General features: G+C 44.6%; 2 protein-coding genes and 1 long non-coding RNA gene across 3 annotated transcripts; 2 read left to right on the top strand and 1 right to left on the bottom strand.

Annotated features, from left to right (window-relative positions):
* Window positions 1–17,924: 17,924 nt before the first annotated feature.
* Window positions 17,925–22,024, top strand: LOC127754178 (protein NRT1/ PTR FAMILY 1.2-like). Its single transcript, XM_052279654.1, has 4 exons — window positions 17,925–18,006; window positions 20,161–20,378; window positions 20,469–21,019; window positions 21,139–22,024. The coding sequence occupies exons 1-4, from the start codon at window positions 17,925–17,927 to the stop codon at window positions 22,022–22,024; spliced, it is 1,737 nt and encodes a 578-aa protein (XP_052135614.1).
* A 6,197-nt stretch (window positions 22,025–28,221) lies between these two features.
* Window positions 28,222–29,512, bottom strand: LOC127754370 (uncharacterized). Its single transcript, XR_008012812.1, has 2 exons — window positions 29,377–29,512; window positions 28,222–28,734 (listed from the first exon to the last, which is right to left on the bottom strand). It is a non-coding gene; the product is annotated as an uncharacterized LOC127754370 (long non-coding RNA).
* Window positions 29,513–30,765: 1,253 nt separating this feature from the next.
* Window positions 30,766–32,104, top strand: LOC127755687 (extensin-like). The gene is made up of 3 exons (XM_052281366.1): window positions 30,766–30,918; window positions 31,027–31,791; window positions 31,925–32,104. Exons 1-3 carry the CDS (start codon window positions 30,766–30,768, stop codon window positions 32,102–32,104), a joined length of 1,098 nt encoding a protein of 365 aa, XP_052137326.1.
* Window positions 32,105–69,418: the final 37,314 nt, after the last annotated feature.

Raw genomic sequence — 69,418 nt, 5'->3', positions numbered from 1 at the left:
CTTAACCTTACAGATAAAATCCGTAAGCGTACGAAAAATACCGATGTAGCACTTCACCCGGGAATATTCCAAGGTATCGATTTCCACAGGGAACGTGTGTGCTCAACTCCTTGTCAGGTTCATCAAAGAAAACAAAGCAAATTTAGGCAAAGGGTAGAGAGGATTCACCTGTGAGAAACAGTGTCTATGGAAAGCTTAGTTTAATCCTAACGCGGTACTTTGGGCAATGGCTAGCCTGTTGCTCCGAGATATCGCTCTACTACGTACCCGGACAGAGAGGACTTCAGTGATCTCGAGGGCTGTCACCACCTCTACACCCACCTCAACACCCGAAATTAACTACCTAGACACCACGTCTACGCAATTAATAACTACTCTAGTGTCGATCAAACACTAAAGCAATCACTATAAATTAATAGACTATAGTGAACAATGATCCCGCACGCAAATTAGAACTAACCAATAGATAATTCTCACAAAGTAAATCTTAATTACTCAAAAAGATATTTCCATTAAAGCAGAGTAATTAACAAGGTACAAAAAGTAAGAGGAGATTACTGACAACTCCAGAACTCCTCCGATTTCTTCTACCTTACTCTCTCCCTATTCTAATATACAATAAAGTACACTAGAGCCTCTTGTAATTCATCTCATGCTTTGGTGTGTATGAATGAGGGAGAGGAGAGGGGTATTTATAGTGTGGAGGTGAGTTGAGAAAGTGGAGATGCTAAGGAATATTCTCCATAGAATCCAAAGAGCATCTTCATCCTCCTCTTGCTACGTGTCTCTTCTGATGACGGTTTCCACCATTATTAACGGCCACAATCGTCATAGGATAAGGAGTACAATTGTCATGCCGAAGCTGGACTGCATTGGGCCAGCTGGGGGTTCGGCCGAACCCTAGCGGGCTCTGCTAGCCCAGCCCTTCCTCCTAGAGTCTGATATGTGGGCCCTAATGTATATTCTTCTGAAGTTTGGCTCAAATGATTGTATCTTATTAGGTTTGTGGGCTCAAAACTACATGGGCCTAGATATGGAAGTTATATTCTTATCCTTCATGTATATTTCATCTCACCTTTGGTGGTTTATCTCCTACATAGAAATATACACCAACACTCGTGGAAATTGTTAGAAATAAATCCTACCACTATGTTGGATGTTTTATATTAATGGTTTTATGCAGGTATTGATGGCATGAATTTGGTAGTTAACAACAGTCAACACCTAGGAGAGGAGAAAGGATGGAGGGGAGAGAAAGGATAAAACGCAACAAGGTTTTTGGTTCAAAATATGCCCCCTACCTTTAAAGCAGTGACATAGTGTGTAATAATTGGGACACGTTTGGTGAGAGACCAAAATTTGGGAGAAGAAGTCAGGGAGGAGCATGATGAGGGGCAGGGAAGCCTTGAAGATGCTGAAAAGGGGTTCTGAAATTAAAAGTTTTGAGCAAGAGACATGAAGAGATGGAAGTGGGTGAGAAAGCTATGGTGGTGTTGAAGTTAGATGTAATTTTCTCTCAAAAATAAATATTTGAGGATGGTTCCTAGGAAAATGATGATACATGTTTGTTAAGTATGATGGAAGCAGAGCTGGGAGAGGGAGTGATAGCGTGCTCTCCTTGCTCAGATGAAGAGGATAAGTGTGATATTCCAACTTATTCTGACATTGAGAAAATGAGGTAGGAAGAGGAGGGGGTAGAGGAAGAGATGGGTGGGGGTCTTGAATATCAGGCTAAGAAGAGGAGGATTTCTAGGGACAAGGGCTCAAAAGCAGGGACAGTGATGTTCCTATGCAGTTGAAGGCTGAATTGAGGAAATCCAGAATCAATTTGAACCCAGGTATGGAAAATTCATATGCATTTTTTTCTTTCTGTTGATAGACAACGTTTAATTGAAATTGCTGCTACCAGTAACATAGATATATGGTTAAGTGAGGAGGAAATTGATAATAACATTGATGCAATTACTGCATGAGAGAAAGCATAGGCTGCTTTGTTTGAGGCTGACATGGAAGAACAGCGAGTGCAAGAGGAAGTGGAGGAGATGGTTGAGGGAGGATTGGAGGGGGAAAGTGAAGACAGTAACAAGAAAGGGGTCTTAGGAGCATCATTGGAAATAGGGGGAGGAGGGGCAAGAAACTAGCAAAAAAAAAAGCAAAATATCTATGGGGTTCAAGGTGCAAGAGGATAGGGTAGTGAGCAGAAAAGGTAAAACATTGCCACGTCCAGAAATTCAACAACCCGAATTTCAAGCTGAATGTATATTAAAATCTCTATCCAGGACTAGCCAGAGTACACAAACGACAAATTGATATACAGATCAACGTCTTACAAAAATAATAAAACAAGTCTTACAAACACATCGAAAACAAATAAACTAAACTTGAAATAAAGCAAGACTGAGTACTAACCACCGTACTCAGCAAGTCATACCAATGGGAAGGTATGAAGCAAGGATATTCAAAGGAATGACTCATAGGATATTTGCGGTAAAAAGCAGCATTTATAAATCATAATTTGAAGAAGTAAAAACAATATAAGTAATTAAGCAGTATTAACATCAACACTGTCCAACGCTAAATCCACCTTGCAACAGGGCTAACCCACCACCTGAACTATACTAGTTCATTGTCATATTATTGAGGTGAGACTAATCACGGCGAGCTGGTTGAGCACCCAATAACCGATGGCACAGCTATTCGAATAGTTTTACTCTGATCAGAGGTGTACAACTATCCACCGGCATGTTTCCGTGCTTGCGCAGACACGTCACCATGTTGAGTGATTGTGACAAGACCCTTCGCATAACTCCCCCTAGCCAACCGCACCAGCTTCAGGTTTCGCCCCCCCCCCCCCCCCTCTCTATGTTCAAGTCGAGCAGTACCCTCTTGTGCCTTGGTAAATCCGGCTACAGCAGAGACCAGAACCAGGTCTGAACTGCACCATCGCCTCTACCTTTGCCTTGGCACGTCAGAAAGAGGAAAGTTATGCTACAAGTCTAGCGGTTGCCCATTCTTGCCTTTGGTAAGTACGTGTATATCTTCCAGGGATTCCTGAGAATCGGTCCTTAATTTTCATGGGCATGACTTCCAAACAATCATGCATGTACCCACGACCCACCATTAAAGCATATTTTAGTTCAATTAAACCATAACCATGGTGGTACATCATAATGTAATTCAGGACTAAATTATAATGAATCCCATTGTGAGCTAGTTGGTCTAACCATGGCTAAGCATTCCTAAACCAATCATCTAGACCCAAGTTATCAATGGCATGAGATATTCAACATGCTGAGTACGATAGCATCCATCCCACATGGCATTCTAAAATAATGCAATTTTAATAGAAAGCAGGGGATTTTGTAAAATAGGTTCAATATGATCAATGATGTATGTATGACTTGCCTTGCCCTTGAACTGATTGAACCTCGGCAACCACTTCGAAACTAACTGGATCACCGGAACTGACGGAATCTAAACGACAAACAAAGCACACGAGAAATACAAGCAATAAGGCTACTGAAACAGCAAAAGAAACCAATTTTAATGGGTTCTATACATTTTAATGTCTCTACAATTTGAATGGATTAAAACGGAGCTCGGATTATTTAGTTACGAATTTTACAATATGAGCTGCATTATTACTAATAACCGAAAAACATTAGTCATTTATTACACATTAATGCCCGAAGACGAAATAGATCAATGTAAATTAACAATGGTAAGCCAGCCTCGAGGGTTAGCGACTCAACGAGTCAACCTACCGTGGCACGTGACCACTCAAATGGTCAACCAAACCGGCGAACTGAACTGGCGGCTCAGAACTACTCTGGAATAAAGAACGACTTGGAATGACTGAACGAACGAGACTTCGGCTGCACTATGTGCGAACGAACGGTTAACGGCTAGCGAACGGCTGCGGCACGACCGATAGACTTGACACGGTTGCGGCAGCGGCTAGGCATGGAAAACGGTAGGCCGGTAGCAACTCGTGTGAACGGCTGCAGCTAGGCAACTTGGCTACCGAGCAACGAACAGCGGCTATGCAGCGAAGGTGATGCGATTTAGCAACGGCACGCGGCTGCGGCAACGACTCGGCAAAGCACGGCAGCGGCAGCGACTCAACCACGACTTAGCACGACGTCTACCGAGCGGTAGCAATGACTCGATTGAGCCGGCAACGCAGCAGCGGCTAGACGCGGCTCAACGACTAGATGCGGCAGCGGCGGTGCGGCAAGGCGGCTCGGCCGGCACCGGCAAAGCAACACGGCGCAGCAGCGGCACTAAAGCGGCTGTGGCAGCGCAGCGAGCAGCGGCACGGTAGACACGCTAGGGCAGCGGCACGGCAAGGCGGCAAGCAGCTGCGGTAACGGCAGTGGCAGGCACGGCTGCAGCGAGGCACAGCAGCGGCAGCAGCGGCGGCGACAACGTGATGGCGGCGCGCGGCAAGGCGGCGACGCAGCAAGGCGGCGGCGCAACAACAGCAAGGCGCCGGCGGCAGCGTCGCAGCACAGCAGCTAAAGCGACGCGCGGCACGGCTGGTGCTTGGGCAGGGCACAGCAACGACGCGGCACGGCAGCAATCGGCTGGGCGGCGGCGCAGCTAGGGCAGCGGCCAAACGCGGCACAGCAGCGGCACGCAGGTGCAGCAGTGGTGACGCGGCAGCAATGGCGCAGCGGCGGCAACGCAATAGGGCAGCGGCGGCGCGCGGGCTAGGGCAGCGGCTCGGCACGCGCGACCAAGGCGGCTGCGCAATCAGGTGGTCATTCTATTCGAAATTATAACCACTTATCTGCACTAATACTTTACTCGTTAAGTATTTTGTTTGAAAATACGACCTTGTCATTTAGGAAGACAAGATAGTATTTTTTTTATACTAACCCTTTATTCCTTTACTCATCCATTTTTGCCCTTTCTGATTGCCATTTTCTAGAATCGACACTGTTTATGCAACAGTTTATACCAGTATAATTAATAAATGCTTAACCTCTAAGACCTTTTATTATCCTAGGTTATTTGCTCCCAGCATGGGTGTCGATCGACTTTCTTTAGTTAATTAGGTAATGTGGATTACATGCAAGCAACTCTAGCACTTGAAGTAAACTATGTGACCAGTGAAGAATGATGTCAACAGCCACTGAAAGATATTGATCAAAAGCTCTTTATGTATGGCTCCAAACTATATATCCATTGTTTTGTACTACAATATGAACAAGTTGTGTCATTTATGTTCCAAATCAAAAGGAATCAAAAGCAACTGATGCATTCTTTCATGGACATCATCTAAACCTTCCTAGAGTAAACGAACTGCAGAGAGAGATGACACAGATCAATCAAACTAACTAAAAAAAAGAGAATATGCAGCAGTCAAAAGTTTCATAATCTTATGAAATATGGAATGGCATAAAGTAGAATCAACTGAAGTTCTTGTTGGTATATTATGTATGGCGAAATGTCCGGTGAATATCAATCAGATAATTGAAAACCCATGAAAACTGGACATAGAGATAACTTCATGGCAATACAAACATATAGTGGCGACAATTAGATTTTTAACTATAAAGATAGCCAGAAAGCATTGCACACAATTCTATTCTTCGTGCAAGTCAACATGGCAGCAACGAGCCAATACACATGGAGGCACATGGTACATCTCTACTATTGTAAAAATTGAAGATGTTTTTGTCAGTACTTTGGTATGTCATTCGTGTTTGAGTCGGATTTTAAGTCCATTCGCTTTTGCAAAGACATACCATGTTTGAGTCAGTTTTTAAGTTTGTTCGCTTTTAAAAATACAGAAGGAATCGTATAAAAAATCTCTTTAAAAAAACTCGCAAGCTAACTTAAGATGATCAAACTTTTAATTGCGGCTTATGATTTTATAAAACAAATATCCAAGCGAATTTCCACAGTGAATTTCACCTTAGCGAAGTATTCATCCCAGAAAGTTTATGCTACAAAAATGCATGTGCAGGTTATGTTTATGGCTACTTAAAGTGGATTTGGAAGAGTAACTGTACTATGAAAGTTAAGGTTTTTGGTTGGCTTCTTATGATTGATAGGTTAAACACTCGCAATATGCTTGACATAAAGTTTTGTGCCCCTGTTGAAAGTGATTTAAATTGTGTGCTATATTCATCTGGAGAAAGGGAAACCCTTTATCATCATTTTTTCAGTTGTTCTTTCAGTAGAGAGTGTTGGGTGCAATTTGGTATTGTATGGGATCTGTATTTGTCCTTTGAAAATATGTTGAATCTTGCAAGGACATCTTATCGAGCTTCGCATATCCTGGAGAAGGTTTTATATGCGGCCTGGAATATTTTGAAGCAACAAAATGGATTTATTTTTTATAATGTTTTGCCCTCTGTTCCTTCTTGGATGGCATTCTTTAGGAATGATCTATCCCTTCTTGTTTTTTGTTTAAAATTTGATGAGAGATCAACTTTACTCTTCTGGTTGAACCTATTGTAATTTATTTTTCTATTTTTTATTAAATTTATATAAATGTGGGGGCTTCCCTAACAGTGCTTTCCCTCAAAAAATTTCACCTTAGCTAAACCGGACAATAATAATAAGAATAAAATAGCCTTCACCTGTTACAACGCACGGGCACTTTTTTCCTAGTTTATATAAAAAAATAAAGTTCAGAAAGAACACAAAATTAATGAATGCAAGGCTATCTGTTTTACTTCAAACATGCATATGCACCTTGAAGAACTCATCCTAGTACAAACTTGGCTTCTGTGATAGAGGTGTTAACATCCAAATTCGGAACGTAGACATGAAATAGAAAACATGACTAAATTTAGAAAGGGCTGTTGACGGTCTTTAAATGCCAAATTTTACCATCAACTCCTGCATAGAAGAATACAAAATGGAATATCAAACTTTGTGGTAGAAACTTATTACTAACCCCTTCGACGAGCGTTGGTAGATATTTGTATGCAGATAATTTTGGAATAAAATACACCCACCATGCGAAGAAACACACTTCCAACCAATTAGATGCGAGCATGTGGATTCAAATCTTAGAGAAGCTGGCTCGTAGAATCATGTGTTGTGAAAATTGGCAAGTGCTCGCTGCCCTACAGGGCGCACGCCTGGAGGACTACTACGTCACCGGCGAAAAGGCTGCACCGTCGGCCACCATCATTGTCAAGCAAGATGTACGGAAAGGATGTGTGGCAAACCAACAACGTGGCCACGATAAATGGATAGCCACTGAACATTAGGTCCTCTACTATCTGTTCTCATCTCTGTTTAAGGAAGTGATGACCCATGTTGCATCGGCAGCCACTGAGGCACAAGCCTGGAGTGAAAGTGGACACATGTTTTCTTCGCAGGCGCATGCATAAGCCATCAACGTGCACCTTGCTCTATACAACCAAGAAGGGCACCTCTTGTCTAACCGAATACTTTGGCAAGATGAGGGTATTAGGAAATGAGATGGCCACTGCCAGCGGGGAATTTAACTATTTGCCACTCTTATGACATGGCAATTAACGATTTGCCACATCATGTCTATGACATGTGGGCCCTCATGTGTCTATGACATATGGGTCTAGTGGCAAATCGTTAAGCACACTACTCGTAAGAGTGGCAAATAGTTAAAAGCCCCGCTGCCAGCAAGCCACCATATGATGAAGATCTTAATGCCTGAATTCCAAACGGTTTGGATGAAGATTTGGATCTTTAATTATTTTCTGCTTTTACCACAAGGATAGAACCTATTACCGTCACTGAGTTGTACCCGCAGCTATTAAAATTTGAAAATCACCTGCTTGTTGAATATTTGATATCTCCTCCATAGTAGCATTCGGTTGCAACAACAATGCTATAACAAATCTCATGGCTTATTGGTGGCCTATATAAACATGTATCGTGGCCTCTGCAGGGGTAGAATGCTCCCGGCAATATCCGGTTTTCCTACAGATTAAAAAGCACACTTAACAGCCTATATGTCAGTAAGGAAGGGTAGTTCGGCCTTGTAGAAAACTAGCCCAAATGTGTCCATTCTCACCATCAATCCCGATTCAATCATTGCAGACCCTTCCTACTCCTCTCCCCTCCAGCTGCATCACCCTACTATCCAAGTATTGCAGCATGTGGCAGTGGTTGTGGAGGCAAAATTCCTGCCAAGGCCCACCTCTACACGTCAAACCGCTGATCCTCCACTGCTGTCAGGAACACTGCTAGATCGCGGCCCATCATCAAGTTCGAGTACCTCGGCAAGGTACCCCACCACTGCATCCCGCCGATCGCTCCATTGTGCATTGTGTGATATGCTTTCACAATGAGCACTGTTGGGGGATGCGGGTGGCTGAGTAGGATGTGTACGAGGCTACAATGACTCAGCTATGGCAGCGCCCCTGAGCTAGGGAGGCCCGACAAGTAGAAGTAACTGGTCACTTGATACAGTCTAGAACTCAATAATCTATCTATCTATACTTATACTAATTAGGTTTTTCTAGGGGCTCCTATTTTAACTAGAAAATTCTCATAGTCAATTCGATAGAATATAATATTATAATGGTATGTTAATATTATGGTCCTTCAACTCATTCACCCATTGTTATTTTTGTTTCTCCAACGGTAATATTTTTTGTGTTTCTTTTCTGACCCTTGTGAAATACTCTATATTGTTTTCTTAAGAACGGATGACTTCCTCCCTTTTGGATATGGAGTGGTGACCCTTGTGAAATACTCTATACTTTTTTCTTAATAACAGAGGACTTCTTCCCTTTTGGATCGTGTACGGATCTAGAGTACCAGGGTTCGCAGCAGTACTGTGGCAGCTTAGATGGTAGCTCGTGCAGAAATAGGTGGTTGATTAACAACAAGATCCCCCCCCCCCCCGGCCGAGCCTAGAGAGGTCATAGGACAGCATGTCAAGGTGGGCTAGGCTCGCATGGAGACGGCGGCTGGACAGCGGTGAGTGTGTATGTCGCGGCGGGTGCTGTCTCGCACAAGACTCACACGGCGACAGCCTAGCAACGATTTGAGAGAGAAGTTGTCGAAGCGGCTACAAACATACGCACGAGACATTGTGTTGCGCCTTCGTGATCAATATATTTCTTCACGGGTTGTTGATCTTAAATGAACCTTATTACTATAAGCAAGTCGAATAAACAAACAAGAACAAGATAAAGCAATCTGAATTGCAAATAGGAATTAAAGCTAATGATACATTGAACACTCAATAAGGAGGGGTTCTGAAAACGAGTAATTAAGCGGTCTAGTCGACACATGCAACTAGAAAACCTAATGGGGTACCTAGCTATTTAAGGAGGTGAGAGAATGACCAAGGGGCCCCTAGAGTAGTGCTCCGACAGGTTAGGGCATACCACACTTGGGCTGGGATCCTAGAAGAAGTTAGCCCAAAGTACCATGACAGGATGCACAGCACCTTTTTTCATTAATTGCGGGCAACCCAAAAAGTACTCCTAAAGTTTTCCATCTACTCATAGGCCTAAAATGGAGCTCGTTTGCGCATAGTGTTGGCATCGGGCCTGGTCTAGGGCGGGTTGGACAGGTACAGCGTAGGCCCCAATCCCTGATTTATCAACCCAGCCCCAGTCCCGAAGCGACGAACAACGTGAACTCAGCCGCTGGCCATGCCCCCTCCAGGTACCCGACCCCCGTCTAGGCCCGCATGCTGGCTGTTGTCGAAACAACAACTACATATGTCGAAAGACGTAGTTACTCAACAATGGTTGGAAAGAAAGTAAAGTGTATTGAATTGAGAATTTTTCTTGGGATCCCCCTGTTACAGGACCCTAGGAGACTATTTATAGCCTCATTACAGGTTCTTACTACTAGGGTTTAGGTTATACAGGGGAATTTACATGGTTGCCCTTATGAAAGGGACATTTATGTGGGTATACAGTGTAATTGAGGTACATGGGCTCCTAATGGGCCGTCAGGTGATCGTTGGGGCACCAGCAGTTGGCTTGTCGAAAGGATCTCCGCCCTGGTTTGGAGTGCTCTTGCCGCCGCGGCCGCCTTCGCCGCGTCAGCCGTGTTCGGCACCTGCCCCAAGGAAGCGGCAGGAACCGAAGGCGGTAGTAGTGGCGCGGGTGCCGAAGCCAGTGGCGCTTCGCCATCTCCGGCGATGGGCGCCGAAGGCTCTACTCCCTCTTCGGCGGCCAACCCCCCTCCGGCTTCACTCTCCTTCGCCTTGTAACCTTCTCCTTCACGACCCTCTTCGGTGGCATTCGCTTTCAGTGGTTTCGCTCGGAGGTCCCCACGGTCGGCGCCAGCTGTTGTCGAAACGAAAACTGCATACGTCGAAAGACGTGGTTACTCAACAATGGTTGGAAAGAAGGTAAAGTGTATTGAATTGAGAATTTTTCTTGGGATCCCCCTGTTACAGGACCCTAGGAGACTATTTATAGCCTCATTACAGGTTCTTACTACTAGGGTTTAGGTTATATACAGGGGAATTTACATGGTTGCCCTTATGAAAGGACATTTATCTAGGTATACAGTGTAATTGAAGTACATGGGCTCCTAATGGGCCGTCAGGTGATCGTTTACCCAAAGGCCACTGGGCCTTCGTGAGGCCGAACTTGCTATGGCGAAGTCGTCTCCCTTCGACATACACTCTTCGCCTTACATCCTTCGCCCAGGAAGTCTTTGGCTCTGCGAGGCATCCGCGCGATTCTCTGCCCTTCGCCGTCTTTGCTCCATAGTCTTCGCCATGGGGGCTTCGCCCCAACCGGTCTTGACGTCTTAGGCTTGAATCCTTACTGGTCGCATGGTTTCGGCAGGTTTGGTCGAAGGGCCTCATGCCATACCACCAACACTGGCCAATGAAGAAGACGTAGATATGGGTAGCTGGGGTCGAAGTGACAAGGTTCCCTATATGTGGTGACGAGGGAAGAGGCCAATGAGCGGTAGCATAGCAACGTGATGCAGGCCACCAGGATAGCGTAGGCAACCGAGATGCGCCAGGCTACCAGTGAGGAGCAGCTCGCGGCTCTCCAGCATCAATGGTGCCATCCACCGGCGAGGAGCAGCTCACAGCGCTACTGCATCGATGACGCCGGCCGCCGAAATGCACCGGGGTGACGTCGCAAAGGAGCGTGAGGACAGGTCAAATGGAGGAGGCGGTGGTATAGGCCGCATGTGGGACAGGATGCATCAGTGAGGAGAAGCAGCGAACGCCGCCTGCGCGTGCTGAGTGAAGTCGAAGAGTAGCATGTGTGTTCGTTGAACAGGAAGGGGATCCGATCCATGACCCGGAGTTAGTGTTAGAGACCTTATGTTCAACCCATTGGGCCTGTTGGGCTTGTTTTCTAGTAGGCTTTCTTCAGAGATATCAATATACCATGCTACATTGGAGCCCCGTGGGTCAATTCCTGCCCTAGTCCCGACCCCCGAAAACATTTGGGGCACTGCTCTAATGGGCCCTCGGGGCAAAAATTCACCCCATCCCTGGCCCCTGTGGGGAATATGCCGCCCCTATTGTGCATTTGGCAATCATTTGAATTCATTGCTACTTGATCTTGATACCGTCCTATTGATCTATGATGTGAACATAGTTGTATCTATAGTAGACATGGTCACATCAGCCGACTCGTGTGGTCGGCACCATAGGCAGCTGCCGTGAACATCGTCGACATCGGGGTCAGTGCTTAGGGGTCAAGATGGCTGCTAGTTAATTATGATCATCATCCTGGTCAAGCATGTGGTGGCGTGCTGACGAGGAGAGGAATAAGAAGAGGGAAGGGAGGAGGTGCTGGCAGCTGCAGCTCCCACTCCACTCGGGCTAACAAGCATCATAGCGGTTTTGGGAATAAGAGCACACGTACCGAGATGCACCGAGGTGAGGTCGCAAAGGAGCGTGAGGACACGTCAAATAGAGGAGGCGGTGGTATAGGCCGCATGTGAGACCTTGATGCATTGGTGAGGAGAAGCAGCGAACGCCGCCTGCGCGTGCTGAGCGAAGTCGAAGAGTAGCATGTGTATTCGTTGAACGGGAAGGGGATCCGATCCATGACCCGGAGTTAGTGTTAGAGACCTTATTGTTGGCGGTATAGCATGAGGCCCTTCGACCTAAATCTGCCGAAGGCTATGCGAGGACTGGGGATCCAAGCCCGAGACATCAAAGTTAGTCGGGGCGAAGCTCCCCCCATGGCGAAGACTATGGAACGAGGATGGCGCGAGAGGCGAAGGATCGTGCGGGTACTCTGCCAAGCCGGACGCCTCTTGGGCGAAGGATGCAGGGCGAAGAGTATATGCCGAAGGGAGACGACTTCGCCAAAGCAAGCTCGCCCCCGCGAGGGCCCAAGAAGCCTTTTCCGGCCCATCAAGCCTAGAGGCCATTGGGCCGGCGATCGCCTAACGGCCCATCAGGAGTCCATAAACCTCTATTACACTATATACCCATGTAAATGTCCCTTTCATAAGGGTAACCATGTAAATTCCCCTGTATAACCAAAACCCTAGTAGTAAGAACCTGTAATAGGGGCTATAAATAGTCCCTATAGGGCCATGTAACGGGGAGATCCCAAGTAAAAAATTCTCAAATTAGTACACTTTACTTCTGTTCCAACCACTGTTGAGTAACCACGTCTTTCGACGTATGCGGTTGTCGTTTTGACAACAGCTGGCGCCGACCGTGGGGACCTCCGAGCGAAACCACTGAGAGCGAATGCCACCGAAGAAGGTCATGAAGGAGAAGGTTACAAGGCGAAAGGAAAGCGACGCCGGGGCGGATATGGCCGCCGAAGAGGGAGCAGAGCCTTCGGCGCCTGTCGCCGAAGATGGAGGAGCGCCATCTGCTTCCGCACCTGCGCCCTCACTACCGCCTTCGGCCCCTGCCACCTTTGTGCAGGTGCCGAACGCGGTTGACATGGCGAAGGCAGCTGTGGCAGCGAGGGCACTCCAGACCAGGGCGGAGATCCTTTCGACAAGCCAGCTGTTGGTGCCCCAAGCCGCTCCGTCGCAGCCGGCAGCGGCCCAAACTGCGCTCGCCGCTGTGCAAGCCCAAGTCAACTCTGACCCCGAGACACAAACCGAAGCCGACATGGAAGCCATGCGAGAGAACATTACACGACTCCAAGACATGCTTCGTCAAATGCAAGAACAGCAGCAAGCGTACGAGGCGACAAGGCGGTCCAAGGTCACTTCGGCACCAATCCTCCAGTATTCGGCAGGCTATGTCCCACCCCAAGTCTATCCACAAGTGCCAACCCAGCCCCTTCCACCACAAGTCGCGCAGGCACCAATGTACTTCGTCGGGCAGCCGTCGACTATAGCAGCACATCCGGCCCCTCACATGCAACTGCAAGCTCAATCGGTCGTAGCCCAAGTACACCCTCAAGCCAAGTGCCGCAAGTAATGGCAGAAGGGGCTTCGGCTCTGCAGGCGCAGTTCCAAGCTTTCCTTCAGCAGATCAACCAACCCCACAACATTTCAAGTACAACCCCATCAGCTCGCTCGGAGGGGAATACAAGTCAAGGTGCGCTCAGTTGGTTGCCGTCGAACCAGCCAAGTCTGGGGGCTTCGCCGTGGAGTCAAGGACCGCAGTTCGACTTCATCAATGCTACTCAGGTGCCAACCGTTCGGCCGCAAGCACCAACACCAGGCTTCGGAACAAGCTAAGCACCAACCCAGGTCGCCATGACATGGTCACAGCCAATTTTCGACCCATCCATGGCGGCTCAGCAAGCATCACCAATCGGAGCCGGGCAGCCGAATGCCATGGCCCAAACTCACGCGCAAGCCGTGATTTCGCCCTTTGCCACGCCGTACCCGCAGCAAGGTGCCGTGAACAGGGCGGGGGGCGAAAAGGGGCTACCGCTGAGTGGGGGAATCAAGACCCGTCCCATCCCACCCCAGTTCAAGTTCCCACCCGTCCCTCGCTACTCAGGCGAAACTGACCCAAAAGAATTCCTCTCCATTTACGAGTCCGCGATCGAAGCGGCTCATGGCGAAGAAAATACCAAGGCAAAGAGCCGAAAACGCAGCAGCACCTGCTTGGTTTTCGCCAGAGGCCGGGGGAGTCGATAAGGGAGTACATGCATCACTTCTCGCAGGCCCGATGCCAAGTTCAAGACATAACCGAGGCGTCAGTCATAAACGCCACTTCGGCTCGTAAACCCGGTTCGCCCGGCCAGCCGCTTGTCGCGTTAGCAGCTGGCTATACTCGACGACCGACACGTCGCTGATCATCCTACGGGCTTCGGCGTCAGCCTGGTCGAGGGTCAACACTACAAAAATAAAGGGAGTAACCACATTGAGTGTCGAACAAAGCAAAATAACAGAGCGTAGAAGTGCATTGCGAAAGGGCAGTCTTACCGTTCGTCCCTTCCGGGAGAACCAACTTCGGCAAACCATCAACCTCTTCGCCTTGCTCAACTGCGATTTGCCACGACTGGGAGAGGGGAAAGATGCGAAGCATGAAGAATTCCTCCACCAAGTCGCGGCAGCTAAGGCGGGAGCAGTCCTTACGCAGTAGAGCGAACCGCGCCTCCATAGCGCCGTCCACAGCGATCTTAGGCTTTCGGTTCAGCGCAATCACCCTATGCCGGCACCGAAGGGATTTTACGGAGTCAGAACTAGCCTCGAAAGGGATGGTGTGGTAAAACCGCCTCGCCATCCAATGGCGGTCCCACTTCGACATGGCGGTGTTCACTGGCCAGAGATCGGACCGCTCGGGGTGAACATTAAAGTTTACGCTCCCGAACACTGTCTTCTTCGTTCCAGCTAGGGTAATCACCATCTTCGAATTCACGATGGCGAAGAATATGGCGCCGAAGAGTTCGGCGCTTGGCTCAAACCCGGAAGTCCGGCACGCCCAGTCAAAGATAGCGATCCGGACCAGCGCCGACGAGCTCAACTGCGGGAGCTCAACCTGGAAAAGGAGAAGAATCTCCGGCAACAACACGTTGCATGGAAACCGGAGCCCCGCCTCAAAAAACACGCGAACACCACTGTCCGGTTGTCGACGGGTTTCGGTACAACGGCTTTCCCCAGGGCGAAAGCCTGTCCCTCGACTAACGCCCCAGAGCTGACCAACTTTGCCAGCGCACCGTCGTCTATGAGAGAAATCCCTAAATAGGCGGTGGTGTCATCGTCAATCCGGCCGGGGTCGGGCCTTTTCACCGAAGAGGGGTTAGGCTTGCGGGGAGCCATGACGAAGGATGTATGAAGTGGCGAAGGGTTTGTGCAGTGGCGAACAAGGGGAGTGAGCGAGAAATCTAAAGGGCCAAGGGGTGCCGTGAGAGTAAAAACGGAGGAAGAGAGCGCGAGCGGTGAAAGTGGCAAGTCTTGCGGTGAAAAGGTAACGGGGGAGCATATATAGCCCAACAAGGCGACGTTTCGCCTACTCACCAATAATAAAGCGCCATGTGTCACGAGGGTAGGCGAAACAGTAAATTCCCATCGACCGAGCTGCACAGTAAGAAGCCCACAAAGGGAAGGCCCATCACTGTTCCTTTCGGTCCGATAAAAAATATATAATAAAAAATATATATCACCGTCCGTAGGGGGCGAAGAGAGGCAAATCAATACCAGCCACACAGACAACGAACTTTATTTGCAGGAACAATATAGGTTTCGGTAGGAGCATCGGTCGAAAGGGGGCGCCACATACCATACCACATACCACATGGTTTGCACGGTCTCGGCCGAAGCTCCAATCTCAACCTTGCCCGTGAGGGGCTTGTTGGCGGTATGGCATGAGGCCCTTCGACCTAAATCTGCCGAAGGCTATGCGAGGAGTGGGGATCCAAGCCCGAGACGTCAAAGTTAGTTGGGGCGAAGCCACCCCCATGGCGAAGACTATGGAACGAGGACGGCGCAAGAGGCGAAGGATCGTGCGGGTACTCTGCCAAGCCGTAGGCCTCTTGGGCGCAGGATGCAGGGCGAAGAGTACATGCCAAAGGAAGACGACTTCGCCAAAGCAAGCTCGCCCCCGCGAGGGCCGAAGAAGCCTTTTCCGGCCCATCAAGCCTAGAGGCCATTGGGCCGGCGATCGCCTAATAGCCCATCAGGAGTCCATAAACCTCTATTACACTATATACCCATGTAAATGTCCCTTTCATAAGGGTAACCATGTAAATTCCCCTGTATAACCAAAACCCTAGTAGTTAGAACCTGTAATAGGGGCTAGGGGCTATAAATAGTCCCTATAGGGCCATGTAACAGGGGAATCCCAAGTAAAAAATTCTCAAATTAGTACACTTTACTTCTGTTCCAACCACTGTTGAGTAACCACGTCTTTCAACGTATGCGGTTGTCATTTCGACAACACTTATGTTCAACCCATTGGGCCTGTTGGGCTTGTTTTCTAGTAGGCTTTCTTCAGAGATATCAATATACCATTCTACATTGGAGCCCCATGGGTCAATTCCTGCCCTAGTCCCCCCCCCCCCCCCCCCCCGAAAACATTTGGGACACTGCTCTAATGGGCCCTCGGGGCAAAAATTCACCCCATCCCTGTCCCCTGTGGGGAATATGCCGCCCCTGTTGCGCATTTGGCAATCATTAGAATTTAGTGCTACTTGATCTTGATACCGTCCTATTGATCTATGATGTGTACATAGTTGTATCTATAGTAGACATGGTCACATCAGCCAACTCGTGTGGTTGGCACCATAGGCAGCTGCCGTGAACATCGTCGACATCGGGGTCAGTGCTTAGGGGTCAAGATGGCTGCTAGTTAATTATGATCATCATCCTGGTCAAGCATGTGGCAGCGTGCTGACGAGGAGAGGAATAAGAATAGGGAAGGGAGGAGGTGCTGGCAGCTGCAGCTCCCACTCCACTCGGGCTACCAAGCATCACAGCGGTTTTGGGAATAAGAGCACACGTACGCACTTTACCACCAAATACCCTCCGCATGTACGTACCAGCTACTTTTTTTTTTGTTAAATCCCAGGAAAATGTGAGCGCATATGCATGATATGCATGATCTATAGCAAGAACCCTAACTAGCAAAGATGGACTAATTTGGCACTATAGAAGCCCAACAGATCAATAAACATTGTACTGATGCAGAATTAAAAAAATGTTTTCTTGAAAGTTCATAATTTTTGTTGCTTTAAATTTTATTAAATTCTTAATGGTGTTGCAGCTCCGAGTTAGTAAGGTCTATCAAATTGTCCAGTTGAATAGTCAATGCTTATTGCAAATTCGATTTCAGAAAGGTGCATCCAAAAGGAGTAAGTGACAAAATTCTTCTAGAACAATCCTCACCAAATTTTCAAGGAAGTATCCTTTTAATGCACCCCACAAATGAAAGTGGATATGATCCATACATAACAAGCCTGCCTATTTGTTTAAATAAGTTTTTGGTCAAATTAATCTTTCACACGACAAGCTGAGTATTTGGAAAATATTACATCTTACAAAAATTTTGACATGGTGCAAATACATACCTATATATTGCACAATTGGTATTCCGTCGGGATATATATGTTATAAAATGATACTGCCTAATATATTGATACCAAATGGATCATTTGCTAGTATCAATATTCATCCACCTCAAATTCCTCTTGCGGAAAGTAATAACTACAGCACTGTAATATATGTATCTCACTTTTATGTTTATGAATGAAATTTCTCTATTTATCTCAGTGCATGTTTTGGATAAAGCATAAGGTGTGAAACTGGTCCAAGGATTTATGACTTTTATTTATTAATATGGTTGTGTACATTTTGAAGGACTTTCGGTGCATTTCCTTTTTGGCTATATGCGGCACTGGTTTCAGTTTCTTTCTAAATCAGGCATCCCATGGTTTCAGGGACATCTGGCTCCCCCTATATAAGAAAGCATATCTCACAAGAAACCACATCTCAGATGATACTGAATTCTTTCTTGCTATTTTGAAACATTGCTGCTTTCAGGGGAACAAATTCTCTTCTGTAGGTGTGGTGATCCTCTATCTCTCGTACTGCCCTGGGTTTTGCTTATGATGGAAGGTCATAGCAATGAACTGGGACGGGCCAACACCTTGAAGAAAGGAGGTCTTCGACCAATCCCGGTCATCATCGGTAATGTTTTTGGCTTTAGTACATTGAGGTAGCATGGAAATGACATTCAAATGGAAAATGTTAACCAGAAAAACTGTTCAATTTTTCAATTTAAAATTGAACAGTTTTGCTGGCAACAAATGTTCACAAATTGCACAACAACAAAAAAGAAATTTCATTGAAAGAATTTTTATTTTCATGTATTCTACAGTTCTAATCATTATGGGTCTCCTAACATAAGAATAGAAGCAACCAGGATATAGCATGTTGTTGAATTTGTTTCAATACTAAAATATTTCCCTTCAAGCAATAGAGCTTCATCAGATCTTTCACATATCTATCTATCTATCTATCTATCTATCTACTTCCTCCATAGTTCCATTTTTTATGGTTTATTTTTAATTTAGAAAGTCAAATTTGAAATATTTTGACCGATAATTAGTTAGCATACAAGTACATTCAGTGTATAAAATTTATAGTTCAAAGTACTTCACACAATATTGGTATCAGTAGCTATAAGAATGATGCATATTTTATAAGAAATTAATGGACAACATTTTGTCCTAAATACTTTCTAAAAGGTATATGAGGGGACATCGAAAAGGCTAACGGGCGATCGATCGCCTTGAGCGATCAGCCCCCCTCCTCCACGTCGTTTTCTTTTTTGGCACCGTATTACTTTCCTATTTTTAGTAAATTTATGCACCTGAAATTTGTACACCTCAAGCTTATATATCCGATTCAAATTTGAATTTGAATTCAAATATTTTTTTTAATATAGTATTTATATACATCTAAAATTTATACACCTAAAGTTTATAGACCCAAAGTTCATAAGTCAAAAGTTTGCATACCTGATTCAAATTTAAATTTAAGTTCAAATATTAGTTTAGAGACCCAAAGTTTATAAGTCAAAAGATTACATTCCCATTTCAAATTTGAATTTGAATTTGAATTCAAATATTTTTTATAGATAGTATTTCTATACATCTAAAGTTTATACACCTAAAGTTTATAAACCCAAAGTTTATAAGTCAAAAGTTTACATACCCTATTCAAATTTAAATTTGAATTCAAATATTAGTTTATAGACCCAAAGTTTATAAGTCAAAAGTTTACATACCCATTTCAAAATTGAATTTGAATTCAAATTTTTTTATATATACATAATTTTTTCCAGCTTTGTTTTTTTACTTTTTAAAAATTTATGGTGTAGTTGGAAGAGAAGAAGGAGAGGAGGAAGGGGGAGAGGAGCGTATAGGGGGGATAGTGGGTGATCGATCCAAACGATCGATCGCCCATTAGCCACACACAGGGGACATCCCCGTGATTAGAATCCACTCCCTTAATTTAGACCATTAGTTTTATATTTCCAAACAAAACTAGGCCCACCCACCTTTCACACATCCCCTCCCATGTATGCATATGGTTCTCTCCCAGCTCGTCCCATGCATGCACGCACACCCCTTATGTTCTTAGGGCACACTCCTCCCACCCCCACCTAAATGCCTCCATCTCCCGGACTCATATATGCTGCCTTTGTCAGAGAAATGGCAACTTCGAAGCACTCACTGTCCATATGAATTGGAAGTGATTTTTACCTCATCATGACTTGCAAATGAATCTTCTCATTTTCTATTGTGTGCTTATCAATCTATCTCTACAGCCAATATAAGGTGTTTGTTTTTTGGACCAACGATTCCTAATACGAAATCCCATGCTAGTGCTCAAGCCATTGGCTACTATATAAGTGTAAAATCACAATCTTGTGAATCATCTTGCAGTGGTTACATAGTATTGTTCATGTTTGTTGTGACTTGCATCAGCCGGTTCTTCGTTTAGCTCATAGTTCTTTGTATGTTTTATCGATGTGAATAAGCATACAAACATATTTGATTCAAGGGACAATCGAATCTACTGGGCCGATTCCTGGCAAATCAATGAGGCTAAATCCTAATATTTATTTATTTATCTTGACAGTATATTTTTTAGATGTGCCCCATAATTGTTCCTAGCTAAGAACTTGTCTATCATGTAGATCTCTCAAGTATGTCAAAACCTTTTTTATTATTCTGAGTTTTGTGCTTTCAAGTAGTATGGTTGGAATTTGACTATTTTCTGAGAAAATATTTGAATCGTATATAGAAACTCACCTTTTTTTCAATTTTATTTCAGCAAATGAAGTATCTGAACGAATTGTGAGCGCATCAGTTACTGCAAACCTTATTATCTACCTTACAACAAAGTATCACCTCGGTGCTGCAAGTAGTGCAATCATCATCTTTGTGTATCAAGCAGCTGCAAATTTTTTGCCTGTGTGTGGTGCAATTGTGTCTGATGCACTATTGGGTCGTTACCTGATGGTTACATTAACATTGTTCTCCTGCACAACTGTAAGAATACTACACAATTTTATTCAATAATGTTCATGCTATCATACAGAGGAATCACATTGCTTAGCTTTTTTTTGGTGATTAATGCAGGGGACTTTTATTCTATTCCTAACATCACTAATTCCAAAATTAACACCCCCAGATTGTGGTCTTTCAAATCAAGGTTGTACTTCACCATCTCCACTACAACTGTTTGTTCTGTGTGCCTCTCTTGGTTTCATGTCGCTCGGAGCGAGTGGTGTTCGCCCCTGCTGTCTTGCCTTTGCTGAGGATCAGATTGCTCATTGGGACGAAGCCCAAAAGGACCGTGCACTCCGTGGTTTGTTCAGCTGGTACTATGTATCGGTCGGCTTCGCGCAGATAGTGGCTGTTACCATCCTCGTCTACTTTCAAGATCAGGTGGGTTGGAAGGTTGGGTTTGGGATTTCAGCCGCCGTTATGCTATCCATCACACTTGTGAACTTGGCAGCATCACCCTTCTATGTGAAGATGAAGCCACAGAGGAGTATATGGATCAGCTTACTGCAAGTGGTTGTTGTGTCTCTTAAGAACCGCCACCTGGTACTTCCGAAGACATATCAGAGTGCTCAGTTCCATAATGCCTCGGGATTAAGAGAGCTAGTTCCATCTGAAAAAATGAGGTAATTTATTGCTAGTTACTACCATTTGCATATCACACACACTAGAAAACCATTTTCAAGTCATGTTTGTCTATCTGCCAACTTATTTTCCTCTCTGCTAAATCAATTTATTTATCCAGATTCTTGAACAAAGCATGCATTCTGAGATACCATGCAACCAATGTGAGCGATGGAGCAGGCAGAACTAACTCATGGAACATCTGTACCGTGGAGCAAGTGGAGAACCTCAAATCTGCACTCAGCGTGATACCGATGTGGTCAGCAATGATAATGACCTTCCTGATACAAAGCTCATCCTTCGGGGTACTACAAGCAGCCACCATGGACCGGCGAGTTGGCACAAAAAAGTTCCAACTACCGGCGGGCTCTATCTCAATCTTTGAGATCATAACCTTCACGATATGGTCAGGCTGCTATGACCGGTACATTGTGCCATTTCTTAGAAGAATCACAGGTAGGCAGCAGGTGCTAACCCTTAAGCAACGGATGGGCATTGGTGTGTCCTTGTCCATTGCATCCATGCTTGTGGCATCAGCAGTGGAGACATACAGAAGGAAGGTTGCGGTTAAGGGAGGCTTGCGGCACGATGCTAAGGGAACATTGGAAATGTCTGTGCTGTGGCTGGCACCTCAGTATGTCATAATAGGCCTCGCAGGCGCATTTAGCTCCATTGGGCAGATTGAATTCTATTATGCAGTGCTTCCCAAGTCCATGGGGAGCTTTGTGCTAGCATTGCTCTTCTTCGGTGCTGGTGTCGCAAGCATCATTGCAACATTAGTGATCAAGGCCATCAACCTGATCACCGGTAGAAATGGCATGGCACCATGGCTGTCCAATAACCTAAATGAGGGTCACTATAACTATTACTACTTCCTTCTTGCTGTCCTTGGTGCCATTGACCTGATCTATTTCATAGTTTGCTCTTATGTTTTCGACGAAAGGACACAAAACATGTCCCTGGAAACTAGTGGTGATGCAAAAGAGATGGTAGAGTTTCAAGGCTAGCTCAAGCAATGGTAGTGCAAATTAGTGCAAAATATAAGATGTGGCTTAGTTGTTCTTGGTATGTTTTATGTAAATGCTTGAACCTTTGTATTTCATCAATGTTATATGCTATATAATTCGGAGCCCTCTAAGCTTTGCTCTATTGTAACTATGGTTAATTAAAGTTTCAACAATGACTCGGTTCTAGTGATGCATATGCAGAACAAGGTAGCATGTAGAATACAAATAACAAAATATCCTCAAAATGCATGTTCAGTGTTGAACATATAAATGAACTGAAGTATCAATTTATATGTGATAATACTACATATGTTTCTGGAATAGAGCTGAACAGTACTAGTATAGAACAAACAGCCAGTACAAAATGGCTTCACTACTAGTTATTGAACTTGCACATATCATGCGATGAATCAGTAGTGGTACTCATATTTTGGAAACGAAAACAAAACTACAATAACAATATTACCATCGCCGCCACTGTAACACTGCATGCTGTCCTTCTAGGTCATCACCGTGCTATCGTGCTCTCCTCCCATGGTCATTGCTATTGTACCGCTATGGCTGCTGCCACATTTAGTAAAGAGGACTACTGCAGCCCGGGATTACATCAAAATGGCGTAGCACGACTGCATCTCGCGACTTCCTCTCACACTAAGTACGTGTGCGAGTCGCGAGTATCTTATCTCTCCTCGATTGCACCGGCCGCTTCCCTCGTGGTATCATATGACACAGCGACAGAACAAGCAGTTAGTCTGGCTACTTCGAGCATCAAGTTGCCCGATCTGAACATGAGGTGCACCGCCACATCAAGCAGATCATTGAGGACATGGTGCACGACGAGTCTAGTTGAGTCCCTATCTCCGCTATGTCGCCATCGTGAACAACCACTTGTTGTCACGTCCTAAAACGACCCTAAAAATATATCCTTAAAATTATGCCTAGAATAATTAAAATCCAAGTGAAAGCCTCCAAAATTAAAATGTGCAAAGTTAAAAGTCAAATAAGGCTTGGAGGATTTTTTATATTTCCTAAAAGCCTAAAATGTGTAAATAAATTTTAGTGGAATTTTCAGAGCACAAATAATAATTATCAAGAAATAAACAAAGTTGAAAAGGTTTTATAAAAAGAAAAAACCCTAAAACCATCCTTCCCTCTCTCTGGGACGAATCCGGCCCATCTCCCTCCTCCTCTCTCTTCCCCCGTGGCCCACTCGGGCCTCCCCCATGCGTGCGCCGCCGACGGGTGGGGCCCACCCGTCATCCCCCTCCTCCCGCCGCTCCCTCCGCCCACGCCTAGCGCCGCCGCCGCCAAATCCGCCGTGCCCAGCCGCTCCCGTTCAAAATTGAATGGGGGAATTATTCCCCCTATTCCCTCTCCCTTTCCTCCCAATTTTCCCTCTCTCTCTCCCTCGGATTCACTTGGAAGCCCTCCCCTAATCCCGCCGGCGCCATTAATGGCGGCCGGGTCTCCCACGCCGGTTTCCTTCCCCTTCGGCCGCCCTCTCTCGCTCCTAACCCTATATAAACCCTCCCCGAGCTCCGCACCACCGTTTCCGCCACTCGCCGTGTGGACACCCCGAGTATTATACCATCCAGTATCCAACGCGAACACCACATACTATTGGATAAGAGGGATCCATACATGCATAAATAGCCACTCATCCTTAATGTGTCCATGATCACGGTTGACAACCTTCTGTTATAATAACCAGAATGCCGAGTAGTGAACACAAGAGATAATCATAAGATAGCTTGCCAGTCTACTCCGTCATATGCCCGTCAACCATTCGAAGGTGGCGACCAAAAGCATACCCCAGTGACTCGATCCAAAGCACTATCCTGGATTATCTCAAGCGATCAAAACCCGTTACTCATGATTAGCTAGTCCCCAGGAATGCGACTAGCCTCACACTTTCATCGCAAGCAATTAATAAACATAGCATGTACCATGATAGGGTTAAAGTGCAGCGAGGTACATGACACAAAATAGGGTCCGAGGTCCCAACATTCAACACATAAATATAGCAGTGGAAGTCTCAATTAGAGTTCATAAGCAAAAGATAAAACCGGTGGTGCCTCAACCCCACTAGGGTAAACCAACCGGGCAAGAGCCAAGCTGCAAGAGATCACTCATTGCCCTCGCCGCCCTCGGCAGAGCAATGACCACACAAGAAACATAACTCATAACCGGAATCCTCTCCTGAAATTGCAGACACCGGTTTAAGTACAAGATTGTACTCGCAAGTCTTACCCAAAATTATATATATATATATATATATATATATATATATATATATATATATATATATATATATATATATATATATATATATATATATATATATAAGGGAGAAAGAAGTATGCAAACTTTCTAGCCTATAGTGGGTCTCTAGGTTCAACATTTGCATAAAGCTAATTTTATTGAGCAATTAATGAGTAAAATAAGCAAGGACAAGTAAATCTAGCATCATTTTAATTTATGGACAGCAAGTATATAATTCTGAAATGTATAAGCAAATGAGCCCAAAACGGCGCTCTCATCATCAACCATGGACTACCAAAGTCCATGCCAACATGGCACAACATGCCAACACCACCATCAAACATAATCCCATCCATAATAATCCACATTTGATGCTAACATAACTGACTAACACATCAAGCATTGTCCATAACCGAGGACGCGACTATTCGAATAGATTATACTCTGATCAGAGGTTTACAACTGGACCCACACAAAATGAACAAAGATCAAATGCTACACACCCCGTCGAGTGCGGTACACAAGTGATTCAAGCTCATTACATGCCCTTTCTTAGCCCTACCCAACCACCTATACCACGCTGGGGTTCCCGACGACTCAAGTCACGTGCGTGCGTGATGTGACCAAGGCGGGCGCGCCACGTGGGAGACACCCCCGGCCAACATAGGCACCCGAGGCCCTCCAAAGGTCTACCTGCCCTCACGTCTCTCCAACGTGGTATAAATGATCATAGTAGAACTAGTAAAGGACAAGCCGGTCCCAAATAAGGCATGTGGTAAGTACGAAGGGTGCTTGAATAAATGTCAAAATGTTCGGTCCTTAACGACCTAGACGGGGCTACTTGCATCAGGGGAAACCCACCTCCCATCATCGCCCTATCACCCGTCCAAGTCCAACATATTTCATCAACCATTATTTAGTGTAAGTGCTCAAGTTTTATACCCCATAATGCAAGTTGTCTATATACCACAATTAATAGCACTGTCCATCCCTATAGTTCTATTAGCACTAAGCATGGCTAAGTATTAATGAATAAGACATCCCAAGTAATCCCAACCAGTGGTCATAGGGTATAAGGAGAGCAATATCACAAGAACTAAATGCATAAATAGGTTCTACCCATACACCATAAACCAACAATATTAATATCTAGGCAATGCATGCATATATATATACGTATAGATTGCAACCAAATTATTTATTTTGAAAAAGCATAGGTTCTATATGCTTAGGTGCTTGCCTTGCTGCTGAGGATAGTCACTATCCTCCTCTGGATATGGCTCGTTACTCTCTGGATTCTCCGAATCTACCGATAAGAGGCAAATATGCAAATAAGATTCAAATAAACATGCATATGCAACATGCTCTATAAATCATGGCCTAATTACAGTAGGTAGAGAGTACGATAAACTGGTTTTAGAAAACAAGAATCATCTCATTTACATTTGTGGTTTGATAGATATAAAAATAACAAGCCATATACACTGAAAATGGCATTTCTGTAATTACATATGAACTACCCTAGGTCATATGAAATGCTGACATTTTCTAGTTAGATTTCACAAGTGCTATCATTTTTAATTCAAAGATCATAACCCACTGGTTCTAACAAAACTTGGCTCCCTACATTTGGAGTTAAAATATTTAGTTATGAATTTTACAACTTTAATAAAAAGAGGATTACTTAATCGTTTTAGACCTACTTTAGGAGGTAGTTTTGTCAAAATCTTTTCCACAGAAGTGAAGAGTACCATTTTACAAGTTCAACAAAATTAGTTTATATGTTTATCATATTCCAATATTTACTTATGCATTGTCCAAGATCTAGACTACTAAAATGATACCTAGATCCATTCACAATTTTAGAGGAAAACCAGTACAGAAGTTAGCCATTTTCATTTTACAACATTGTAGATCACGTTTCTATTAATCCATAGAAATTTGGTTCAGCTCAAACGGAGTTCAGATGAATTTTCTACACATTTTTGAAGTTAGTACAATTTCAGCACATGTTGAAAACAGTTTTCCATTAAGAACTTCCTGGATATTACAGAGCGGTCAAGGCTAGAGTGTTATGTGTCTTGGTCTGTTTTTTTTTTTTGGAAAGAACCCTCAAGTCTAGCTAATTCACCGATGAGGTCCCTGGCTCGAGCTCACGGGGCGGCAGCCATTGGCTGGGCTCAGTCTAGAGCCTGCCGGCGGCGAACGGAGGCTCGGATGGGGTCGAGTTCAACAGAGAGAAACTGTAGAGGAGGTCCATGCGAACACGTAGGTGTCCGCGCTGATGAAAGAGGTGGTCTGTAGCTCGCGAAAAACAAGCTACAGCGGCGGTGGTTCTTGGTATGCGCATGCATGTCGAGCTACAGCTCGGAATGGGCTATATGGGTGCATGCATGGGGTGTTCAGGGGTATGCAGTGTCTCACCGTGCAGCTGAAAGGGGTCGGAGAGGTCCAGGAAGCAGCGACGGCGTTGGAGATGCCCGGCAACACAACGAACACGATGACGACCCGAGAACGACTAGATCTGGCCATAAAAATCCCAAATAAACGTTTGAATGAGCTAGAACATTGCCTGCAGAGTCTTTTGGCCAATGTAAAGGATATACATGCTTCAAAGTAACCAACCGAAACTCCTTCATCAATCTTTGTCACTTCTCATTATAAACCGTTAATGTATCATTCTTGCATTTATATTCTCCTGCCAATTGACTGATCACCAGCAAAGAATCCCCCATGATTTCAATAGCATCGGCTTCAACTTCCTTGAGTAATTGTAACCCTTTGAGCATTGCCTCACACTCAGCTTGGTTATTAGTCGCATAAGGTTTAATAGTATAAGCAAACTCAAAACATGCCCCCCTATGGGAAATTAGAACTAAGCCGATACCACAACCATCAGTACACACCGATCCATCAAAGAATAAAGTCCATGGCACAATCTTAACCGAGCCGATTGAATCATCACGATGTTCCACAATAAAATTGGCTATAGCATGTCCCTTAATTGCGTTTGGCGACTCATACCGAAGATCAAACTCAGTTAAAGAGAATATCCACTTTCCAACCCTTCCTTTCAAAATTAGAGCCGATAACATGTATTTGACAACATCAGCCTTGCATATGACAGTACACTCGTTGGATAGTAGATAATGCCTCAACCTTGTACACGAAAAATACAGACACGGGCATAACTTCTCCATAGGGAAATATTTAGTTTCAGCATCCAAGAGCCGACAACTAGGATAAAATACAACTCGTTCTTTTCCATCCAACTCCTGAATCAAGACTGAGCCGATTGACTTCTCACCGGCCGATAGATATAATCTAAAAGGAATTCCTTTCTGTGGAGGGATCAAAACAGGAGGAGAGCTAAGATATCACTACAAGAAGGCCGATAGATATAATCTAAAAGGAATTCCTTTCTGTGGAGGGATCAAAACAGGAGGAGAGCTAAGACATCACTACAAGAAATCTTATGATAGATGACGCTTCATTTACGTCACAAACACATAAAATTTCGTCACATTTCGTAATCTGTGACGCTCGCGTGACGAAAATTTATTCGTCACCTATCATGCGTCTCTAATGGCATTCTATGACGAAACCTTATTTTTCCGTCATTAATCTAGTGACGATCCTTCTGTCGTCATAACTTTGTGACGCTCATATTCGTCATTATCTAGCCTAAAAAACGTCACACACTAAGCCTGGATGACTATGAAGTTGCCATGTAGGACAACAAACGTCATAAAATCGTAGTACATTGCCACGTGGAGTTGACATGGCATGTTAATTGTGACAACCTGAATCGTCATGAAATTTCTTATGGGCTGTTAAAGGTCCATGAATGGAGCAATCTGTTTATGGGCTAAGCATATAAACTCATTTCAGCCCATTACAAAAGCCCATATAAGCTCAAGATATAACAACCCATATATCATAATACATAAAGGCCCAATTATCATTCAATATAGCACAAGTCCATTTATCATCCCAAACACATACAGGTAAAGCCCAATCACATACAATCAAAGCCCATTCACATGTAACCTCACATCAGTACATACCATAGCAAAATAAATCCAGCTACAATTGCAAACTAGGTTCAATTCCACCATATCCTAGATATCAAAATAAGGTCCTAGCCTCCTAGGTTAACTTAACAAATGCAGCCACAAGAGCAAACTAGATTCACTAAGTCCACACTGGTCCACCCACAAATAACTCAGCAAAAAAAAAAAAAATCAATGTCCAACTCAGTAGTCCTCCTAGGCATATGTGAGACAACAAAATTTAGTGTAAGATGATTTGAGCAGATGGGGTGCTCTGCAAATCCAAAAGGACACACAAAACAGGATCAAAACTGAAGGATCATAGGTAGAGCTACCTTATATTGTCTCCAAGATTCCAAAGAGTAGTCCATCAATATACTCCTATGTATTAGCTAGCTGAATGCAGTAGGGCACATGATTAAATTAAAGTAAATAAATATGACATGTCGATCAAAGAAAAAACCATCAGCATAACCATGAAGCTGAGGTAAAATCTGAAAAGTAAATTACAACGAGAGGACCCATTTTAATACATAACTAGCAAGTACCCGTGGCTTTGCCGCACGGAACGGTACTGCCATTTGGACCTATTGAGTATCGAGCTGATGTGATTTGCAATTTTGCATATTGATCGAGATCGGAATAAATGCAAGTGCATTAGATCAACTATCACATTCAGCACTTATAAATTGAAATATGTCGTATACCCAAATATGTCCCAGGAATAATAATACTACTAATCTACCCAAATGTCTAAGGAATAATACTACTAATCTACCCAAATGTCTCAGGAAAAATACTACTAATCTGTTGTTCACACATAAGTGAAGAATCAGAGAACTTCACTGAACTTGGAATTGTCAATTTATGAATACTCAGATTTTGGTCGAGACAACCCTATTTCAACTTGTCAGTATCTTGAAACCATGGTGCTCCATGATGGTATGGACCAATTGACAAATAGAAATGTTAAAGTGAAAATTTATCAATTTAACGAATATTGCTGCTCATATTTGGAAATAGGACAGTAGTTCATACCTTCAGAGCTTTTGATAGAGCTCCATCTGAATGACACAGACATACTTATGGATCTAGTTACTGGACCAGTGTTTTTTTGTCCATACACATATAATGGAACTATTTTATATATACACCGAAAGAAGTACTCTTGAACAGATATATGAAGTGAACTGTTGCTTTTCTCCATGCACATTAATGGAGCTGTTATACCCTTTGCTTGAACAAAAAATGTTCAGTGTTTTCTTCATCATTTTGCTGCAATAATAAGAGCTGGAAGTTAAATAAAGGTTATTGATATACAAACATTTAAATGAACATTATGTATTAATTGTAAAGCATTGAAAGCAAGAGCTCACATAGTTAAGACACCTACCATTTTTATATAGTAAATATTCATAGAAACAAAGATAGCAACTGGGAGGTTATGCAAAATCAAGGCATATTAGCACATCATTTATAGCATAATGCTTATACATATAAAATTGGACAACTCCTGGACTCCATACATGCATATTACAGTAGTACACAAAATCTTATGTCAAGCTGACAGATTTTGGTATTATGCCTTGCCGCTGTAACTTCCAACAAATTATTTAGAACAAAGCTAAGATTTTGTATCTAAGATATATTACTCTGCAATCAAATTTCGACTTTACATGAACATCATAACTTCTTTCTAAAACAGGATTAAGGTAAATAAAAGCGTCTTTTTGGGATTTAGTCTACACACTGACATAATTGTAATCTTGTTGTAGTATGTATATGTACCTAGATCTATCAAGGGAATCACTACTTACCAAGGAACCTATTATCCAGTAATATCTTTGATTTGTCAATTTTAAATAAATAAATAAATTAGTTATATGAATAGGTAATAATAAGTTCTAGCTCAAGAGTTCTGCAATATTACATAGCACATCATAGTTTTAGACTCATTCATACTTATATTAAAATACTTAGATCTGTAAAATAGACATCAGTAGATTGCTAAGACTACAAGCTTCAGTTGGTTTGAAATGCAAAGATTTAAGAGCTACAGAGCAAAGGGGTTTCGAAATTATACAAGTTCGACAGCTAAAACTTGGCTCTAATCACTAATCAGCAGAGCAAAAGCGGCATAATTCTCCATATCATACCACAATATGTTTACCTAAATAAGGATGTCATACTCCATAATCCGGCAATTAGCTACCTATCAGAACGGCAGACTGAACTACAGCTAGGCAGCTAGCTAAGTACAGCTAAACTACAACTAAGATCGATATACTTGTATCTTAGAAGGATTCATTCTTATTATCGTTCTTGGAATGCTTTGCTCTGTCAATGCGAATTTCTTCTTCTTGTCACTACGCCAGATCCTCACACCTTTGACGGCATATCTGTGACGGGCATAAGTGTTGGTCAGTGATGAGGGTCACCTTTGATGGGTCCTACGGGATACCGTCATCAGTGAGCCATCCGGTTGCGGGCCGTCACAGGCATCTAGTCACCTGTGATGGATCGAGAATGGAACCCGTCAGAGGTGTCCCTTTGACGGGTTCCATTCTCGGCCTGTCACAGGTGACTAGATACCAGTGACGGGTGTTAAGTCTGCAACCCGTCAAAGATGAGATAGCTCATCTCTAACGAGTTATCACCTTGCACCCGTCATAGATGACTTAAAAAAAGCTTCAAAATCCCCCCCATCCCCGTACCCACCACCCCAGCACCACTCATCTTCCTCCCTCTCATCTTACTCCTCTCATCTCCCTCACCAGCCGCCTCCTCCCCCAGTTCCCGGTTGCCGCCTCCACCCCACCACCCGTCGCCGTCTTCATCCTTAATAGCCGGCATCCGCGGCCACCTCCTCCGCCTCCCGACGGTGTCCGCGGCAACCTCCGCCTCCCGACTGCCGACCGCCGACTACCGGATCTGGCGTACGGGACGCGGATCCAGCCACAAGGCCTTTCCCCGACCCCCGGCCGCCGGATCTGGTGGGCCTATGGGTCGCGGACCTCTCTCCCACCGCCGACCGGACCACGGCCTCTAACCTACCGCCGACCGCCTTCTCCTCCACCACCGGACTGCCGGCCACCGGATCTGGTGGGCCTACGGGTCGCGGACTTCTCCCCCACCGCCGACCAAACTGCGGCCTCTCCCCCACCGCCGACAGCCTTCTCCTTCGCCACCGGATCTGCTGGCGCCGGATCCACGTCCACGACACCGCAGCCACCTGACTGCCGGCTGCCAGATCTGTCCGCCAGGAAGCCGGATCCGACTGCCGACGCCTGCCCCCGCCTCCCAGCTACCAACACCACCGACGCCTCCCTCACCTCCGCCACCGACCGTCGTCCCTCAGCTGCTAGACATCGGATCCGGCCTCCACGAAGCCGGGGACGCACAGATCTAACCGCCAGGTACCGCCTCCTCCATCCCCACCCACCGGCCACCTCGGTGAGGTTTCTTCTCCTTGTTGTTTTTTTTTTACTTAAATCTTCTTCTTGTTGTTGTTGTTGTTGATTTGAGGTGTTTGGTTTGCTCTAATGGTGGTTTCTTGATTCTTGATTTCTGTTTGGTGGTGGAGCAGCAGAGGAGTGCCTCTTCGAGGTCCTCCACCACCTCCCCAGCGGCCGCGAGCGCGGCGCTTCCGCCTGCGTCTGCAGCATCCGAGCTTCTGCTCAACCAGGCCACCGCGACGCGGACCTCGGCGTCCCTACCCGACCTCGCCCAGGAGTTCGTCATGGATGAGGACGATGATAAACTCTAGGTGTCGGCCAGTGTGCCCCTTCTATGAATGATATGATATTGTTGTATGATGATTGATAAATTCTTTGGCATCCCCTTTTGTGAATGATTGCTATGTGTGATATATCAGTTTGAAGTTTTTGTGATGGTGATGAATGCGCATGTGATGAGCAAAGCAGCGGTGACAGCGAACACCACCATGGCAGCTTGCGCTAATTTTCTTGCTAGGGTTTTCACACCTGTGACGGGTTGTAATCTAAACATCACTGACGGCTCAAAAACTAATGGGCGTTTGAGATAATAGTTACCTGTGACGGGTTCTATACGTTGCCCGTCACAGGGGCTGGTCACCACTGACAGGCCTTCACCCGTCAAAGGTGAGGAGAGTTATCATTGACCATTAATCTCTAACGAGGGGCTGAATCCGTCAGAGGTGACGGTTCAGGCCCGTCACAGCTAGCCTGAACCGGCATAGTGTGTAGACTTCCAAATTCCAACAGATACTCCTAATATCCAGATCCGCTGTATGCTTTAAGCATGTTTAGTGCCATAGTAGTTCCAGCCAGCCTCCTTGGAGAGCTGGCCGAGGAGGCAGTACTTGTGCCCAGGCTGCAGCCTCAGAACCCTACAGTACGGCACCAAACAAACACCATTAGACCAATCACCCGCGCACAATTACAATAATCACAAAAAAGATCCAAAAAAAAACAAGCAAATCCGAAGTACTTGAGCGCGTCGGGGATGACCATGCGCTTGGTCCTGTCGTACGGCGGCGGCACGCCCTCGTACGCCTTCAGCCTTGCCAGCGCCGCCTCTCCCCTGGTGTAGGCAAGGTGGCCAAGCATGTGGTGGCGCGCGTCAGATTTGAGAGAGGGAGAGGGGGTGGTGGCGGCGGGGGAATGTGGAGGGAGGAGCTAGGGAGAGAGAGCTAGGACTAGGCGGCGGCGCGGCGACGGCTGCAGACTCCCACAGCCGCGCGACGACACCTCCCGGCGGCGCGAGAATGGCTACAGGCGGCGCTCCCGACTCCCGGCCGCGTGACGACACCTCCCGGCGGCTCCCGGCAGGGCTCCCGAGTCCCGGCCGCGCATCGACGGAGGGGGTGGGACGGAGGAGGAGGCGGCGGTGCGCTGCGCGCCTGGTGGCTGGGCAGGCTACCGGAGTGGCTGGTGCGGCCTCCTCGCGTGCAGCCCGGAGGAGAGGCTGCCGCTGGAATGGCTGGATCTATGGATAGGATTGGGAGTTTGACCTTGACTTAGGGTTAGCTTTTATATATACCCGTTAATTGGGCTTCACTATAATGGGCCAAAACGTATAAAAAGTCCAGAATTAGTCCTCTATACACGAATGGTCAAACGTTGGTAAAATAACTACCGATGTTTCAAATGCAAAAATCATAAATAACAAAATTGTAGAACTCATCGATATCTACAACTATTGTATTGGTTCTTTTTACAAGTAAGTTCATTTGAATAATTCAACTTTTGAATTTTCAAAATTTAAAAACTTTGAACAGAAATTGGGGTTAATAAATAATTTCAAATAGAAAAGTCACCAAAACTAAAGTTGTACAACTCATTGAGATGCAAATTTTTTATTTTGATCATTTCTCCATCTATTTGAACAATTTAAAACTTTAAATTCAAAGTTTGAGAACTTCAAATAGATTTTGTATTAGTGAACGATTTCAACTGAAAAAGTCATCAACAACAAAGTGGTATAACTCATCAAGATCTATAACTTTTATTTGGGTCATTTCTTCATCCAACAAAGTGATTTGTAACATTATTCAGAAAATGTACATATCTCTTATATAGTTTATAAACTATAAGAGAGATATGTAAACTTTATAAACAATGTTACTATTACTTTGTTGGATGAAGAAATAACCAAAATAAAAGTTATAGATATTGATGAGTTATACAACTTTGTTGTTGATGACTTTTTTAGTTGAAATCATTTAGTATTTGAAAATGTTGTTTGAAGTTGTCATAATTTGAAATTCAAATTCAAATTACTGAAAAAAAATCATATAGCAAAATGACCAAAACAAAAGTTATAGATATTGATGAGTTATACAACTTTATTGTTGATGACATTTTCAGTTGAAATCATTTAGTATTTAAAAATGCTGTTTGAAGTTGTGATAATGTGAAATTTAAATTTTATATAGGTCAATCAAACTCATATGGAGAAATAACCAGAATAAAACAAGTAGATGTCAATAAGTTGTACAACTTTGTTTTTGACAACTTTTTCACATAAGTTCATTTAGTATGATAAAATTCAATTCGAAGTTTTAATATTTTGAAATTAATTGAAAGGAGGGAGGTAAAATGGACTTCTCGAAGAGGGAGGAGCAAAAGGGCTAGCCCATAACAGCCCTTGTTCATTCTATCTCTGTTTAAACTTTTTTTCTTTTTATTTTATTGTACCATTGTGAAGTAACACACAAAAATTCATACTAAATGAACTTATATGAAAATGTTGTCAAAAACAAAGTTGTATAACTTATTGGGATCTACCAATTTTATTTTGGTTATTTCTCCATCTGAGTTTGATTGACCTATATAATATTTGAATTTCAAATTATGACAACTTCAAACAATATTTTCAAATACTAAATGATTTCAACTGAAAAAGTCATCAACAATAAAGTTGTATAACTCATCAATATCTACAACTTTTGTTTTGGTCATTTTTCTATGCGACTCTTGTTTCAGTAATTTGAATTTGAATTTAAAATTATGACAACTTCAAATTATATTTTCAAACACTAAATGATTTCAATTGAAAATGTCATGAACATCAAAGTTGTATAACTCATCAATATATATAACTTTTATTTTTGTCATTTCTTCATCCAATAAAGTGATTTGTAACATTGTTCACAAAATGTATATATCTCTGACATATAGTTTATAAACTATAAGAGATATATGTAAATTTTGTGAACAATGTTACTATCGCTTTATCGGATGAACAAATGACTAAAATAAAAGTTATAGATATTGATGAGTCATACAACTTTCATGTTGATGAATTTTTCAGTTGAAATCATTTAGTACTTGTAAATGTTGTTTGAAGTTGTCATAATTTGAAATTCAAATTCAAACTGTTCAACACAAAGTCACATAGAAAAATGATCAAAACAAAAATTGTAGATCTTGATAAGTTATACAACTTTGTTGTTGATAATTTTTCATTTGAAATCATTTACTAGCCAAAAAGTTATTTGTATTGAGAGGAGGGAGGCAAATTGGACTTCTCAGCGAGGGAGAAACAAAAAGGTTGGGCCGGCGGCCCAAAGAGGGAGGTGGAGAAGGAGAAGCCGGCCCAATGAGTGGGCTCACGGAGGGAGAGACTAACACTTGGGCCGAAAAAGGCCCAAAGATAAAGGCAGGGATTTTAATTTGTTTTTCATTTATTTTAATAGGTTAAATGAACTTTGTGGTATTAAAATTAGTTATTGAGCTCCGAAAATTCACGGAAACTTTTAGAGAATAATTTATACCATGTAGAATATTACAAAAATATTCAAATAAGCCGATTGCACCAGGACACCTAGAAGCCGTCTTATGGATATCTTCTTCAGCCATAAAGATTTGATTATATCCCGCGTTCCCATCCATAAAACTCAAAATCTTGTTCCCTGACGCAGCATAAACCAGCTGATCGGCTACTAGCATTGGATATTCATCCTTTGGGGTAGTTTTATTCAGATCTCGGAAATCAATGCACACCCTGACCTTGCCGTTTTTCTTAATAACATGAACTATACTAGAAACCCATTCAGCATATCGGCAAGGACGAATAAAACCAGTGTCATATAACCGTTTAATCTCAGCCTTGACAGGTTCAAGCATGTCGGCTTTGCATCTCCTCGGCGGTTGTTGACGTGGCCTAATCCCTGGTTTGATAGGTAGCCGATGCTCAACAATCGATCGGCTAAGTCTAGGCATCTCATAATACTCCCAAGCGAAGCAATCTCTGAATTCTTTCAACAGCTCTATCAACTTGGTTCTAAACTCTGCAGATAAATTCTTACTAATAAATGTCGGCCTTGGTCAATCACCTGGACCTATATCAATTTCTTCCAAATCATCGGCCGACATAAAACCTTGTCCTTGTTTGTCATCGAGATCATCTACCGTGTCCTTGCTGTAGACATCTGAACCCTCCACGACGCCCTCAAAATAATAGCTTGGGTTCTCCATCTTCAATTGGCTGTATATCAGAATCGGACACTTTTAGAAAATCTCCATCCCAAACTTTTCCAGATAAACAATCAAGATCATCCATCTCCCAAAGAGCTAAATCGGCACTGGCAACATTGACTGACTTGTCGGCTGGCACAATCTCTATCTTGTCGCCTTGCCATTGAATCAAGCATTGATGCATGGTTGAAGGAATACAGCAATTAGCATGAATCCAATCCCTTCCAAGCAACAAGCTATAAGAACCCTTCCCATCAATGACAAAGAATGTTGTAGGGATAGTTTTGTTGCCGACTGTCAGCTCTACATTCAAAACTCCTTTGGTTTCTGATGGATTGCCGCCAAAGTCTTTAAGCACCATGTTTGTCTTGATGAGATCTTCAGCGTTTCTGCCTAACTTCCTGAACATAGCGTACGGGATCAAGTTCACTGCAGCCCCACCATCGACCATCATCTTGGACATCGGCTTCCCATTGACATACCCATTTATATACAATGGCTTAAGATGCCGATTCTCTGTCCCCTCTAGCTTCTCAAAAACTGCCTGCTCTGGCGACAAAATCAATTTAGCCGATTCTTCTTCAATTTCATCGATATCGGCTTGCTTGGTCCCAAACTCGGCGGGCAACGTGAAAACCATGTTGACCAAAGCAGTTACGACGCTTTTTCCTTTAGCTAACCTCTTTGCCTCATCAGCTGTGGCTTCATCGGCTACGGGAACCTGATTCTTAACACGCCACTCCTGCCTCGGCTTTGTTTTCTTCAACCGATGGTTCATTTCCTGTTCGACCTCCTGAAAGCGCTCCCTGTTCCTCAATTCTGATTCTTCGTGAAAATACCAGAAGGACACCATTGATTTTTCCTGATTTCATTGTCCTCTTGGCCACGATCTTGATTCACTGGACTCAATCTTTGATGAACAGGAACTCTTGTCTGCCTTAGCCGATTGCCCTTATTATATGATCGACTTGAGCTCTCGGCAATATCACTGCACCCAGGACAGTCTTCAATAGATGGTAGCCTCATACCTTCATTCCAACAGAATCTAAAGAACTCACAACCCCAATGAGAATCAAAGCCATCGTCATCTTCTTCATAGTGCTTCTCCTGCTGCTTATCATACTTCCTCTGATATTTGTAGATAATCTTAGCCGAATTCACCTGAAAACCCCTTGCACGGCCCCCATCGGCTGTTCGGCCAGCTGTATGCACCATATTAACAGGAAAAGGATTGCCATCAACCTTTATCAGCCTCTTAGAGTCGTCAAACTTGATTTTGCCTCCTTCAATAGCAGCTTGGATTTGCTGCCTGAAGACCTTGCAATCATTAGTCTTATGAGACCCAGAATTATGCCACTTGCAATACCTTTTCTTGCCCAATTCTTCAGCCGAGGGAATTGTGTGACCGGTAGGAAGTTGAATCTGCTTCTTTCAGAGTAGCAAGTCAAAAATTTTATCAGCCTTGGTTATATCAAAGTCATACCTCTCTTCTTTAACTGAGCTTTTTACCCATTGGCATGGTATAACCTTCTTACTCCTTACCCACTCGGCTGTAGCTATATCAGAATCATCATCCTCATCATCCGATCCATATATATAAGGGCAAACATGATTAACCTTCCTAGAATTTTTCCTAACCTCTGCATACGTTTGTTCATGCAAGGCTACCTTCTGTGTAAGGTGTGACAAGCTTTCAAAGTCTTCAGATGACAACTTCTCCCTAATTGGAGCAATCATACACCTTGAAAAGCCAAATCGGCTAACTGGGCATCAGTCAAACTCAAGCTGTAACACTTATTTCTCATCTCCCTGAATCTCTGAATATACTCGTGCACTGGCTCATCATGCTTTTGTTTGATCGACATTAGATCGGATAATTTCATCTCATGAATCCCACTATAGAAATAGCTATGAAACTGCTTTTCTAAATCAGCCCAACTGTTAATTGATCCATATGGTAAAGAAGAAAACCAAGTAAAGGCTGATCCAGCTAAAGACAACCGGAATAACCTAACTCTCAAGGCGTCCACAGCCGATGCTTCACTGCATTGAGCTAAAAATCGGCTAATGTGCTCAAAAGTTGATGTACTATCTTGCCCTGAGAACTTTGAAAAATCTGGGACTTTGAACCGGTTAGGTAAAGGAACTCTCTCAAACCATTCAGGATATGGCTGTCGATATAGATTTCCAGCATCTTTCGGCCTAAGTCCAAACTGCTCCTTCATGACATCTGCAATCAAATCGGGCCATGGCCGTTGTTGAGGTGTCCCTTGAGGTTGTTGCGGCATAGGCTCAAATTGATTGTACTGAGGAACAAATTGGGGCTGAGCCGATCCTACTTGCTGGTACTGAACATGAGGTGATGGTGGCTGATATTGATAATTCAAATTGCCCCCCTGGTAATTTTGAAGGCCTGGCTGAATATTACGTACCAAATGTTCAGAAATAACTTGAGGAACAACTGTGCCATCCGGTTGTACATGATGAATTAAGTGTTCTGGGACAACCTGATTTGCAGCATGTTGCACAGGCTGACCACCAGGTGTTGCAAACCCAACCGATGCATTCATTGAACCTTGTTGCCGAATCGGCTGGACAACCTGCTGCCTCAAGTGCGTTTGCTGAATCGGTTGTACAACCCGTTGAATTGGTGGTGTTTGCTGAACTGGTTGCACAACCTGCTGCCTTGGTGGTGTTTGCTGAATCGACCGCTGCTGGGTTGGATCAATGGTGTGTTGAGGATGTAAGAACATAGATGCAACTTGGCCTTGCGTTAGCCGATCCACATTATGTCCAGCATGTTGTGGTTGTTCTCTTACCAACAATCAAGGATTGACTAATTGGCTTGGAACCGAAGGTGGTGCAGCAGGTGCGGGAGCCGATGCTGGTGCCATCGGCTGAGCCGATGGTGCAACAGAAGAAACTGCTTTAACGGGTGGATGAGTATTAGTGATCAAAGGCCGATAATTTGGAAATACACCTCCTTGCAAATAAACTGGGCCTGCAGCTTGGTACTCAGCTATTGTACCATCGACCATTGACTTCATGATGTTTGACAAGGTATTGACTAACACCCTAGACTGATTGATCAAAGCATTGTGCACGGCATAGTCAACCCGATCTTGGAAGTTATTGAAAACTCCTGTGATGCATTGCCATTTTGATTAAAATTTCCTCCTTGCAACCCCTGAGCACCATCGCCTTGAACTCCATGCACCCCATCACCTTGAACTCCATGGACTCCATCACCTTGAACTCCATGGACTCCTTGAGAATTGTCACCTTGACTTCCTAGAGAACCGTCTGTAGCACCTTTGTCACTCGGTTGAGCCGAGCCGTCTGGAACTTGTTTCCCGTCTTCACCTTTAGAAGAACTGGTCCTAGGATTATCGGCAACTTCCTTTACTTTATACTTCTGAACAAGTGTTCCCTTGCGAGTCTGCATGAATGAGTTCAAGAACTGATCCCGTGCCTGTTGCATCATCGCGTCAAAATCTTTCTTTTGATCAAGTGTGAACTTTTCTGGATCGATGGGCACGACGTTTCCTTCATTGACGTCGGTCAATCCTAACTTCTGGATCTTTTCCTTAACAGTGCCTGGACTAGTCGAGGATGGCGATAGCGGTGGTTTCTCGGCCATGAGGAAAACTTGTTGGTTGACTCCTTATCGGTCCCACCGGGCGTGCCAAAAGCATGTTGACGTAAAACACGAGGCCTGGGAGATCTGCTTAACTCCAATGCTAGTCCAAAGCTCGCCTTCGGGTGTGTTAGCGTGCCAGTTGATTTGATCCTGCAATCAACAAGGAATAGAGACAAAGAAACTGTGGTTAAACCTATAAATGATAGCCGATCGGCTAGGTGCCGATGATGTAGCATTTATTTTTGAGCCGATGCGAACTCCAGCCGATTCCTATTCTGTCTCCGCGATAATCCTCATCTTCGATTCTACTTTAAACCAATCTTCTTTCCGATGTAGATATTACCAAATTTGGTCGTTAACAGTCTCGTCTTCCGTCTGTATGCCGTGGTGGTATGTGGCGCGTGGTTACACGTGAGGAAGATGTGTCTTGTGGGTAAAGATGTACACCTCTGATCAGAGTATAATCTATTCGAATAGCCGCGCTCTCGGTTATGGGCAAGCCTAGCAATGTACCCAAGTTAGTGGTTTACTTCTTAAAACTTGCTTAACAACTAAAATGTGGAATGGTTGGCCTGGGTTGGCTTGGGACGAGCTCGGACCCAGGTCAGGTTGCCAGTTCGGTCTGAATCATCGTAGGCCTTGGGTTAAGGCAGGTTCGTGCGGGTTCACGGCCTTGATTAATAATACTGTGTAGCTCTAGGATCGTCTTTACAAAATGGCCCTGAGCAACTAAATGTCTTCTAAATGCTGTTTACTACAAATCCTAACCCCTATATTATAACCCCCTTGTACTCCTTTGCATTTATTCTGCATTTGTGGGTGTGTCTTGCTGAGTACGGTGGTTGTACTCAATCTTGCTCAATTTTTCCCCAACCCAGAAGAGAGTTCCTGGAGGATGAAGGCTTTGGTGTCTAGCTCGTGCCTGCCGTCAAGTGCCTCTGGTCGTCGCCCTAGTCTTCCGCTGTTTTTCGTTTATCTTCGTGTGTGCTAGGCCTTCGTCGCCCATGTAATAAATTAACTATTTATGCTTCCGCTTGTTAAACTCTGAATTATATCAACTTTTGGTGTACCTTGCCTCCTGGGACAAGGAATAATACACGCACGTATGGAATGCCTATTAGGTTAATTCCGATCGTGACACTTGTCTCCTTCACGGTGCCAGCATGGCAGTACTCGCAGAGCTGCTAGTCTCAATGACGGGAAATCTATATGCAAGCATCGTTAAGCATGTGCTAGTGTTATACTCCACTTGTGGGTTGCGGTTAGCTGCATTTCCATGTGACGTCAAGTGGCTCCCCTTGTTGGTGCTTGCTGATATAGCCATACTACACCACATGAAAATCTAATCATGATAGAGTATATATATCCATGGCTTGGCCATATGCTTAAGAGGGATGGGTACTTATCTAATGGTATCGAGCCTAATACCTGTAGGTACATGGCCTAATTATTATTATCGGTATTAGGTAACAAACCTGATACCTATCTGTATTGGGCCTAACATGTGTCGGTACCGAGCCTGTTGATGGTTCCTAAAGGGTACTGACTTGATATCTATCGGTATCATGCGAGCTCATAAATATTGGTACCAGGCACTAGATTAACATGATACCTATCGATATTAGACCTCATCCTTATCAGTACTAGCTACCGGATATGATATATGGATATTAATATATCACTACTACAGAACCACAAAAAGGTGTCGGTTGGGAAACTCCCTTAGGTGCCGGTTTTTCCAAACGGCACCATGAAGGTGGCATTGATTAGTCCGCCGACACCAATGTCAATCTTAAAAACTAGCACCAATATGGAATCAAATAGCAAAAGAAACAAAGCCGGCTCGAGCCGATACTTCGAGCTGATGAACTCCCACAAATGAACCCACATGATGAACAACCACATGATAAACAAGAACAACACATCAATTCACATCAACACATAAATAAATCTTAGATCAACTCACATCGACACATCAATAGATCTCACATCAATTCCAAGAACACATCTCCTATAAGCAACACATGAACTCCAAAAACATATCTCACAAATCACAAAGAGAGAGGGAGGGGGACAGATGAATCCACTGGCCGCCGACGCCGTCGCCTCTCCTACCAGCGGCCCCACCTCCACGCCGGCTGTCTTCGCCGCGCCGCACCTCCAGATCTGGCGTGGGCCACCTCCGTCCGACCGCCTCCCGCCGCCAAGGGGCACGGGCTCCGTCCGACTGCCTCCCGCTACCAAGGGGTGCAGGCTGCCTCCCTCTCACCTCCGTACGCCGCCGAGCACCGCTGCACGTCGCCTTCCGCCTTGTCGCCACCCGGGATAAGGAGAGTGCCACGCCCGGAAAATACAACACTAGATTCCGTTTGTGAGTGCATTAATTCCTTGTCCCAGGAGGCAAGGTACACATGACCAAGTCGGTAATTAACATAATTTACAAGTAGAAGCGTAAATACAATACTTTTATTACATGGGCAACAAGGGCCCAACACAGCAAAGATAAATGAAGAAGAAGCAGCGAGGGCCGACACGTGGGCAACCACAAGCACTTGACGTCAGGTATGAGCTAGAAGTCGAACCCACCATCTTCATGGAACTCCTTTGCTGAAGGGGGAAAGTAGAGCAAGATTGAGTACAACCACCGTACTTAGAAACCATGCCGGAACAATGCAAAATAATGCTAAGGATGTACAAGGGTTGTATAAGTATGACGGGGTTAAATTGCAGCGAAAGAGCATTTTATTTAGCAGACAGTTCGAAGGCATTTTTGTTAAACCACGCCCCTAACTCTAGTTCAATTGCCACCAAGTCGTGCTATGACGCGAACTTGTGTAAGCCGCGCTACGACACGAGCTTACCTAAGGTGTGTTGTGACACAACCTTACCTTAACCCAAAACCCACAAGCTCCAACCATGTGTTCCAACCTAGAAGATAGAAACCACTAACTTTGGGTCATTGCTCTGCTTGCCCATAACCGAGGGCGCAGCTATTCGAATAGATTTAACTCTGGCCAGAGGTGTACCACTTTACCCACCCAACATGTCTCCCTCACGTGTCACCACGTGCCACATGCCACCATGGCATACGGGCGGAAGCCGTGACATGGCCTATTGTGCATTGTTTCCCTGAACAAGGAAGACCGACATAGACTTCCATGACCAGCAAACTCTAGGACAGGTGGACAGTCTATGCCCCCGGGTGCGATTACCAGGAAACATCAGTGCAAGACTTGGGCCTCATCCATCCATATCCGTGTCTTTCTTGCTCAAGACCGCACTAAGCGATACGCTACGCCTTACCCACTAGACAGGTGGTCGGACGGAAAATGCTTTGCAATCGTGCCCCAAAGACTGGTCCTTATGTCGGCCGAGGTGCGACTAGCAAAACCAAGCACCTCGAGCCCAGCCGAAAACAAGGTTTGAGGTATTTTGAAGGGAGAGCTACTAACCACGGCCGAACAGCCGCTAACCAACATTATCCAAGTTCAATATTCCAACCCAGAGTTAGGGTGTGTTTAGTTCACGCCAAAATTGGAGGTTTGATTGAAATTGGAACGATGTGACGGAAAAGTTGGAAGTTTGTGTGTGTAGGAAAGTTTTGATGTGATGGAAAAATTGGAAGTTTGAAGAAAAAGTTAGGAACTAAACCAGGCCTTAAGTGATCGAAAAACTCAAAGTTTCTATTTCAAGCGGGGCTAAGCATGTTCCTAGTTTTCTAGTAAGCACCTAGTAGTAGCATAAGTACCCACTAGTTTTGTTTTGCCTAGGATTGTCAAGGGCACAATAACAATACAAATATAAGCCATAACAAGGGAATGTATACGTACGGCTAAGTTAAACATGGTATAACGCGGGAATTTAAACATCGCGAAATGCAATAATTTAAAGCGAAAATAGCTTTGAAAAACTAGGTTAGCAATATGATCAAGAGAGACATGGCTTGCCTTGCTCACTACTCACGTCTTTGGCGGCGACTTCGATGAAGAGCTGTTCGTCCGGAACGGCGATGTTTACACGGCATACAAACAAGCACAGGCCAAGGGTAAATAACATCAATTAAGATGGATTTTGCGATCTGGAAGGAATGGAAGGAAAGCGCGATGTCCACGTTGGACTAGAAGGAAAACGAGCGAGATTTTGGGGGCGCAGGGGTGAGGGAAGATGACGGCATACGCGGGAGCTATTCCGGCCATTAGAATTCAGTGAGATAATCTCGAACTATGGGGTGGATAAGTGCCAATAATAACTTCTTAAAAATAAATGTCAGAATTCATTTATATTATCTTAAAAAAATAAATGAGTAGCACCCAATGAACAGGGTGGGTCTAGCCCATGAACGTTCGCGATGAGGGAATCTCACGAACTGAAAGCATTCCATTCATGCCTAATTAGCCTAATTATCCAGATCAAGATTAGCTTTGATTTCTGGTTAACAAAACAAATCCACCATACTTGATGCTTTCTGTTACGAGTTTTTTTATATTGGATTTTGTTTTTTCCAAAAGTATCTGGTTTTGATAGGCAATTTTTTATTTCTATCGAAATTTCTAAACTAAACTTTTTAGTTGCATATAAATTCTATATAAAGTTCATGTGTAGAAACATATATGAATTATTTTCGTGGTAGCTTTTTATATAAAGTTATGTATACAAACATTCCACACAAAAATTTTATATAGAAAATCTATATATAAAAAGTTTTTATATATAAAGTTTAGTTTATTTTTATATATATATATATATATATATATATATATATATATAAAGTCTATATGTGGAAAGTTTACATATATAAAATCTATAGGTAGAAAGTTTTCACATAAATAATTTGTATAAAAAAATTTCGTTAATAAAGCTATATAAAAGAAGGAAAGAAAATCTAAAAAAAATTGGGAAAAACAAAAAAAATACGTACTTACAATGAGATCACGTAAAGAAAGGAAAACTGGAAAATTAATTAGGAACGGATGAAAAAGGAAAATTAGGAAGGGAAGAATACATGCGCTTGAAACATACAAGAAGAATCATGTGAAAAAAGGAAAAAGATAATACAAAAGGAAATAACTGATACCGCTCCATCGCGTGCACCCAATAATCCTCCTTTTCCGAGCCATTCGCGAGTTCACTAGTGGGTGAACGTTCACCCACCAGGGTTGGAAATTTTGGAATGAAATTTCAATCATTTCGGACCCCTCCGATATGATATTATTTCGGCCGAAATTTTCAAATTTTTTATTTTTTTCCGTGAATTTTGGTAATATTTGTTCAAATTCAATTAAATTTTGTTCAAAATATCATACCGAAATTTCCCACATTTCGAAAATTTTGGCATTTCGGTGGGCACCAATCAAATTTGCTAAACCGATAGGTTTAACCCTGTCACCCACTAGCATTTCCGCAAGGAACATCCCAACGTCATAGGTTCAAATCTTCACAGAAGTGAATTTCATATTAGGATTGGGTTGTATGAGGGGCAAAGTTTCGGATAATACTCTCTTCGAGCACTTGATAAAGAAGAAAAAAATCAGTCCGCATGTTGCATGCATTTGCATTAACCCTCTATCCAGTAACCTTCAATATGATTTTCCTCTTAAATTATTTATCTTATCAACGATCTGATTGCACCATTATTATAATGTTATAATTAAATCTTTACAATAGGATGTCACATGATCATATTCTAATGAAAAAAAAATATGTTTCAGCTAGTGAAACTCGATGTTTCATATGTATGTAGATAATGTTTCACCTATAATTCGACTATGTTCCATATTTTTAAGTTTTTGTGTTGCAATGGATTATTTTTAGTGTTGCACATGGTATAATTGGATGTTTCAATAACCATTTTATGATATTTCACTAGCTCATTTGGAAATGTTGCATATAGTGTTCTTGGATGTTTCGGTGAGTGTTCTGGGATGTTTCAATAGGTACTAATCAATGTCTCATATTTAAGATGTTTTAATAAATATTTTGTGATGTTTGCGACATAGTGTTGTTTGGACAACAGTTAAAACTCAATGTTTCATATATAATATAAAAATGTTCCAGTTAAGAATATAGTCATATATTTATTTCTTTGTCAAAATATAATCACATGAGATCTCATTGTAAAGATTTAATTGCAACAATTATAAAGGTGTAATCGGATCCTAAAACGGATATGTAATTTATGAGATAAAATTGTTTAAAATTTACTAATTAAATGTATGGGTGGAAGGGATAACTTGCATGTACATTAAGAAAGAAAAAAAAGTAATACTGCATGCATACAAGTCAGACCGGAGCATCTCTCGCATGCATGGATAGAGGGGCGCTCGATTTTTCATCTCAAAATCAGGCGTCCGATTTGTAGACATGTACTTTTCCAAAGAGAATTTCAAATTGAATTGTTTGAGGGGCTAAGTTTTTAATTTAAATAGCTCTGCATATATCCGGTTGGATGCGAAGGTAGGGTAAAAAAATACCCTTCTCAAAAATATTCTTTATAAATCTCTATCTCTACTACTTAAAAAATAAAAGATGTTTCCACCGTCCGTTTAAAACTAAAAAAAAGGCAAGAAAAAATTCTGTAGTAAAAAAAAGGGAAAAACCCCCTAATAAAAAAAACGTCCGGACAAAATTAAGGACTTCTCGTCCGATTAAAAGAAAAAAGAAAAAAAAGTCCGACTCAAAGTCTGTAAAAAAAATCCACCCTAAATTCTATAAATAAGAAAATGTCTATCCATATATTTTCTCCTCTAATTAATTACAAAAATCGATTCTCTATTCCTTCCACATCCTCTGCATAGGCAAGTTTCATTATCTATAAAAAAAGGGGAAAAAAGAACCAAAAGTGAGAAAAACGCCATTTATAAGAAAACCGATTCGGAAAAATCACCTGACTCAACATGAGGAGAAAAAAACACCGTTTATAAATACACTGGCCCGAGAAAACGTCCGACTCAACGCGAGATAAAAATCATTGTATATGAAAATCAGATAAAAAAGTCCGAATCCACATGAGAAAAAGACTCAACGCAAGATAAAACCGTTGTATATAAAAAACAGATAAAAAAGTCTGAATTCACACGAGAAAAAGCGGATAAAAAAACAGTCCGACTCCACGCAAGAAAAAAAAGGCATTTATAAAAAACCGCTCTAAAAAACCTGTCTGACCAAACGCGAATAAAACATGCGCTTATAAAAAAATCCGGTTTGGCATTGTGCAATGCGAAAAGAACTGTGTGTTTCAAGTAAAGAAAACATCCGATTTCATGAAAAATAATCATCGTTTATATTGTTTTACGTGCGACTTGATAGCTAATATCTGTTTTGTCTAGAGTTGACCATGCAAGACAGATAGGATTTGATTAATCATATTATTAGTTGCAAATAGTATTTCAGATTATATGTATACAACCACATGAATAATCCAATTCTTTTCGGTAAAGGAGGCATAGGTAGTGTTGCCCCATCGTCGAGGTTGGCTATTACATTGAAGATGTTCCAATTTTTCTTATGATATATCTTAGTTACAATGATCGATACAAATATTATCATTGACATGGTTATACATGTGAAACGTATATTTTCATTGAATTTTTTTCACCCGTTGCAACGCACGGGCAATTTTGCTAGTAGAAAATAAAAGAAACAAAAGTTTCCAACAGGAACACCATTGGACCAAAGGCCCGAACCGGTCCGAGCTAGCCCATACGGCCCAAAGCCCGTCCCGACTACCTTGAGTGGTTGAGTAGTCTAGCGCCTTCGCGCGGCGGCATGTACAGAACTACCTCCGGCAGTACGCCCTATGATCACTGACATATGGGCCATCCAAAGCCTTGGGCCCACAGAACAGTCTCCCTTTAGTCCTAATCGATCCCTGCCGCAAACTCCTCATCGCCTTCCCCAAGTATTACTCCCCCCTACAAAAGGAAGGCCCCGAGGTAGAGAGAGAAAATCCTGGGGGAGCTCGAGCAATCCGCCATCCGTGTCGTCGTCGTCGGCGTCGGCGAGGTCGTCGTCTCCGGCAGGGGGTGGGGGAGCCAGGTCGAGGCGAGGCGGGGGGAGCCCGGAATCAGGAAGATGACTCATATCCTTTGCCCTACATCTTGAATTCGTGTTTTTCCCTTGTCGCGATCTCATTTTTGTTCTTGCTTGCGGCGATCCGTTCTTCTTCCTCTGTTTCTTCCTTGACTTCTCGCCGGCGGCGGCGTGGGGTGCACGCGGCAACCAGAGGGACCGCGACCGCGAGCGCGCGCAGGCGCGGAAGCCCAACGCCAAGGGCCCCCAGGACGGGCTCACCCCGGAGCAGCGCCGCGAGAGGTGCGTTTCCGTTTGCTCGGTGTCTCCCGATTCGATCTCCCCTGTCCCCGGCCTGACGCGGGGTTCCGATCCGCGGGTTCTTAGATCTTCGAGTTTGGATTTGGCGCAGGGATAAGAAGGCGCTGGAGGAGAAGGCCGCGAAGAAGGCGGCGCAGGCCGCGGGCGGCGGGACCTCCACGGACAACAAGAATAAGGCCGGCGGCGCAAAGAAGTAACCGGCACCGGCGACACGTCTGTACGATTAGTAATGCCTTATAAGCTTTGTACCTCATGCATCTGCGGATCCGTGTGCCTTAACTCTTGTTACTCTGTCTCGTTAGATGCGGTATTTGTTGGGTCATAAATCTGTCTCATTAGATGCGGTATTTGTTGGGTCATAAATCTGTCATCTGTAAGCTTCAAATACTGAATATGATGATAATAATATGCGTGTTCTGGTGGTTTTCTGGGTTGTCGCATCTTCCTTGTCCCATTGGTAACAAGTTTCACTTGTTAGAAGGCAGAAATTCTTAACTAATCTGTAGAGAATTAGAGAATTGAAAAAAGACGATAGTGGAATCGTCTTTCCATAATACATCTCGTGCTAGGTAAGTTTATCTGCATTTCTCTATAATGGTATACACCATACAGAATTACAGCCACTGACATGTTATTCCTATTTATATTCTCTTCTTATCTTAAACGCTGTGTTTGGACATGTTATTCCTATTTATATTCTCCCAATCATTTATATTCTCTTCTTATCTTAAACGCTGTGTTTGGACATGTTATTCCTATTTATATTCTCCCATTTGATGAAGTATTTTTTTCCATTATTTTCATAATAAACAATTAGCAGTCCCATGAATTTCATGTTACCTTCATGAATTCTATGCACTGATTTTTTTTTCTATTAGAACTCTTTATTGTATGTTAATTACAAATATATCTTGTCTGTTCTTTAGTTTGGGAATATATCATTTAACAACCATATAATAGAGAAAGGAGAATGAAAGAGAATAAGTGGGTCAGTTGTAGTTAATGAGATGAATTGGGCATTTTATGATGCGGCTAATTGTTTTCTTTCTTGTTGATTGTTTAAGTTGTATCAATGAAAATATTTTGCATGAAGAACCAATTTAAAAACTCTTTCTGCATCTGCGCTATATTAAGGGTTGTTATTCCAATGTAAGTGCAGTTCCGTAGAGCTGTATTTGCAAGAAAGTAGGGATTTCTGATGCAATCCATGTATTAACTAGGGAGTAGTAGGGACTAAGTACAAATACTAGTTTCTAAACTTCATTTCTATTTCCATTCCTTCACATTTACTAGACAATATATATGATGTTGTTGGTAAAAATAATAATCGGTTACATTCTCATGCATTACTTAAGTCATTCCTTGTTTACCTTCATATCCATGCTAGTACATTATTAAGTGACTGAAAAGTACAACATGACTTGTTTTATTTTTTTTATTATTGAGTTATAGCTATGTAGTCAAACTCCAATTAATTATATGATTAACTAATTAGGAAATGTGTACAATATAAACCTCTTTGTGGGAGTGCTACATATTCTTTCTATAAGATAACAAAATTAACTGCTTGTTGAGTTGTTTTTATAGCAGTGATCATTGGAATGCAATATTGTTGTACTGCACATTGAGTTTGTTTATCAAAGCATATTTTGTTCCGAAATATTAGTACCCATTGTTTCAATTTTCTTCAAACAACCGTATTCAGAAATAGTTCTTTTCTGGTCAATGATAAAACACTATTTTATAATCACATTGCAACATATTAAGACGATATCATGTAGTATGAAATTCATTTTCGTAAGTTTTTATGGTGACAAATTTATATTGTGGTATTTTCCTTCCAAATAAACTTTCAGTGAACCCTTCGTTAATTCAAAAACCAGGCCAAGCAGAGGAAGCTAGGGCACCCGACATTGCATCAAAACAACTGTAGCAAATTGTTCCGTTGTTTAGTTTAGCACCTTTTATCTGATGACTTGATCAAATAAGGACTCCGCCAAATCATCCACCATTAATAAATTTTATTGCTTTTCCAAATTGACTATCTTAATACCAGTATATTGTGCTATAACCTAGCACATTGATTTTTTGTCAAATTTAGTATGCCTGTCATCCACAGCCAAACCCATTGGGTCCAACATTCTACCTGATAAATTTTGACACGATATTGTTGGGAGTGTCAGTTTGTCACAAGAATAAGATTTGCATTCATATTGAGCCGATTTTGTTTTAAAAACAAAATAATAATAACGGAGGTGAAAGTGGTTGTTTGAGGGATAGTCTTGTTTGATGTATTTTGTGAAAACCAAGATCTCACTTTTGAATATGTAAACATAATTTTGTTTGAAAGTCCTTGGTAATCTCTTGCCACAAGACACGTCAATAGTCAAGACTGGTACTGTACAAAATATTTCTTTCTCCATATATTTTTTCTTCATAAATCGAGAATCCTATGTAGACCCAAGGGCAAGTTAAGAATCAACATAGCAGTTGAGTTACAAACAGTGTCTAGGAGAACGTTGTATTGATTGATTCCATGTATAAGCAAGGACATATAGGAGATACTGAGATATGTTCATTTTTTTAACTGTGGACCCATTTTGCTATGTTTGGGACGTGGTACCGACAAGCTTAATCTCAGTGGCTAAACACATTGCATAATTTATGCATCTCTCGTGAAGCCTGTCTTCATTCATCCAACATATAATAACGTTTGGTGTTGGATATCTCCGGCCTAAGTTGATCCACCCCCTTCTCTTCTGAAATATGTTTGCCGGTTTGCCACATCTCCCTTCATCATTCTCACTCCCAACTTGAAGGTTTCTGTTTGAAATGCTTATTAACTGGTTTGTTTTGCAAGTGAAACATTAGGTTGGATTAAACTTTGTAGATTTGACAGGCTAAATTACCTGTTTGTTGATTTGTTTGATGTCAACACGTGTAGAAGTCGGTCTGGCATATTTGATGAGAATATGACTTGCTGAGATCCAACTATATTTTTGCTTCTGCCTTCCGTGCCCCTTTTGCACGGCTTCATCGACCACAACTATTCCACAACCTTCGCTTGGCTGCATTAACAATGGCACAAACGGTTATCATCCTTCTTGAGTACTCTCATCGGTTTCTTCTCCAGTCCAAACATCCGCGTTGCTCATGCTTGAACTATGGGGGGGGGGGGGGGGGGGGGGGGCATGTTACGGTGTGTTTGGTTTGCTGTTAAGGATGGATGTTATATGTCCATCCCATTTTTTATTTGGTTGGATGATTTATTTTTTTTAAGAGAGTTGGATGATTTATTTGGTTGGATGATTGGAATGAGCTAAATTTGTTTTGTTAGAGGGATAAGGGCAGATGTGGTGAGCCATTTTTTTTGTTTGGTAGGATAAATGTGGTGTTATCATCTCCTTTTGGATGAGAGAGTGAGGATACCTCATTGGCAAATAATCTCTAAACTTTGACAAGTTATATGTAAAGCTTGTTTTTGTATATTGCATCCAACAAGTACATTCTGAGTAAATATGCTCACATTTTTTTCCGTTAAACAGCATGAGAGGCTCTTACGGTGCTATATTAGATAATAGTAGAGGTTTATGTACAGGATGATAATACAGAGAAAGAGAGGAAAAAAAAAGTTTTGCCATGCAATTTTTTTTTATCAAGGTACAGCAATACCACCATGGAGGGCCTTGAACTGTTCGACACAGAGGAGTCAATTTTTTCAAGCCTGTTGATGGGCCTAAATTTCTCCCGCACACAAATAATACAAAATCTGATCCATACATAATACACAGATACGGGAAAAAAAACTTAAAATCGGATCTAGCCCCTACTCACACGCTGGTTCCTGCTCGCAGCGCCGTGTCGCACTGTCGCGCCGTCCCGCACAATCGCCGGGTCTAGCTCTCAGCGCTGCCTCCTACTTCATGCCTGCCGTCGGAGTGTACGAAGAGGAAGAGTATTCCAACGGTATACAATAAAAGAAACGTGTGTATATCTACCAACAGGATTTCGCCCAAGGACAACAACTGATGTTACGAATGGCTAGAGAGGATTCCTATGGATTTAACTAATTATCTTAAGTTAAGTTAAAGGTATATCTCTATCGAATGTTGGACTTCTCTTGGTCTGCTAGGGTGAGTCCGGCTTGAGCTCTATAATGTACCGAATGTGGAGAGATGCAAACGATAGATATCGTTGTCACCACCTACCGCCTACCCCACTGTGCGTGGAGTACACAAACGGAGGTAACTGCTAACATAGACACCATGCCAAGTTATTAATTACTATTCTAGCCTCGCGCAAGAACTTTCTTCTTTATCCGGAGTCCTACTACTATAGCACTTAATTATAAACTAGCTAAGCGATGAACCTGCACCGATGAGGATATATCTCACTTAAGTAAACTAATTAAATAACATCAGAGATTTCAAACACTTATTTTATAAAAGAAGCATCTGCCAAGATAAAAGAAAGAAGAAGGTCGACAACTCCAGTGTTTCTCTAGACCTTTGATGGAAGAAAACTGACAAACCTGGCACTCCTCCAGAAATTCTTGGAGAGAACTCAGATACTTTGGGGCATTCCTTCCAGAGCTTCCCCTCACTCTCTTACTGTTGATGAAAAACACTAAGCCTGGGAGATCTGCTTAACTCCAGTGCAGGTCCAAAACTCGCCTTTGGGTATGCTAGCGTGCCAGTTGATTTGATCCTGCAATCAACAAGAAACAAAGACAAAGAAACCGCGGTTAAACCTATAAACGATAGCCGATCAGCTAAGTGCCGATGACATATCATTTATGTTGGGGCCGATGTCATATATGTATCGATCGGCAGTCATAAATAATTAGGAAAGAACTAAATCTACTCAATCGGCTGTAGATATTAACAATATACACTCCTCATATCGATATATACTTAAATCAAGTGATTGGGACAGATTGGTCGCCATGCCGAGACAGTATAATCACTTAGATTGAAATATATATTAATAATGGGACTATATATATGTTCATAGCATAGCCGATCAGATAGATCTAGCATGTATCGGCTAATACTCTGATACCACTCTATACTAAGATATTAAAGCAAGTAGAATATATCAAACAAAAGCCTAATATACTTAAATGCAACAAGATCTTAACATAGAGGGCAGATTTAACATATCAATGAAGCACATAGAGCAAACATAGTTAAATTAGATAAGATCGGCTGAAACCCTGATGCTACCCTAATCGGCAACCAGGAGGCAGGCTAGAGATTGATATTTTAAGCACGACTTAATAGATCGAACTCAACTGATGCAGCATTAAGTATGAAAAGAAGAACAATATCTAGACAATCAAGCCGCTGGAAGAGAGTGGTGGATATCCTATATAATCTAAGTCAACATCGATGTCTAACCTAATCGGCTGCCCTCTACTGACAGATGTTAGCCGATTGTAGGTTAGATAGCGATATTGCCAGAGATTATGTAAGATATATGATAACTCGACGAATTACATAAACAAGATTAGAGTATCATAAAGATGGAAGCACTAATCCCGTGAACGCAAGCCGTCATAAGAAGTTTTACCTCTTGTTGAAGATCGAAATCGATGCAGCTCAACCCGAAAACAAGAACTCGTCGAAATAAAACTAAAGCAAAAAGGGTGGCGATGCACCGAGGTTGTATTGAATGTGTGTTTTTTGATTATATAGGGTTTGGGGTCTATTTATACCCGAAAATTACAAACTACGTCCATATCAGACACGACTCTTATCTCTAATAAATTCTAAGATACCATAAGTCTTTGCGGTAGACTTTTGCCTAAACATATATTTAAGGAAATTACATAAAATATCCTAATTAATAGATACAATTGACTTTTTAGGACTCTATCTATGCGTGGCAATCATCTTGAAGCATATCAACTCAACCCGATGTTGTACACCAAGTCGCGTTGTCAGAATCGGCTGTATCACTTAACCCAGTCTGACTCGGACTTAGCCAATTCCAATCGTAGCCGATCCGGATTCCAGCCGATTCCTACTCTGTTTCCGCAACGATCTTCATCTTTGATTTTGCTTCGATCTAATCTTCATCTCCGATACTGATATTACCAAATTTGGTCGTTAACACTTACTAATCCGACATTTTGAGCAAAGCCAATGTCAACAGGTGATACCCGTGGACCGAATAAATAGGGTATTAGGGTACGCTGGTACAAGGATCTACATGAGATGACATTATGCAAACAAAGAGACAGATTATACTGGTTCAGGCCCTCGTAAGGTAATAGCCCTAATCCAGTTTTATATTAGATTAATATGGAAAACCACATAGTACAATAGAGAACAACTGATTCCGAGATTAACGGCGAGATCCTTGTTAAGATGGATTCGACTGCTCACCACCGCGGAGAAGGGCGTCGCACTCGGGCGGGTCCCATTTGGAAGGTTCATCCCCTAGTGAAGCTGGTGAGGAGATGGGGAAGGGTACCTTGGGCGGTGCAGCAAGGCAGATGACGGTGGGACGGGAGGGGACCCACGGGTGGAGGAGGCGGGCGACTAGCTTGCTGGCGTCCTGGCCACGACCACGGGGATGCCGCCCCCACTACTCTCTACCACCCTATCCTGTGTCCACCTCCTCTCTTTACATGAGCTGCTACCGCTTTGTCCTTTCTACCGTCGACACTGCTCGCAGACCCCGATTATGGTGTTGACCTCATCATTGCTATCATAGACACAACCATCTTCTCCACCCACCTACGCGGGATTGGTCCAGTCGCCCTCGCTCAGCCCTGAACCACACCGGAGCACCCTTGCTTGTCTCCAAAACACACTGGAGCGTCGTCGCCTCCTTTGGCCTGAAGGAACCCGCCGCTGCCCTCAAGCCATGGACCTCCACACGCGCACGCCTACACTTGTCTGCTATCACGCCCAGAAATTCACGAACCCGAATTTCTAAGCTGAATGTGCATTAAACCCCTGTTCAGGAACAGCCAGGGTACACGAACGACAATTGTTGACACACAGATCCACGTCTTACAAAAATAGAAAAGATTACAAATGCAGTGGGGCGACTCCACTCCACAGGCAACCCTTGACGGCAGCGACGAAACCAATTTTAACAAGACAGCTCCCACTAGGAAGATCTTCAGCTCTGGTGTGGGGGAAAAGAGAGCAAGACTGAGTAGTACCCACTATACTCAGCAAGTCATACCGGAAGAGGAGGTATGATGCAGGGTATAACCAAAGGAGGCTAGGGGTTCATTTGCATAAAGCAGGCATTTAAAAGCAGTAAAACCATTGTAGTAATTAAGCAGTATTAACCAATCTCTATTCAACGCTACACCACGTTGCAACAGGCCCAACCGACCACCTGAACTACACCAGTTCATTAAGCTAAACAAGGAGTGAGACTAATCACGGTGAATCTGGTTGATCGCCCATAACCGCGGGCACAGCTATTTGAATAGTTTTACTCTGGCCAGAGGTGTACAACTGTACCCACAAGACACGATTCCACACATGTCGCCATGCCCCGAAGTATCACCATGATACTGCAAAGGGGGAAATCGTGACAAGACCCTCCGCATAACCCTCCCATAACCATCCACACCACGCTAAGGTTTCACCCCCACCCCTCAAATGGCAGTGGGCGGTCCCCTCTTGCGCCGCGGTGAATCAGGCAGCTAGACAACCGGACACCCCGGCCGACCCAACTCCATCACGCCCACCCTCGACACCAGTGCCTAGGAAAGGGTCGAGCTATGTCGCATCCTTAAGTTTCCCCCTTTTTCTTGCTTTAAAAATTTGTTAAATAAATCGTCCAGAGAAATTGTTCTAGTTAACCTAGAGTTAAATCCCTAATTAATAAATGCAATTAATAATTGGAATCGGCGTGGTGGAATTTTTCTTGAGTTCCCCATGCTCCAATACATAAACAAGATTTTTAGTGGAATTTTCAGAGCCTTGGAAATAATTTTAACCATTTAAAAATGAGCAAGTGCAATATTTAATCCTAGGAAAAATCCTTTTTTTTCTTTTTCTTTTTCTTTCCCTCCTTTTTCCCCTCTTCTTGGCACTCTGCGATATTTGTCAGCGACCCGCTGGACTGCTCCAGCCCCTTCAGATCCCGGAATGGAAATGGGAAGAAATCGGCATGGATTTCATCACCGGTCTGCCCAGGACTTCATCAGGGCATGATTCCATCTGGGTAGTCGTGGATCGACTCACCAAAGTTGCTCATTTCATTCCAGTGCACACTACCTATAGGAAAAGGTTGGCAGAGCTTTACCTTTCAAGAATCATGTGTTTGCATGGGGTACCTAAGAAGATTGTATCTGATCGAGGAAGTCAGTTCACTTCAAAGTTCTGGCAGAAGCTGCAAGAAGAATTGGGAACCCGATTGAATTTCAGCACGGCTTATCATCCGCAAACTGATGGTCAGACCGAGAGGGTCAATCAAATATTGGAAGATATGTTGCGAGCCTGTGCACTTGACTTTGGCGGAGCTTGGGATAAAAGTCTACCGTATGCGGAATTCTGTTACAACAACAGTTATCAGGCCAGTTTACAAATGGCACTGTTTGAAGCATTGTATGGATGGAAGTGCCGCACGCCTCTCTTCTAGGATCAAACAGGTGAGCACCAACTGTTTGGGACAGAAGTGCTAACCGAAGCAGAGGAGAAAGTTAGGACCGTCAGGGAAAGATTGAGAATCGCCCAGTCTCGGCAGAAGAGTTATGTTGACAACCGCCGAAGAGAGCTTACTTTCGAAGCAGGGGACTATGTGTACCTTCGTGTCACTTCGCTTCGGGGAGTACACCGCTTCCAAACCAAAGGCAAGTTGGCACCACGTTTTGTGGGACCATACAGGATCTTGGAACGCAGAGGTGAAGTCGCTTACCAGCTTGAGCTCCCATCTAATATGGTTGGTATCCACGATGTGTTTCATGTATCTCAATTGAAGAAGTGTTTGAGGTACCTGAGGAACAAGCTAGCTCAGAGCACATTGACATCCAGGAAGATCTGACATATGTGGAGAAGCCGATCCGTATTCTCGAAACTAGTGAGAGAAGGACCAGAAACAAGGTGATCAGGTTTTGCAAAGTTCAGTGGAGCCACCACTCAGAGGAAGAGGCCACCTAGAAAAGAGAAGATGAATTGAAGGCCGCCCATCCGCACCTCTTCGTCAGCTCTTCCGAATCACGGGGTTGAGATTCCGTTTAAGGGGGGTAGGTTTGTCGCGCCCTGAAGTTTCCCCCTTTTTCTTGCTTTAAAAATTTGTTAAATAAATCGACCGGAGAAATTGTTCTAATTAACCTAGAGTTAAATCCCTAATCAATAAATGCAATTAATAATTGGAATCGGTGTGGTGGAATTTTTCTTGAGTCCCCCATGCTCCAATACATTAACAAGATTTTTAGTGGAATTTTCAGAGCCTTGGAAATAATTTTAACCATTTAAAAATGAGCAAGTGCAATATTTAATCCTAGGAAAAATCCTTTTTTTTCTTTTTCTTTTTCTTTCCCTCCTTTTTCCCCTCTTCTTGGGCCGTCGGCCCAGTCCCCCCCGTCGCCCCGCGCTCGGGCTCCCCTTGTGGGCCGGCCCGCTCCCTCCCTCCTCTCTCTGGGATGCCGACAGGTGGGCCCCACCTGTCGGTCGTCTCCTACCTCCGGCCGTTGGAGCCAGAGCTCCAACCGCTCCGCACCACCACCTTCTCCGCTCCACGTCGCGCCTCCACTCCGCGCCCGCACCTCGCACCCACGTCGCCGCCCTCTCCCCCGCTCGCAAGGGGCGGATTCAATTTTGAATCCCCTCTCTCTCTCCACTCTCCCCACGTCGCCGGCCAAATAGGGGCCATCCCCGGCCGTTTCCACCCCTCAAGCGCCCATAAAAATCCTCCCCCAAGCTCTCTCTCTCGTTTCCCCCATTCACCGTCCTCTCCCACGCCCCCTACCGCCGCCGCGTCGCGCTCGCCAAGCTCCGCCGCCGCCGCCGCTCTCTAGCCGCGTGTCGCCCCCGCTACAGCCGCTACCGCGCCAAGCCGCCACCGCCGTTAGCTTCGCCGCCGCTTGGGGCATCTCGGCCACCGCCTCGCATCGCCCGAACCCCATGGGAGCTCCGGCTTCCTCGCACGTCAGTGAACCCCTCCATTCCCTCCATCTCCGGCTGGCCATTTTGGTCGCCGCGGGTTTCCTCCCAACCCCTAACCCCTCTCCTCTCTTTCCTAGGGTGCCGCCGCCGCCTGTCTGACCCTTCGCGTCGCCGGTCATCGCCGTCGCCTTCGCCTTCCGCTTCGGCTGCCATACTCGCCGGTTAGGATGCCCTCTCCTCCCTATTTCCCTCTCTCTCGTTTGTGCCGCCTCTCTCCATGCGCTCGCCGTCGCCTTCGGCCGACGCCGCCGTCTCCCGCCGCCGGTTGCCGTCGCCGGCAACCGCGAGCTATCGCCGGCACCGCGCGTGCCGCCGCCTCATGGCCGGTCGGTCGGCTCGGAGCCGAGCCGAACCAGGCGCCACCCCTCCCCTTTTGGAGCCGCGCCCGGTGGGGCCCGCCTGCCAGTGCCCCCTCCCTTCCCTTGGAGCCGCTGCCCGGTAGGGCCCACCAGCCGGCGCCACCTCCCTTCCCCCTTTAGTCACTTACCTGTGGGTCCCGCATGTCGGCGCCGCCCCACCTCTTTCGCTTACGTCAGCTCTAGGGATTTATTGCGCAATAAATGATTAAGGATTTTTCCTTTATTAGTAAAAACACAAAGAATCTTCTAAAAATCATAACTAATTCATCCGAGCTCCGTTTAAGTCCATTCAAGTCTCAGTAAATTCGTAAAAATGCAATGAAGCCATTAAAAATGGTTTTGTTTCTTGTTTCAGTATTCTTATAGCATGTTTTGCTTGTGTGCTTTGTTTGTCGCGTAGATTTCGGCTGTTTCTTCGCTCCGTGGTTTCTCGAAGACGTTGCTGTGGTCTCATCAGTGCGAGAGCAAGGCAAGTCATGCATTACAATTGATCATATTGAATCCAATTTACAAATGTCCCGCATTTCTATTCAATGTTGCACTATTTTACAATATGATGTGGGATGGGTCCTACTACTCAGCCATATATTGTTTACTTTATGCCATTGATAATTTGGGTATCAAAATGATTAGAGGTTGGATTAGGGATTGCTTAGCCATGCTTAGTTCAACTAGTACACAAAGGGGGATCACATTAATGCATAGACTTTGATTATTGGCAATAGCTTTGGATTAGTGCCACCGCAATGATGTTAGTTAATTAAAATACACTACATGGTAGGCTGTGGGTGCATGGTTTTGCTAGTCGTGCCCACGGCAATTAAGGACCGGTTCGCGGGATGCCCTGGAAGAACTTATCGTACGTACCACAAGCCAGCGTGGGCAACGGCTGGGCTTGTAGTGTAGCTTTCCTCTAGCTGACGTACCCAGGCGAGGGTGGGCGTGATAGAGTTGGGTCGGCCGGGGTGTCCGGTTGATCGACTTCCGGATTCACCGCGGCACGAAAGGTGGGCTGCCCGTTGCCTACTGGGGATGACGGTGAACCCTAAGGTGTGGTGCGATCGGTTAGAGGGGGTTATGTGAAGGGTCCTGTCACGGCCTCTTTCCGGTATGTCGTGGTGGCATGTCGGCGCACGGTAACGTGTCGTGGGGCTGTGTCTTGTGGGTACAGTTGTACACCTCTGATTAGAGTAAAACTGTTCGAATAGCCGTGCCCGCGGTTATGGGCGGTCGACCAGATTCACCGTGATTAGTCTCACCCCTAGTTAGCTAATGAACTGGTGTAGGTCAGGTGGTTGGTTCGGTCTGTTGCAACGTGGTGTAGCGTTGGACAGTGATTGGTTAATACTGATTAATTACTACAACTAATTTACTGCTTTCAACTATCGCTGTTAAATGCTAGCTTTATGCAAATGAGCCTTTAGCCTCCCTTGGATATATACTGCATCATACCTCCTCTTCTGGTATGACTTGCTGAGTACAGTGGGTAGTACTCAGTCTTGCTCTCTTTTCCCCCACACCAGAGTTGAAGTCCTTCTCAGTTGAAGATGTCTCGAAGAAGTTGGTTTCGTCGCTGCCATCATGGATGCCTGTGGAATGGAGTCGACCGCTGCAAGAGTCAAGTCTTCAGGCTTAGCTCGCTTTTATCTTCTCCGCTGCATTTGTAATCTTTTATATTTTTGTAAGACGTGGATCTGTATGTCAACAATTGTCGTTTGTGTACCCTGGCTAGTCCTGGACAGGGGTTTAATGCACATTCAGCTTAGAAATTCTGGTTCGTGAATTTCTGGGCGTGACAAGCTATACTTTAGATCATGCAGTTACCCACTCCCGCTTGTGGTAAGTATGGTAAGTCTCTTAGGGTTTCCCGTAAACCGGTCCTTAATTGCCATGGGTGCGACCAGCAAAACCATGCACCCACAGCCCACCATTCATTGTATTTTAATTAACTAACACCATTGTGGTGGCACTAATCCAAAGCTATGCTAATAGCCAAAGTCTATGTAATAATGTGATCCCCATTTGTGTACGAGTTGAACTAAGCATGGCTAAGCATTTCCTAAACCAACATCTAGTCATTTTGATACCCAAGTTATCAATGGCATAAGGTAAACAATATATGGCTGAGTAATAGGACCCATCCCACATGACATTGTAAAAGAATGCAACATTTAATAGAAATGCGGGATATTTGTAAATTGGGTACAATATGATCAATTGTAATGCATGACTTGCCTCACTCTCGCACTGATGAGACCTCAGCAATGTCTTCGAGAAACCGCGGATCGACGAAACGGCCGAAATCTACGCGACAAACAGAGCACACAAGCAAAACATGTTATAAGACTACTGAAACAGGAAACAAAACTATTTTTAGTGGATGCTTTGCATTTTTATGAATTTACTGAGACTTGAATGGACTTAAACGGAGCTCGGATGAATTAGTTATGAATTTTAGAAGATAAATTGTGTTTTTACTAATAAAGAAAAGTCCTTATTCGATTTATTGCGCAATATCTCCAAGGTTGACGTCATCAAGTGAGGGGGGGCGGCGCCGGCAAGCGGGCCCCGCCTGTTAGTGGCACGAGGCAGCCGGTCCACCGTGGACCGGGACCACGCGGGTGGTCCACCGCCGGTCCACGGGACCGACGGTCCAGATCGGCCGGGAGGCCGATCGGACGGCGCGGGCGGCGGCTTGGCATGGCTCGGCTCGGCACAAAACCGGCCAGCTGGCCATGGGGAGCGGCAGCGGCGAGCGGTCACCGGCGACGACCGGCGCGAAAGCGGCGGCGCATGGCCGAAAACGACGACGCACGTGCGGAGGGCGGCGGCGCTCATGGGAGAGAGAGAGGAAAAGGAGGAGAGGGGGATTCCTCACCGGCGAGCACGGCGGCCGGCGCGAAGGAAGAAGGCGACGGCGGCGACCGGCGGTGCGGAGGCGCGGACGGGCGGCGGCGGCACGCTAAGAGGGAGCAGAGATGGGTTAGGGGTGGGGTAAGTGACCACGATGGCCACCATTGTTGACCGGAGACTGAGGGGGATGGATATCTCACCGGCTCGCGAGGGAGATAGGGTTCCGGTCGGGTTCCGGCGACGCGAGGCGGTGGCCGAGATGACCCACGTGACGACGAAGCTAGCGGCGGCAGCGGCTAGGCGCGGCGGCGGCTCTAGCGGCGACGGTGCGCGGCTGAAATGCGGCGGCGAGCGGCGGAGCTCGGGAGAGCGACGTGGCGACGATAGGAGGCACGGGAGAGAACGACGAGCGCGGAAAAAGGGAGAGGGGACTCGGGGGAGTGATTTATAGGGCACGGGAGAGAACGACGTGGCCGGGAGGTGGTGGGAGAGAGGGTGTTGGGGGATTTCAAATCCCCCACCACTTGTGGGCGCGCGCGCGGGCTGCGGGGGAGGTGGGTGGCGACGTGGGCGCGGCGCGTGGACACGGAGTGGGCGCGGGAGACGCGGACGTCGACGTGGGAGCGGAGGTTTTGGCGGCAGCGGTTGGAGCTCCAGCTCCAACGGCTGGAGGTGGGAGACGACCGACAGGTGGGCCCCACCTGTCGGCGTCCCAGAGGTGGCCGGCCCAACAAAGAGGAGGCCGACAAAGAAAAAGAAGGGAAAGAAATGGAGAAAAAAAGGAAAAAGATTTTCCTGGGATTAAATATTGCGGTTAATGAATTTTAATTGGTTAAAATTATTTATAGGGCTCTGAAAATTCTACGAAAAATCTTGTTAATGCATTAGGGCATGGGGAACTCAAGTAAAATTCCACCACGCTATTTCCGATTATTAATTGCATTCATTAGTTAGGGAATTAGCTCTAGGTTAATTAAACAATTTCTTCGGGCAATTTATTCAACAAATTTTTAAAGCAAGAAAAAGGGGGGAAACTTCAGGGCGTGACATCTGCTTTCTATTGCTAGTTGCCGACCCAAGTGTGACCATCCGCCCCAGCCGCCGGGGCACTAGTTTGGCTGTGGCTGGCTCCTCCTAGTGGTGCTCGCGCAAGGAAGTAGAGGAGTAAACAAGAGAATATTAGGAGAGAAGAAGTCCATCCTTCGCCTTGACATGTGATGAGGGAGTTAGGTCCCGATCTTCCGATAGGTATTGATAAACAGTCGATTTGGGCGGAGTCGCAACACAACTCGATCCGGCTTCTGAACGAACACGCTACTGAGCCCCGCAATCGCAGCACCACGTCTCCTCTGGTTATCAACCGTGCTGAAACCCAGTTGACCTCGCCGAGAAGGCTAATCCCTACATGTGAATCGAAGAACACAAGCAAGAACAAGATAGATTGCAACCAAATTGCATATGAATGATTAAGCACTCGGATCTGGGGTTTCACAAACCGATCTAGTGGTGAAACTGTTCTTGATAGAATAATCTAAGCAAAACCCGACTCTAAACGATGACGGCTACTGAATAAATATGATTAAGGACGTCCTAGGGTTGCCCTAGGGCGCACACCCCCTTAGGCTAAGCCCACAACACAATTACGAGGCCCAAAACGCAAATCAGATTCGGACTGGATGAAATACGTGGCTTGTTTTGCAGTTTCCCGGCAGCTTGGTAGAAATTTTGACGTGGGACCAAATCCATCTGAAAGTAGACTCCATAAGCTTTCCAACAAGTACTCATGGGCCCTAAAATTCCTTCTAGAACAGCGGCTAGATCCGTTTGAAGTTGATGCTGTCAGGAGGCCCGAATCCAAATCCAAAACATGTAGAACTTTATCTCTTGTCTTCTGTGGACCAAAAGTGACGTGGTGAGTTGAAAGAAGACTTGGAGAAGGTCTTGGTTTGGTCCCCAATCAACTTCTTCAATCATCTATGCATTCCTTACGCTCGGTCTCTTTTCTTTCGCCCAAGCAAATACCTCTGCAAACAAAAACACATGAAACTCATTGTGTAGCCATATTTGTTAAAATATATAACAAGTAAATCTAATGTAGAACATATGCACCTTTGGTTGATTAATACATAAGGTAGTCATGGTTATATCCGAGCTAGTTGTGTCCTCATCATCTGTCACGCCCGGAAGTTTCCCCCTTTTTCTTGCTTTAAAATTTGTTAAATAAACCATCCGAAGAAAATGGTTTGAATTAACCTTGACCTAATTCCCTAATTAATATATGTAATTAATAATCGGAAATAGCGTGGTGGAATTTTTCTTGAGTTCCCCATGCCCTAATGCATTAACAGGATTTTTAGTGGAATTTTCAGATCCTTAAAATTAATTTTAACCAATTAAAATTCATTAACCGCAATATTTTTAATCCCAGCAATTCATTTTTCCCTTTTCCTCTTTTCCATTTTTTTCCTTCATTTTCTTTCTTGGGCCGTCGGCCCGGTCCAGCTCGCCCAGCCGCGCTCGGCCTCCTTCCTTTGGGCCGGCCCGTTTCCCCTTCCCCCTCTCTCCGGGACGCTGATAGGTGGAGCCCACCTGTCAGGTCGTCCCCTTCCTCCAACCGCCCGCCCCACGTCGGCAACCGCCGCCGAAACCGCCCGCGCCGCCGCCCTTCCCGCTCTCTCTCGCGCCCACTCCGCGCCCGCGCCCATGTCGCTGCCCTCTACTTCGCCTTTCCCGCCCGCGCGTGCGCACGAAATGGGCAGGATTCATTTTGAATCCCACCCCACTCTCTCTCTTTCTCCACCCCACGTCGCCGGCCGTTCCGGCCACATCCCCGGCCATGTCCGCCCCCTCCCGCACCTATAAATCGCTTCCTGCGTCCCCCTCTCTCGTTTTTCGCTCTCGCCGCCCTCTCTTGTGCCTCCAATCGCTGCCGCGCCGCGCTCGCCAAGCTCCGCCGTCGCCACCGCCGTCGTGCTCACCAAGCCCGCCCGCACCTCGGCCACCATTCGGTTGCCGCCAATCGTCGCCGAAGCGCCGTTTCTCTCACGCGCCGGTGAGATTTTTCCCCCTCTCCACCTCCGGCCGTCAATGGTGGCTGCCGTGGTAGCTCTCCCTACCCCTAACCCCTCTCTGTTTTCTCCTTGGGTGCCGCCGCCGCCCGTTCGCACCTCGGCATCGCCGGTCGTCGCCGCCACTTTCTTCCTTCACGCTGGCCGCCGTGCTCGCCGGTGAGGAATCCCCTCTCCTCCTTCCATTCCTCTTCGGCCGCCGCCGCCGCCGTCTCCCGCGCCGCCGGTCACCGCCGGCGACCGCGCGCCGCTGCCGCCGCCGCAACATGGCCGGCCGGCCGGCATGAGCCGTGCCGAGCCGCCAGCCGCCCACTCCCTCCCCCTTGAGCCACTGCCCGTGGGGCCCACATGCCGGCACCCCATCCCTCTCTCTTGAGCCGCTGACGTGCGGGGCCCACCTGTCGGCGCCCCTCCCATTGCTGACGTCAGCCCTAGGCTTTATTGCGCAATAAATAATTAAGGACTTTTTCTTTATTAGTAAACACACAGTTTATCTTCTAAAATTCATAAGTAATTCATCCGAGCTCCGTTTAAGTCCATTCAACTCTCAGTAAATTCATAAAAATCCCTAGAATCCATTAAAAATGGTTTTGTTCTCTGTTTCAGTAGTCTTATAGCATGTTTTGCTTGTGTGCTTTGTTTGTCGCATAGGTTTCGATCGTTTCGTCGATCCACGGTTCCTTGAAGACGTTGCTGTGGTCTCATCAGTGCGAGAGCAAGGCAAGTCATTCATTACAATTGATCATATTGTACCCAATTTACAAATATCCCGCATTTCTATCAAATGTTGTATTCTTTTACAATGTCATGTGGGATGGGTCCTATTACTCAGTCATATATTGTTTACCATATGCCATTGATAACTTGGGTATCAAAATGATTAGATGTTGGTTTAGGAAATGCTTAGCCATGCTTAGTTCAACTAGTACACAAATGGGGATCACATTATTACATAGACTTTGGCTATTAGCATAGCTTTGGATTGGTGCCACCGCAATGGTGTTAGTTAATTAAAATACACTGAATGGTGGGCTGTGGGTGCATGGTTTTGCTGGTCGCACCCATGGCAATTAAGGACCGGTTCACGGGAAACCTTGGGAGACTTACCGTGCTTACCACAAGCGGGAGTGGGTAACTGCTTGATCTGAAGTATAACTCGACCATTTCCCAGGCACCGGTGGCGAGGGTGGGCGTGATGGAGTTGGGTCGGCCAGGCTGTCTGGTTGTCCAGCTGCCGGATTCACTGCGGCGTAAGAGGGGACCGCCCACTGCCTTTTGAGGGGTGGGGGTGAAACCTTAGCGTGGTGTGGATGGTTAGGGGAGGGTTATGCGGAGGGTCTTGTCAGGATTTTCCCCTTTGCAGTATCATGGTGATACTTCGGGGCATGGCAACATGTGTGGAATCGTGTCTTGTGGGTACAGTTGTACACCTCTGGCCAGAATAAAACTATTCGAATAGCCGTGCCCGTGGTTATGGGCGATCAACCAGATTCACCGTGATTAGTCTCACCCCTAGTTCAGCTTAATGAACTGGTGTAGTTTAGGTAGTTGGTTGGGCCTGTTGCAACGTGGTGTAGCATTGGACAGTGATTGGTTAATATTGTTTAATTACTACAATTGTTTTACTGTTTTCAACTACTGTTTTTAAATGCCTGCTTTATTGCAAATGAACCCCTAGCCTCCTTTGGTTATATCCTGCATCATACCTCCTCTTCCGGTATGACTTGTTGAGTACAGTGAGTAGTACTCAGTCTTGCTCTCTTTTCCCCACACCAGAGCTGAACATCTTCCTAGTGGGAGCTGTTCTGTTGAAGTTGGTTTCGTCGCTGCCGTCAAGGATTGCCTGTGGAGTGGAGTCGCCCCGCCGCAGAAGGCAAGCCTCCAAGTTTAGTTCGTTCTATCTTTTCCGCTGCATTTGCAATCTTTTCTATTTTTGTAAGACGTGGATCTGTATGTCAACAATTATCGTTTGTGTACCCTGGCTGGTCCTGGACAGGGAGTTAATGCACATTCAGCTTTGAAATTCTGGTTCGTGAATTTCTGGGCGTGACAAGTTAGTATCAGAGCCGACCTTGACCGTAGGACAAGCCAACTGGAAACCCTAAGAGCCCTCTGAAATCTTTTCATCTGCATATGCTCTTTGCACTTGGATTTGCTTCGGGAAAATTTTGGGGTTTGTTCTTTTGATTTGTGGGAAAAATCATGGTTGCTTATTTAATTGGATTTCTCGACTAGGGATAGTCTAGGGTTTTAGTAAAAGTTTATTCGGATTTTATTCGACAGTCGGTTGGGAATTGTCGGGTGATATGCATTAGGTCGTGTCTATGTTCGATGGGGCAATTGTACGCGTATCATTATAGCTATGCATCTATTTTATGCATTAATTTAGTGTTTAGTTAGTTGCATTAGTATCCTCTGTTGGGGTTCATGAAAAGTGTTATATGCATAAAAACCAGCCATGCTAGGTTATTTATTTGAGTCATTTGTTGCTTTGTTTAATTTGGATTTGAGCATGAATTGGTTCCTATCCCTTGTCCATCTTTAGATGTCAGACCTGTTCCCCGATCACAAGCGCCGCTCCGAGCTTCAGAGTCGCCGCCCTTAGCTTTATCGTCTTGTTAGTCTGTTTGCTTGCTAGTTTCCGTGTTTAGGTTTGTTGCTTGTGGGTTAGTCGGCGGTCGATATCATGTGTCAGTGGTATGGCTGCCTCAATTAGGAGTTGTCTGCTTCTTTATCAGTGTTTTAATCAAGATTAAGATAATTGCACTTAAATTTATAAGAAAGATTAGTTTCTGAGCCCCCTGTTTTTCTTCCTTTTCTCATATTTCTACCTATCCCCCTCCAGATGGTGAAGACAAGGAATGGTTCCCGTGACTCCAACAACGCCAGTGGCAGCGAAGAGCAGATCAGTGGAGCACGTGCCAGCGGTGCATCTGACAAGAGTCCATCTCCACCACCCGAGAACCGAACAATTGCTCAGGTGTTGGACAATCAGACTCAGATGATGACAATGATGATGCAACAAATGTAGCAACAGTACCATCAGGTGTTGCAGCAGGTGCAGCAGCAAGCACAGCAGCAACAGCAGAACCTGCAGTTTGGTCTTCCACCTCCTCAGTCCAAACTGTTAGAATTTCTCCATGTCAAGCCGCCCACTTTCTCAAGCACCACCAACCCAATCGAGGCCAACGACTGGCTTCATGCTATTGAGAAGAAGCTGAACCTTTTGCAATGCAACGACCAAGAGAAGGTTGCTTTTGCTACACACCAGCTGCAAGGTCCCGCTTCTGTTTGGTGGGACAACTACATGGTGACCCGTCCAGCTGGGACAGAAGTTACTTGGTAGAAGTTTTGCCAGAGTTTTAATAAGGCACAGGTTCCCGAGGGAATCATGGCACAAAAGAAGAGAGAGTTCCGTTCCCTGCAACAAGGGACCAGAACAGTTATAGAGTATTTGCATGAGTTCAACCGCCTCGCGCGATACGCCCCTGAGGACATGCGTACCGATGCCGAGAGGCAGGAGAAGTTTTTGTCTGGTCTTGATGATGGATTGACCAACCAGTTGATCTCTAGAGATTATGAGGACTTTGAGAAGCTTGTGGACAAGGCTATTCGTCAAGAGGAGCAGTGTAACAAAATGAACCGTAAAAGGAAGACAGCTCAGTTCAGGACTCCCCAGGGGAAAAATCAGAAGCCTCGCCTCATGGAGGGACATCAGGGTGGACCTTCCACCATGATTATCTGGCAACATCGTCCCTACCACCTGGGTAATTTCAACAAGAACAACAACAGTGGCAGTCACAGCAACAGTGAGCAGCACAGCCTCAACCCGACTCCAAGTCCACTAATGATTCTAGGTCAATCATTTCAACCAGCTCTGCCTGCTCAGCCAGAACAGCCTAAGAAGTTTGGAGAAAAGCCCGAACTCTGCTTCAATTGTAATGAGCCCGGACACATGGTACGTACGTGCCCGAAGCCAAGACGTGCCGGACTCAAGTTCGTTCAGGCCCGAGTCAATCATGTGTATACAGAGGAGGCGCAGTCAGCACCAGATGTTATATTGGGCACATTTCCCGTCAACTCAACACCGGCAGTAATATTGTTTGATTCTGGTGCAACTCATTCCTTCATTTCCAAGCGTTTTGCTGGTGCACATGGGTTATCTTTAGTGAAGCTTAAGATACCTATGCGAGTTCATACTCCTGGAGGTGGCATGACCACAACTCACTATTGCCCATTAGTGACAGTTGAAATTCAAGGGTTGATTTTTCCAGCCAACCTCATTCTTCTCGAATCTAAGGATCTTGATGTTATTCTTGGAATGGATTGGTTGACAAGGCACAGAGGAGTGATTGATTGCACTAGCCGCACCATCAAGTTGACCAGTGAGAAAGGAGAAGTGGTAACCTTCTAGTCTCCAATACCGTAGAAGCCAGGGATCAGTCTGAACCAGGCTACTGGTGAAGAACAAGAGACAGCAGTGGAGAAAACCACTAAGAAGTTGGAGGATATTCCCATAGTCAGAGAGTATCCAGAGGTTTTTTCGGATGATCTGACAACAATGCCACCAAAAAGGGATATTGAGTTCCGAATTGACTTGGTACCTGGAATTGCACCGATCCACAAGAGGCCTTACAGAATGGGAGCCAACGAGTTGGCGGAAGTCAAGAAGCAAGTTAATGAATAGTTACAAAAGGGATACATCCGCCTGAGCACATTGCCTTGGAGTGCT

The sequence above is a fragment of the Oryza glaberrima genome, chromosome 11, assembly GCF_000147395.1.
Source record: "Oryza glaberrima chromosome 11, OglaRS2, whole genome shotgun sequence".
NCBI classification, from domain to species: domain Eukaryota; kingdom Viridiplantae; phylum Streptophyta; class Magnoliopsida; order Poales; family Poaceae; genus Oryza; species Oryza glaberrima.
Note: the sequence above shows the minus strand (reverse complement) of the source record. Positions and strands in the feature narration are given on the sequence as shown.

Coding starts and splice junctions, on each gene's coding strand:
- LOC127754178 (XM_052279654.1), top strand. CDS start 17,925: ATGATGGAAGGTCATAGCAATGAACTGGGACGGGCCAACACCTTGAAG. Junction 18,007..20,160: donor ACCAATCCCGGTCATCATCG/GTAATGTTTTTG, acceptor ATTTTATTTCAG/CAAATGAAGTATCTGAACGA. Junction 20,379..20,468: donor CATTGTTCTCCTGCACAACT/GTAAGAATACTA, acceptor TGATTAATGCAG/GGGACTTTTATTCTATTCCT.
- LOC127755687 (XM_052281366.1), top strand. CDS start 30,766: ATGAGGGTCACCTTTGATGGGTCCTACGGGATACCGTCATCAGTGAGC. Junction 30,919..31,026: donor CCATTCTCGGCCTGTCACAG/GTGACTAGATAC, acceptor ACTTAAAAAAAG/CTTCAAAATCCCCCCCATCC. Junction 31,792..31,924: donor CCCACCCACCGGCCACCTCG/GTGAGGTTTCTT, acceptor GTGGTGGAGCAG/CAGAGGAGTGCCTCTTCGAG.